The sequence below is a fragment of the Ipomoea triloba genome, chromosome 1, assembly GCF_003576645.1.
Source record: "Ipomoea triloba cultivar NCNSP0323 chromosome 1, ASM357664v1".
Lineage (NCBI taxonomy): Eukaryota > Viridiplantae > Streptophyta > Magnoliopsida > Solanales > Convolvulaceae > Ipomoea > Ipomoea triloba.
In genome coordinates, this window is record NC_044916.1 from 27,819,232 (window position 1) to 27,886,674 (window position 67,443).

General features: G+C 34.7%; 9 protein-coding genes and 3 non-coding genes across 22 annotated transcripts; 6 read left to right on the top strand and 6 right to left on the bottom strand.

Moving 5' to 3' along the window:
* The first annotated feature begins 244 nt into the window (after positions 1–244).
* On the top strand, positions 245–6,169 carry LOC116025481 (E3 ubiquitin-protein ligase MBR1-like). 4 transcript variants are annotated; one of them, XM_031266716.1, is made up of 6 exons: positions 246–546; positions 1,674–3,386; positions 4,142–4,198; positions 5,256–5,351; positions 5,440–5,586; positions 5,665–6,169. In XM_031266716.1, the coding sequence occupies exons 2-6, from the start codon at positions 1,686–1,688 to the stop codon at positions 5,794–5,796; spliced, it is 2,133 nt and encodes a 710-aa protein (XP_031122576.1). In that variant the 5' UTR covers positions 246–546; positions 1,674–1,685; the 3' UTR covers positions 5,797–6,169. The 4 variants fall into 4 exon arrangements, with proteins under 4 accessions (XP_031122599.1, XP_031122576.1, XP_031122591.1 ...); XM_031266731.1 differs by having other exon boundaries at positions 4,148–4,198; XM_031266724.1 differs by having other exon boundaries at positions 1,678–3,386.
* A 2,150-nt stretch (positions 6,170–8,319) lies between these two features.
* On the top strand, positions 8,320–10,619 carry LOC116011792 (transcription factor bHLH95-like). The gene is made up of 3 exons (XM_031251206.1): positions 8,320–8,712; positions 9,922–10,341; positions 10,533–10,619. The coding sequence occupies exons 1-3, from the start codon at positions 8,320–8,322 to the stop codon at positions 10,617–10,619; spliced, it is 900 nt and encodes a 299-aa protein (XP_031107066.1).
* Positions 10,620–11,489: 870 nt separating this feature from the next.
* Positions 11,490–14,556, bottom strand: LOC116019871 (PI-PLC X domain-containing protein At5g67130-like). The gene is made up of 7 exons (XM_031260234.1): positions 14,293–14,556; positions 14,053–14,175; positions 13,814–13,951; positions 12,521–12,923; positions 12,212–12,435; positions 12,041–12,127; positions 11,490–11,789 (listed from the first exon to the last, which is right to left on the bottom strand). Exons 1-7 carry the CDS (start codon positions 14,368–14,370, stop codon positions 11,637–11,639), a joined length of 1,206 nt encoding a protein of 401 aa, XP_031116094.1. The 5' UTR covers positions 14,371–14,556; the 3' UTR covers positions 11,490–11,636.
* Positions 14,557–19,889: 5,333 nt separating this feature from the next.
* On the top strand, positions 19,890–24,068 carry LOC116013931 (probable receptor-like protein kinase At1g49730). Of its 2 annotated transcripts, none has more exons than XM_031253900.1 (9): positions 19,890–20,049; positions 20,276–20,827; positions 21,457–21,735; positions 21,841–22,102; positions 22,237–22,289; positions 22,675–22,742; positions 22,827–22,916; positions 23,014–23,098; positions 23,186–24,068. In XM_031253900.1, the coding sequence occupies exons 1-9, from the start codon at positions 19,968–19,970 to the stop codon at positions 23,707–23,709; spliced, it is 1,995 nt and encodes a 664-aa protein (XP_031109760.1). In that variant the 5' UTR covers positions 19,890–19,967; the 3' UTR covers positions 23,710–24,068. The 2 variants fall into 2 exon arrangements, with proteins under 2 accessions (XP_031109760.1, XP_031109769.1); XM_031253909.1 differs by having other exon boundaries at positions 21,463–21,735.
* A 263-nt stretch (positions 24,069–24,331) lies between these two features.
* Positions 24,332–28,253, bottom strand: LOC116013946. 5 transcript variants are annotated; one of them, XR_004097315.1, is made up of 3 exons: positions 28,045–28,253; positions 25,371–27,046; positions 24,332–24,809 (listed from the first exon to the last, which is right to left on the bottom strand). XR_004097315.1 is itself a non-coding variant. In XM_031253930.1 (2 exons), the coding sequence occupies exon 2, from the start codon at positions 27,010–27,012 to the stop codon at positions 25,429–25,431; it is 1,584 nt and encodes a 527-aa protein (XP_031109790.1). In that variant the 5' UTR covers positions 27,013–27,046; positions 28,045–28,253; the 3' UTR covers positions 25,207–25,428. The 5 variants fall into 5 exon arrangements, 1 of the variants encoding a protein (XP_031109790.1); XR_004097316.1 differs by having other exon boundaries at positions 24,332–24,793; positions 25,371–26,972; positions 28,045–28,252; XR_004097314.1 differs by having other exon boundaries at positions 24,332–24,793; positions 25,371–27,042; positions 28,045–28,252.
* Positions 28,254–32,324: 4,071 nt separating this feature from the next.
* Positions 32,325–32,396, top strand: TRNAP-AGG. The gene has a single exon. It is a non-coding gene; the product is annotated as a tRNA-Pro (tRNA).
* A 286-nt stretch (positions 32,397–32,682) lies between these two features.
* On the top strand, positions 32,683–32,754 carry TRNAS-AGA. The gene has a single exon. It is a non-coding gene; the product is annotated as a tRNA-Ser (tRNA).
* Positions 32,755–33,265: 511 nt separating this feature from the next.
* On the bottom strand, positions 33,266–35,407 carry LOC116015910 (thioredoxin M3, chloroplastic-like). 2 transcript variants are annotated; one of them, XM_031256080.1, is made up of 2 exons: positions 35,007–35,407; positions 33,266–33,899 (listed from the first exon to the last, which is right to left on the bottom strand). In XM_031256080.1, exons 1-2 carry the CDS (start codon positions 35,215–35,217, stop codon positions 33,586–33,588), a joined length of 525 nt encoding a protein of 174 aa, XP_031111940.1. In that variant the 5' UTR covers positions 35,218–35,407; the 3' UTR covers positions 33,266–33,585. The 2 variants fall into 2 exon arrangements, with proteins under 2 accessions (XP_031111940.1, XP_031111935.1); XM_031256075.1 differs by having other exon boundaries at positions 33,266–33,905; positions 35,007–35,399.
* Positions 35,408–35,535: 128 nt separating this feature from the next.
* On the bottom strand, positions 35,536–35,608 carry TRNAR-UCU. Its single transcript has one exon. It is a non-coding gene; the product is annotated as a tRNA-Arg (tRNA).
* Positions 35,609–37,818: 2,210 nt separating this feature from the next.
* LOC116023355 (ABSCISIC ACID-INSENSITIVE 5-like protein 5) lies at positions 37,819–41,701 on the bottom strand. Of its 2 annotated transcripts, none has more exons than XM_031264357.1 (5): positions 41,543–41,701; positions 39,495–40,597; positions 38,715–38,786; positions 38,593–38,622; positions 37,819–38,172 (listed from the first exon to the last, which is right to left on the bottom strand). In XM_031264357.1, the coding sequence occupies exons 2-5, from the start codon at positions 40,578–40,580 to the stop codon at positions 38,101–38,103; spliced, it is 1,260 nt and encodes a 419-aa protein (XP_031120217.1). In that variant the 5' UTR covers positions 40,581–40,597; positions 41,543–41,701; the 3' UTR covers positions 37,819–38,100. The 2 variants fall into 2 exon arrangements, with proteins under 2 accessions (XP_031120217.1, XP_031120212.1); XM_031264352.1 differs by lacking the exon at positions 41,543–41,701 and adding an exon at positions 40,754–41,518.
* A 15,380-nt stretch (positions 41,702–57,081) lies between these two features.
* LOC116025606 lies at positions 57,082–57,872 on the top strand. Its single transcript, XM_031266904.1, has 2 exons — positions 57,082–57,505; positions 57,647–57,872. Exons 1-2 carry the CDS (start codon positions 57,130–57,132, stop codon positions 57,739–57,741), a joined length of 471 nt encoding a protein of 156 aa, XP_031122764.1. The 5' UTR covers positions 57,082–57,129; the 3' UTR covers positions 57,742–57,872.
* An 860-nt stretch (positions 57,873–58,732) lies between these two features.
* LOC116025602 (scopoletin glucosyltransferase-like) lies at positions 58,733–60,508 on the bottom strand. The gene has a single exon (XM_031266891.1). The coding sequence runs from the start codon at positions 60,315–60,317 to the stop codon at positions 58,875–58,877; it is 1,443 nt and encodes a 480-aa protein (XP_031122751.1). The 5' UTR covers positions 60,318–60,508; the 3' UTR covers positions 58,733–58,874.
* Between the last annotated feature and the right edge of the window lie 6,935 nt (positions 60,509–67,443).

The window sequence follows — 67,443 nt, forward strand, 5'->3', positions numbered from 1 at the left end:
TTGTTAACTGATTCAAACAAAAAAAACCTATACTTTTTTTCTTTTTTCTTTTATATAAAGATTTTATATCTTAATAGCCCATAGTATACTTTGTTTTGAGACGTGTAAATAAAGTCACCCATTAAAAAAGAAAATAAAAGGAAAGGAGATGAAGGGAGTAAAGTAGTGGGAGTTAAAAGTAGAAATGAGATTATTGTAGGCAACAAGGCCTTAATTACTAGGTTAGCCACAAACTTCTTTGTTAAACGTTAAATCTTTTTTCCTGGCTGTTAGGCCCTCTGTTCTCTTTTCTCTCGTCCACGCACAGAGACACATCATCATACGTAGAGTCTTTCACTCTTTCTCCATATACATCCACACCTCCTCACTACCCCGCATTTGCCCAGCGGTGCTGCTTCGGCTACGACGTCGTACTATATATACATACATACATACCCTTTGCTACCAAGCCAAGCCAAGAATGTGATTGCTGATTTTCACATACATTCATATGTGCTTCTTGCGCTCTTCGCATAATCCGATCATCTTCTGCTATCAGTTTTTCAGGTTTTCATTTTGACCCATATGTTTCTGTCTTCAATTTATTAATATCCTGTTTCTGATTCAATTTTGATGGAAATTGATCATTGTTTGGTTTTTTGGTGGTATGGGGCTTGTGAAAGATTGGATTTTGAAGTTGTATTAGTTTAATTTGCATTCAGGATCTGGGAATTCTGCCACTGTTAATTGGTTCTCAGAAATTTAGATTTTTTTAACTACGGAGTATTTTTTTTGGGTTCATTTTACCAGTTTCAATTTGGTTGTTTTGATTTGTAGGGCTTGACTTTTATGAGTCTTTTAGGGGAATCCAATCGGTCAAAAGTTGTTGGTTTTGGTTATGGTGTTTGTGTTTATTGTTAGTGTTGTATAAAGTTAAGTTCTTTACGTTTTGCCGACAGATTCTTTGTTTTTTTTTGGGTGAAAAATCACTTGGCATGATCATAAAGTTCCTCACCTCGTATACCTTTACTCTGCCAGTTGATTGGTGTTTCTTGTGTTTCTCTTTACATTTGATTCGATTTAGTTTCTACTGAATTCGCAAACATGTAGGTGCAATATGCAGTTTCAGAAGAAGATGAAGGAAAAAAGGCACTTCTAAAAGATTTTAGTTTCAGTAGGTTTGTGAAATGCATGATTTTGAGTGATTTCTTGATTGTAATTCCGTTATGTGGTGTTTCCTGGTGGATGAAAATTAATTTCATAAATTAGCTGGTGTAATGCTTTTTAAAATTTTCTTCCCAGTTATTCTGATTATACTGCAGTTTGATATCAACAACAAACTGAAGGAGCTGAGCTTTTCTACAGTTTCCGATTGTATAACAATCTATGTTATATGGTGTTATGTCACATGAAGAACAATGAAATTCTTTATCTCAGAATCATCTGATTACTTGATTGTCTGTTTGTTGCTTCTTGCTATCCCACATTGCTATGGCTATGAGCATCATATGGGTCTAGTATCTTCTGCCGTTTGTTGAAAGAGTATTCTTTGTTTCAATAGATTATTTGTTTGATGACAACTGGTATTGTAAATATATGAGGTTGTGGTTATGTTTCCAATGTTATTTATTTATTTATTTTTATGTTTAACGATTTCGGGCCTACCATATAATTTTGCTATAACTTGCTCCTAGGAAGTGGCCAAGATGCAAGGGGGAAGAAGTATTTTGGATTCCTTAACTGAAACCATTGACCTTAATCAGGGATTGGTGCCCAGTAGCAGTTCCATGGACCGGTCTAGCCCTTGGGATAACATGCTAGATCCAGTAGGGAGCCGTTTTTCAAATTCAGTGCTTGCTGCTAGTGAGGGAAATGCTGGTTGCACGAGTGCTCCTAGTTTCAGTGGTTGGGATCAAGGTGAGTCTAGCTCTGCTGCCGATGTAAATGGTCGTATTTATTGCAGCGATTTAAAAGCAGGGCATATGTGGCCTTCTTCATCAAGCAATTATGCTGTAGCTGATCAAGGGTCAGAAGAAAGGGGGTTTGAGTCCTCAAATGTTTTTGCGAATAAGAGCTTCAGTAGTAGTTATGGTGGCAACCATCCAATTAGCAGGCCTAGTACGCATCATTTTAATTCCAATCATAGCCCTGGAAATGTTAATATAACTGGTGCTTACCACAATGATGGTGGTCATCTGGTCACCAGAACAGGTGCACCTTCAAATGCTTACAAGTTTGGTGGAACAGAGGCAGAGCTTATTCCAGCTTTTGCTGCTTCTTCTGATAATACAGGGACGTCATATAGTTCTGGTTATATGGTTGGAAACCAAGATGTATCTGGTTCTTCTTGGGGCACGTGGGGCTTATCTGGCAAGCGAAAAACTCTAGAAGGTAGCTCCCGCCAGTTGTCTATGGGTGGAAGTTCAAGCTCCAACCCACGAGCCGAGGACATTGTGCAGCATAATGTTCCTGATTGTTATAATAGTTCTGGTAGCTTAGGTATATCGTCACCGTCCAATGCTGATTTTATGGAGCAATGTAACTCGAGAAATGGACATGGTTCAAGATTAGGGGTTGCTGATGGATTCCCACCTTTAAGCATTAATAGTGTTGCAGAGAGCTCTACAAGAATTTGTCCTTGGGGAAATATTAGGAATCAGGAATCAGTTTCGTTTGGTTTACCTCCAATTGGAGCTGCCATGGGGCATTCAACTGTTAGTTCTATTCATATGCCACCCAGACCTTTCTCAATAAGTGATTCTTCTGACATGAGACAGCCATTATCAGCACCATTGAATCCAAGCCATACAGCAAGTCAGTCTCAATCAATGCATGGTCCTAGTTTTCCAAGGGGCATGCATTCATTTCCCTGGAATGGATCACATGATTCACAAGGTGGTAGCTCAGGTTCGAATATAGTATCTGGAGGGAGAAGTGGAATATTGCGAGATGAAACCAGATTTAGGAGCTCCCTGAGAAATAATGTGGAAAATCACAGGTTGAACTCTGCTACTGAGGCTCGAAATTTTGTACAAGATACTACTAATTGGAACGTGGACATTCCTTCTGGTTCTGGAATTGGTCCCAGTTCTCTTATGCAGGCTTCTCATACTACATGGGTGCCTAATCAGAACCTAACTAGTAGTAGCCATCAAAGATTGTCCGAGTTTTCCCCTTGGACTCTTTTCCCACCTGCAGAACTTGAATCTGCAAGCCAGAGAGGTCATATTTCATCTCTGCATTCAGCTACTACTTCAGAGGGGCCAGTGATGCCAACTCGAAGGGCTAACCGTCATTCACGTCCATATAACCGATCATCTATGATTGTGGAGGTTCCAGGTGATGATCACAGTGGTTGGCGTGTTTTAGCTGGTGATATTGAGGGGAGGCACCGAATGGCAACTGAGGTTTGTTTTCTTTACATACTTTTGTTTCTACATGCATGCTTTCTGTGGTCTATCTGGATTATCTTTGTCACTTTACTGATTATAGCTATGGTGATATCTTATGATGCTTGTCATATGCGATATCTTTTTTCAAATGCATTTCTTTCTTCTCTTTGCTTGCTGTAAAGGGAAGAAAAAAAATATTTTGATGCTCAAATCTATGGAAAGGGCTAACCTAATTCCAGAAAATCCCAGCTTACTGATATGGACATTCTTGGGAGTATTCTATGTTGGTTTTCCTATTTGATGCTAATCTGAGTTTCATGTCATGTAAGTTAGTTGAACACTAGCTTATGCTAACTGATTGAATTCTCAAGATGATTGTATCGTTATTGAATTTGACCTTTCTGAACACTTGAGTCATAACTATTTGGTCTCTGCTGTTCTTTGTCTCATGTTTTTCTATGAGTTGTTTGCCTTTCTGAAATCCTCTGAGAAGTTACGGGATTTGTGTTCTGCTAATCATTGAATTCCTCCCTGGAATGCCTTCTTGTTTCTTTTCTATAATTATTATAGCCAATTAGAATATACTCCGTAACATAGTATATAGCAGACTATATTAGTAGGTGATTTCTCTCTTTTACGTCTTGTTACTAAGCTTTTTACTATCATCAAACATGAATCTACTTTGTAGACTTGTAGTACAATATTATATGTTTTTGTCTTAAAGATAATATATCTTATGAATTCTAATTTATTGTCATTCAATTTCCTAGCAACAGATTCGTCAAGTACTTAATGCTATGAGAAGGGTTGAGAACTTGCATGCTGAGGTTTGATCTTGATCTCTCTTTTTGAGATAATATAAGTTGGCTTTAGTGTGTGCAAACTTGTTAAAAGCACTTGCTTTTGCTCTTAAGAAGCGAGGCGTGCGACCGGGAATCGCTTCGCCTTGGTAAGGCACAGCCTCGTGAGAAAGCGCTTGCTTCTTTGTCACTTTGACAGAGTGACCAAGCGAGTTGAGGTGATGTGTTCTCACACAAAGCAGAGTCAATAAGAAAGAAAAGCGTAAAATACCTAGAATTTAGGGTTCGTAAAGATGCAAATAGCGACGCCCTCTTGCGAGAAACTTCAGATTCAGACCATTGCTTTTAATTTTGTATATGGGATGATACCTATTCTAGAGTATGGACTTTTAGTATATTTAACTATTTGCATTAGAATTTACATTTTAACATTTTAAATGTCATTTGGCATACCTAATTGAGTAATTGTTAATTTTTAGAAAAGCGTCGCTTTGCATGAAAAAGCGATGCTTTGCTTTGTGCTTTGGCTTTAAAGCAAAGCCCGGTCTCTCTGCTTTAGTGCACTTTTTCACTTTAAAAAGTTTTGAGTGTGTGCATGCTTCAATTGGCATGTTCAGTGCTCGAGAATTACTTCTGTAATACTCCGTTGCATTTTACATTATGAGGAGTGCATATATTGTGTAATACAGATGGGAAATTGGTAGTTAAACAACTTGGGGGTGTTCGGGGCTTCCTATTTTCGGTACTCAACATCGAGTGTTGGTACATTAGATGAAGTTGTGGACTTAAATCATTTTAACCTCTTTACGTGCATATATATACACTTAACACCTCTCAAGAGATGCGAGTGTTTGGATGACTTCTGAAGCATTGTTAGACACCACTTCTGAAAGCATTCTCAACTGCCTCTTTTGGTTGGAAGTTGACATGTTCTTTGAAATGAAACTATTTTACTCTTTATTTTGATGCTCGAGACTCGAGTACTTTTACAAATGAAAAACTAGACAGCCTGAGAGGTGCATTATGGATTTGTGTGATTAATGTGATGCATACATACATGTTTAACTTACACCGCTATTTTCAGGATTATATGATGTACGGGCCATTCATTAATGGGGTTGCCGAGTTTCATGATAGGCATAGAGACATGAGGCTTGATGTGGACAACATGTCTTATGAGGTGAGGCACGAGTACTTTTTCCCTTTCCCTATCGTGGAGTGATTAGATTTTGAGCTCTTCTTTCTAAAGAGACCGATGATTTCATCAGGAATTGTTGGCGTTGGAAGAACGCATAGGGAACGTGAACACAGGATTGAGCGAGGAGTCCATTTTGAAGGTTATGAAACAGCGCAAGTATGAATCTCCACGCCGTGGAGGATTTTCATCCGACTTGGAGCCATGCTGTATATGCCAGGTGAGATTCATCCGACAATTTGTTACTGAAAGTTTAAACCTAAAGACGACAGTTTGTCACTCGTGTTTTTTCATTCAGGAGGAGTATGTTAACGAGGATGAGATTGGCATAACAGAGTGCGGGCACGAGTTCCATATGAATTGCATTAAACAATGGTTAATGGTGAAGAACCTATGCCCCATCTGTAAGGTGACAGCTTTAAATAGTTGACAACAGACCGACATTCCCTCTCATCGTTGAAAGAACAAAAAGAAAAGAAGAAAAGAAAAACATGTTTGTATGATCCATCCCTCCTAGAAGCACAAAAGTGAAATAGTGTTGGATCTGTTGTCAAAGTGAAACTGAAAAACATCCTCTTTTTAGTGGTTCTCATGAGCTGAGGGACATGGGAAGAAATATTTGCAACATTGTTAATACCTCTGTATAAGTTGCGAATTGATTGATGTTTTAAATAATTTAGCATGAATAATGCAATGCATGAGGAGACATTTTAGCAGTAAAATTTGGACATATGCTTGTAAATAATTCACCAGTTCTTCCGTAAATTAAGTAAGAATTCTGTTATTGTTCTGCAGTATGTAAATATATATTTGTTCATATATATGTTTGAGCATATTGGAATCCAAAAAATGAGGATGTAACATGGTCTTTGAAATAAACTCCTTTTGAAATACATTAATTATATGCTCTTAAATTTGCGTGTACGGTCAAGGATAGACATGTCCGGCAAGACGGGGTGGATCGAAACTTCTTAGAATAACAAGGCACTTATTAGAATTACTAGTTTTTCTTATGCGCGATGCGCAAAAAATAGGTGCCCAATATTAGTATTTTGTATTAAAATTTTAAATTTGTTTAAATTTTAATATAGTAAATAATAATAATAATAATAATGTAAAATATTTTTATACATTGGATATTTATATTTAAAAAAAATAACTAACATATAACTCTAATATTTAATGTGTATATATTATTATTGTTATTGAAAAAGATAAGAAAATATGTGGTGGATGCATGTGCATAATAACAATAGTGGAAAAGATAACGGAAATTATAACGGTAGGGGTATATTTGTCCAAAATATTATGTAGTACAACTTTTATAGCATAATGTACAAAAAAACGGACATAAATGAGTGGTATAACCTTCATTCACATTTATTATGTTTTTAGAAGTAAATAATATTTGATCTCTAAACCTCTTTCAATAACAAGATATTTAATGGCTCTGTTTGGTAAATGGCGGTTAGTTGATAGCTTTTAGCTGATTGAGTTAGAATGTATGATTAGTTGATAATATTAGCAAATTGTGAAAAGGTGTTTGGTAAATTAACTGTTAGTTGATAGATGTTTAGTTTAATTTCTTTTCTCAAAAAGCTAATTGAAAATGTTGCTTTGAGTAGCATTTTAAAATTTAGTATTTTAGAATTACAAAAAGCTTATTAATCAAACACTTATATTGATTTTTAACCAAGTCAAACAATTAATAGTGGTCAAATAAACTAAAATTGACTGATAGGCTGATTATTTACCAATCAGGGCCATTATCAACCAAGATACCACAACATTCAATATCTATTATACATAATAATATAATATTACTATTAAAGCATTATATAAATAAATAAATTTCAGGCAATCAAAAATAACTTTGGTATTGCAAGTAAATAATCTATTACCTGTAGTTATATAATTTGTTAACTATATGTTCATAAAGCAATAATAAAAACTTGGTAATTTTCAACCAAATATTTCTTAAAACTATAATATAATTAATTATGATTACATGTCAAATAGTAATTTCAAACTAAATTAAAATGCAAATTGAATACCAACACATAATTGTAAAATAAGCAAGGAATTAGACTACTAAAAATCCAAATGTCATGTTCAATATCTTCTCTACTCTAATTTTAAGCTTATTTACCTACGATTTACATATTATGATGAACTTAATTAGTACAATGTTAGAATTACTTGACATGATATGATACGCTTATAGTTAACAAATTATGTACATACTATAAATGTGAGTATTGACAATATAGAAAGGAAAAAAGTCACGCTAATTTAAACCAAAAAAAAATCGTTGTTTTGAACCAAGTTTCACAATGTAAGATGGACTTTGATAGACAATATAATTTATACTTGATTATGGGACAATTATATTTTATATTGTGAACTAGGGTTCACGATATAATTTGGTCTTAGATTATGGGGCAATTATATTTTGTGGGGTGATAAGAATATAATATTAATCTGGGAGAAAGATTAATGCTCTCATTAATAATTGTCTGTCATTATCACTTAAACAGCTGTCAATTTATTTTGCTAACGTGTAATACCAGGAACAAATAGACCACATATTATTGTAATTAATATAATCCAGGAGAATAGTATATTTATTGCAAATCCATTGTCCATGCATGTGTGGTAATTTTTGTAAGTTGGTATTAGAGTAATAATTAATTTGAGATTTTTCCACTTTGGGAGGAGATCGAAGTATATATGGCCAGCTAATACACAGAAAAAGATAGCGAAAAAATATAGTTTGGTTCAATTTACAATAATAATAATAATAATAATAATACGTAATTTAATAATAATAACAACAACGTAGAAATATTTTGATATTTTGTACAACTATATATACGTGGAGGGATTGAAAGAGTAAATTCAGAATTATATATAGAGTTCCAAAATTTTGATTAGTGAGGAATTGAAGATATATATGGATGTAAATGGTGTTGAGGATTCCTTCCTATCGGAAAATAATGAAGAATGGGCCTTTCTCATCAACTCTGATTATTCGGATGGTGAGAGCAATGAAAAATCAAGAAAAAAAGTAGCAGATTTCAATAATGCATCCTATAGTCACTACTCACCATTATTGGCGCCTAACGTGGATAATGTGGCAACATCATCAACAGGTGTGATCAGGGTTGTGTTATCAGGGAATGACCACAGTGGTGATGATGATAAGAAAAATGAAGTTGACGTTAGAGAGCCTCTGCCTGGGAATCATGAAAGACATCTATGGACTGAAAAAGAGAGGAGGAAGAAGATGAGAAACATGTTCACTGATCTTCAAGCTTTGCTTCCTCATCAGCTTCATCATCCTAAGGTAATCTAATTAAGCATTTCTTTTACACCCATTTTTTTTGGCATTTGATAAGCTTATTGAAAATTGTTTTTTCACACAGAATCCTAGTGTATGTACTCTCAAATCTTACTCCCTAAATTTCTCTTGATGTAGCGGGCACTGATAAATTATTTTTTTTTATGTGAGTCCAATACAAATGTCTACATCAAGATTTTGTGTGTGAGAGTAAAAAATATGACTACACATAGGGTGTGTTTGGTTGGTGGGTTTAGGCATAAGGAATGTGTATGAAAGTGATTGTTTGTGTTTGGTTGATAGGTTTTGTGAATGCTACTATGGGTTTGGAATACCCCATTAATGACAAAACCCATACCCTTATTAAATAAGGGTTTCATCCCCCTTCCTCATTTCTTTCTCAACTATTAATAATCATTCCCATTCCACCCAATTACCAAACATGTTAAATACTTTCACCAAAACCCATTACCATTACCAAGTATTTGATACCCATTCCGATTCCGATTCCCATGTGCGAACCAAACGCACCCATAGTATTTTCCTTTTCACAATGCTGCAAGCTAGTGTCTGTGCTCTTTCCAAATAAATTATTAATTTATTTATTATGTTTTAGTAATTAGTTAAGAATGACTCTTCTATGATAACGTCTGCTTATGGCATCGCCACTCCCTTTGGCAGCATCCACTAATTCGGAACTTAATTTGAAAGCCATATCTCGACCCGGACGTTTTCGGGATGCCGCTAATAACCAACGAACGGCAAGTGCTTTTCCTTGTGTGGATCCTATTTCAATGGGAACTTGATGAGTCGATCCACCTACACGTCTTGCTTTTACATTTATATTGGGAGTAACTCCACGTATTGCTTGACTTAAAACGGATAGTGGATTTGTTTCTGTTTTTTGTTGAATCTTTTTCACGGCTCGATAGATAATTTGATAAGCCAATGATTTTTTTCCACGGATCTTTATTTATAATACGGGTTGGGTTAAGATGAAAATGTAATACTTATATTAAAAATATAATATATTAATCATGAATAAAAGTGTTAATTACTTATAAGAGAAATGTACTTTTGTAGTATAGTATTACATTTTTCAGTATAAGTATTACTCCGACACAAGTTTTATATAGAGAATGATAGATATTTTAATTTTTTTATTATATATTATTTTGGAGACGAAAATTAATTTGAATATATATTTGGAAATAGGTTGACAAGTGCAGTATTCTTGATGAAGCCGTGAAGCATATAAAGAGACTTGAAAGTACGTTGAGCGACCTCCAGAGACAGAAGTTGGAAATCCTTGAAAGTTGGAAAACAACAACCATTTTGGGCATGGGTGCAGATGAATGTGGCACATTTGCTTCCAACGACAATGCTACGATGATGATGAGGAGCATCCCACATATGACATCTTCTATATCTTCTCCTGATGTCTTTAAAACATGGACCTCTCCTAACATGACACTCAATATGTGTGGCAATGATGCACACATTAACATTTGCTGTTCTAAGAAGATTGGTGTCCTAGCTGCCATTTGCTCTGTGCTTGAGAAGTACAAAATTGATGTCATATCTGCTCATGTCTCATCAGATCATAATAGGAGCATGTACATGATCCATGCTCGTGTAAGTCTTCCTCACCCTTACCATATAAACAATGGATCCCATTACCTCTGACATGAATTGGTTCTCTGATACCAAATTGAAGTATATGCTCCATCTTAACTAAAAGTTATTATACATTTATGTTTATATATTATATGCTCAAGAATGTATTATTAAAACTTATGTTCTTTTAATTGAATATGTTGAAACAGGTGATAGCAGGTGTTTATGAACGTCAATTTCCAGTGGAAGAGATTTACAAGGAAGCCGCAAGAGAGATTATAGGAATTTGTGGGTAACTGCCCATCAGTGATCCATGTTGAATTGCATTCAATCCCCATTGCTATCAAAATATGAGAAAAACTAGTGCTATGTTTTTTCGTGATTCTTTATTTTTTGTGTGTGTCTATGAATATTTAATTAATTAATGTTTGGACCGGGGGTCATTTTAAAAATTTTAATTATATTCATTTGCTGAAGGTGTGTTTTTATATATTATTATTGAGTTAATTTTGTTTTTGGTCTTAGATTTATAGATAATAATTCACTTTTAGTCTTTATTTTTCAAAACATTTATCTTTGGTATTAGTATTATTGTGACATTATCATCTTTTGTCCTCCATCAACAAAATCGTTTAAGTTTTGTATAATGCAAAGGCATTTTGATGCTTTTTTATACAAAGTGGATTGAACAATTATATTTTTAATGAAAAATATTTTAAAAAAAATTCATATAATTGAATATCTAAATATTCATGTATTTAACAATATTTCAACAATGCTTTTAACTGGGGACCAAAAATGATAATGACACAACAATACTAAAATCGAATAAGGATATTTTAAAAAAGAATGTCTAAAATGAACCAAAAATAGAATTAACTCATTATTGTTTTCCAATGACAACTGTACGTGGATTAATTATTTTTTTTTAGGTGGAGGACAACGCCACACCAGTATGCAATCTCTTTCCCGTGATTTGATTACCCAACTAACCAATCTTAGTCGTATATATAAAGTGTTTTTCAAAATATAAACATGAAACTGGAAAAGTTGGATTTAGAAGAGTCTTGGAAAAAGCTTTTTCCCATTAAAATAAATTTTATTATTATAATTTTTTTTTTAAAAAAATCTCCTTTAAACACATAGGAGTTTAGATGAGAGCTCCGTAAATTAACTTGACTTGGATGTAATATAATATCATCACACACATATACTAGGGGTGGAGAATGTAGTTTCCTGGAATCATATGATCAATTCTAATTGTCCACAAATGTACATATGAACTAATTAGTCAAATGCCAAAAAGGCGATTGTTATGACAAGAAAAGAGGCAGTAAAGATGTAACAAGCAGCCATAATAATGGTCTTCTATCAACACTTGAAGAGCTTGTTTCCCTTTTAGCTACTGCTGCTGTTGGAGCAACTTCTGCCTTTGGCAACTCACACGCTCCGAGAGTCATATTATTCTGCACACATAAATTAAATTAAGTAAAGTAAATTCTTTGATAGGTTACAAATCGACTTAAAATTCATATTTTTGAATGACCAAGAAAATTCATAGTCACTACTCAAGGATATGCATAGCAACATGGGTAAACCTTATCTTGTGATTCTAGTCAGCAAATAATTAATCACAAGGAGGTAAACCAATATAAGTTGCTCATTGCTAACCAGATGAATTCGAGGAAAGCAACTTAAAATTCAACATTATACTTACCCTGCAAGAAGAAATGTTAGAGCAGCCACAGACTAGTCGACCATTTGCCTCATCTACAGCTTCAGGGGCTCCTCCTCCATCACTCCTCTGCACAGAACAGAGATAAAAATTGAACAACTAAAAAATGTTTGGTTTTCTATTATGATTAACAACAAATTAATCATTAATTACCTTGTAAAAATCAACGGCAATAAAGTTAGACCATCTTTTACCAGAAGCTTCAAAACACGAATTCATCATGCTCCTTAATGATTCCGAGTTATGCTTGCAAGCCTGGGCCAAATCCGGGGCGCTCGGAAAATAGTTCATCAGAACCAATGACCTTGATCGGGTGTTCATGGCCGCTGATTCACCGCGATTAGGACACGAACTGTTTTTCATCCCATCATCTCCATCTATAATTTAACGTACGAACGATATGATGATCTATCCATGGGTTAATGATAATACGATGAAAATGTTGGAAACTAACTGACTCACATTGGTTTTCTACCATGTATCTCCATTGGTAAGCGATGCCTTCGGAGGATTCTTTGGCGGATTTAGAAGTGAAAACGAGTAAACGCTGATTCTTCCGAGCCATATCATCGACGGAAGGCCAATCGGCGCCGTTCTTTGGCATCCGAGAAACGGGGAACCAGAATTTCCTCAGACCGGCGGCATCGAAAACCTTGGTTAGTCCGTTGGGGGATGTAACGTAGTCTTCGATAATGAGGGTGATTATCTCGGTGGGGTTTGCTTCGAGAAAGACTCGAACTTCTTTGAGCACGTTGATCGCCGGCTGGAACGCCGTGAAGTTGTAGCATTTGCCACCAAACGAGTGGCATAGCCATATGTCGTTGTTGAAGTCGTACATATCCAGCATTAAACCCCTCACACCATTCTGCATCATATCCACCATTAACTACATTGCTTTTAATTTGCACAAGTTTTTTTTTTTAATATATAATTACAAAAAAAGAAATCGATCAAGGTCAAATAAGCCCTTAAATATACTGAATTGTGTAATTAGCCCATCGATAATCTTTATAAAAAGTTGTAATATAATTGAATCCTTCAACTCCTCATAAACTTCATATTAAACGTGACAGCAGGTTACTATGGGCTCAGTTTCCTTCTGAGCAAGGTGACTATCACAGCCTCCTTCCAAATCGGGACGGTTCGCCTCCCGACTCCCCCCATATAGGAAGGAGGATGAGAACATCAGTAGTAAAAAGACTAAAAAAATTATAATTTTTTACTCGTAACCGGTTGGTTAGTGTTAATTTTACAATTTAAATAAAGAGTTCAAGTATGTAATTAAAATATTTTAAAATTAAAGAGTCTAATTACTTTTTCACCAAAATTGAAGAGTCTATTTTACTATTTTTCTAAAAGGAAACAAAGATTATTTTAAATGCCATGACATAGATTCTAGGATCAGAATTATTAATTCATCCAACAATCGTCGTCCATACCTAACCTCAGATAGTACAATAACAAAGTCCACATTATGTGATCATTTAAATTATTTATAATCAATTCAATTTAAAAAGTAGGTGAATATGCCAGCCACAAGTTGTATGATTGTTAGTTCTTTAATTTCTTCCTTTACCAATTCAAATCTTCTTTCTACACATAACAACTTCCCGACTGCTTCAATCTCTACACTTTCGTGCACCGCACATGAGCAAATTAAAGTGATTACAGACTTCAATCCCACGTACGTTGTCCCCGGCCATAAGACTATAACATAGTAAAACATGTAATAATTACAGAAAATTAATAACATACATTGAGCTGTTCAGTGATAGAATCCTGCTGGTTCATGGTGGTGAGCAAGGCGTCTCCCGTGCCCGACTTCACACCCAATTTGGCAAAAGAATTGTGTGTTGTTAGCCACGAGTACCGATTAAACGGCAACCCTTTCACCTGCGCTCATAATTCATCACCATATTAACTGATTTCAATTCGGATTACGAAAAGTGTTTAAGAATTAAGTACGAAGATGTGATGGGAGTTATGTTGGTTACCTTGGAGAAAGGATTGAGCGGCTGAATGCGAGTACAGTGAGGCGTTAGCATGCCTCCGGCGATGCAGGTCTCGCAATGCAGCCCGGCGTCGCACCGGCTGTTGGACACGCATCTTTCACCTTGCTGTACGTTACGTTACGTTTCGGAGAAGAATTATATTTAATTTGCTTGAATTGTCTCAAAGTAAAAATAAAAATAGACAAGACAACCAACGTACGAACGACAGGAGGTTGTACGTACCTTGAGAGCCGCGCAGCCGTGGAAGGCCAAAAGAAGGGCGGCTCCGAGGAAGAGAGAAGCCGCAGTGCGGAGATCCATGGCCGGGCTACTTAATTCAGATCAAACGCCGGCCGGGGGGCTGACGATCTGAAAAGAAGAGGGCCGGGGTGGGTGGGGTAGAGGATATATGACTGATTAATTGAATGTATCAGCTCATCCAATATTATTACAGAGTAGACTAGAAAAAGTTTTAAAGGGAAATAATGTGTTAAGGGGAGGAGACTGAGGACTCACCTCACCGGCATATGACTAAATAAATGGGAAAGAGGCCAGGGCGGCTGTTGCCAACGTTTATACATTTGCCAGAAATCTCCGACCTAATACTTGCCGTATGTATTACACGTATACTCATTCAAAATCAACTTATCTTTGAATTTTGAACATTTTAACATGTCAAAAAAGTATTGTTTTTATTACTATAAATTTAAAAAGAAAATAGTGTTTATTTTCTTAAATAAAATAATAGTTATTATTTACAAAATTATCATCCTCAATTGCTATTTAATTTGGATATTTGACAATTATTAAATAATTGTACATGCTTACTAGCATATAATATTAGTTGTTCTAAAAATATGTGTAATAAATTAGTTATTCAGTATTAGTTATTGCTAGGAATGGACGAAGAAGGCTAAACATGTCATCGTCTTAAGTGGGAAGACACCAATGCGCATCCTCAACCAAGGGTGAAAGGAAAAGCTTTGTAAATAGAGGGAGGCAGTAACAAGGACCACTTTATTTGTCTTAGGTTTACCAAAATCTTTGTTCTCATCCGACGTAGAGTTCCCATCCTCAACAACTGTATCATGAATCCTTATCTTAAAACGTCTTAGCTTTCTCATCCCTAATAGACCTTGGGGTCTTCATCCTCAACCTACCAAGGATTATCGTCTTCAATAGATCAAGGCATAGCTTTGTCTTCACCATATCTCAAATGCGCGCTCAAGAGGGTTAATTTTTATTTAGAGGTGAGAGTGACCAATCATAGTATGCATTCTTAAAATAATCAAACAAAAAATTGTATTTATTACTCAAGAATGTATAAAACCTTAGAAAGATAAGGAGAGGACACACCCTATATTTTGTAAATACATGTATTTTTTGGTTTTATGTTAAATCCCGTCCAATAAAATAAACGTTAATAACTATGTAAAAATTACTTATAGAAATATAAATATATCTTTTTGACATTATGTATTAAAATGCTTCATATATAATGAAGTTAGTTGTTAATGCCTTCTTTTATTTTATTTTATGTTATTTTCAAAAGAATCATACTTATAATCTTATTCAATTGAAAACAAATTCCATATACATACCCAAGACAAACTTCGTTGTTTCCATTGTATTTACAATTGTACATACACATATAAGCTATGGTAGAATTGAATTTGATGTCTAGTTTGGTAGGTAGCATGTGAAAAGAACACACTTCTTGGTAATAGTGTAAATATCTCAGCAATGAGGTGTCTTCCATTATATGCCATAGCCACATTATTTTTTTCCCCAACATATATAATAGTCCTAAATGGTTTGCAATAGTTTCATTACATACAAGTATTATATTCTAACTTTGTACTTTTTTTCAAATTTTTTTTAGTAATTATTGAAAGTGTGTTGAAATTATAATAATGTACAAAAATAGCGAGTGAATTATAAATATACATAATATATATAAAATACTCCATAGTATAGTTCATTTTTAAAAAGTGGTTAAGTATTGTATCTTCAAAAAAAAAAAAAAAAAAGAGTATTGTAAGAATAAACTTAGGGTCCATTTAGATGGAAACCCGAAAAATGATTTTTGAATGTCATTTATTGAATTTTTCTGTGTTTGGATATTTAAGGAAAATGAAGTCAAAGGAAAATATTCATTATGGTCAATGAAAAAAAGCTCAATTTGGTGGAAAATGTCTTCCTAATTTTTTAGTTTGAAGACATTTTCTGGATTGTTTATTTTTCATTTCTCTTTTCACTCTTTCTTCTTTCTTTTTTAAGTCAGGTTATAAATTATTATTATTATTACCACAACCACCACAACACAACACACAATCACCACAACCACTGCCACCTCCTAACACTAACACCACTACCACTACCACCACCAACACCCCACACCACACCACCCCGGCCACCAGGCCACCATCACCACATAATAATAATAATATTATTATTATTATTATTATTATTATTATTATTATAACAAATAATATGTTCATTTTCTAGAAAATGAATCAATCAAACAGAAAATTACAGTTTTCTGACATTCAGTCAAACACTAAAAAATTAAAATATTTTTTAGATAATGAGTCATTTTTAAAAAATCACTTCTTCACCAAAAAAAAAAAAAAACACATTTTTCTGATTTTAAACGGACCCTTAGTCATAATGCATTTAGATTATTTTATCCAATTTTTCAATCGTGTTGGGTTTAGTTGGGTTGTTAGTGCAAATTCAAGTTTGGTCAAAACAAACGTGGAGAGCGTGGATATATAGCAAAAATAAATAAAATAACCATGAAAATCAAATTTTAAATGGAAAGAATAGGTCAATTGCGTATTATTAATTTATGGAAAATCAATTATTCGTGAAAGATGATCAAAGTCTATACCTTTAATATTTAATAATTGTTAATATTACCTATTGGTAAAATTATATACATTTAACGATTCAATTACACATGGGATTTATTGTTAGTTGACATATTGAGGCAGTTGCTTGGCCTGGTCTGGATTACAATTGCATTAAGGTTTGACAACTCATAACTCATAGTTTAATACCAAATAGGGAACTCTGCTCTAGTTGATGACAATGAAATAGAAGAAAATGTTTGAAATTTCTTATATACAAGGTGATACTTTCTAATTGATTAGTTATCAAATAATCAATTGATTATAAAACACCACAATTATATTATATCGTGGACAATGTCTACCATGCATACCAGATCCTAGTCCAAAATAGCATAATTTTATATTAAGTGTCAATTTATGCATTATGTTTATAATATAGTAATATTTTCATAATATGTATTCTATATATCTATAATCCTAAACATTAATGTAGATACACACTAAACTATATGCATATTATATGTATTTCCATTAACTATGTATAGTATGCTCATAATATTGCTTCTATATAATATACGCAAATTTTAATTTATATAACTATTACACTGCGGGCAGACATATCATGCTTAATAATACTTATCATGCAATATGCTCATAATATTTGTTTTATATAATTATAAATCTAAATATTAAAGTATATAAACACTAAATTGCATGTACATCATATCTATTTTCATTTACTCTAGGTTCATCATAACGTTCCTTCTATATATATATGTTAATAAAAATAAAACTTTATGTATATAAATTAAAGCGATCAGGTGTAGCTAGCCATTAGCCATTACAGATCAGAAGTGCAAAAACGACAAGAAATTGAATAATATCCCTCAAGAAAGAGTAGCCCTCTAGGCTTAGATGACTTGTGGGCATCAAAACTATACGTGGATGCAGGTTGGACCGATGAAACAATAACCAGACCAGTTTACAGCCCATTCTTTCAGCCTCGACTTTGTCTTCTAATCCAGTATATCACCAAATTAATATAATTATTACATCATGGACTATACTTGGTTGGCATAGTGTGTGTGTGTGTATATATATATATATATATAAACCAATATTATTGGCATATACTAAAATTTCATTTTTTAAAAAATTAAACATTTATTTTTTAAATATTCATTTTTTTGTACTAAATGCTTATTTTAGTAAATTAAAAATATTTAAAATGAATATTCATATGTGATCTATCTAAATTGCAATGAAGGTTATGGTCTATAGTATAATTTATGAAATGAACACGCTGATTTTGGCCCAATTAATGTTTGAGCAATGCTTATCAATCATTATTTTATGGAAATTGGTCCGCACATTTGTATAAATTATAAATAAAAAGTAAATTATGTGTATACACAAAGTACATTATTTGAAAATACATTATTATTTTTTATATATTATCAAATAATGTATATTCAGTATACAAATAATATAATTTTAATATATTAAAAATGTATATTCCACACAATAACACAATAATTTATTGATACCGTAAATCAAAATTATCCGCATAACAAAATGAACCATTGATACAAAAATACATTTAATTTACTTTTAACTAAACTATACTAAAAATAAACATCTTTCAAGATTGAGGTGGATACACATTAAAATTTAGCATGTCTGAGAATTGATTTACACCGTCAAATTGCATGCGATACTAGATATAAGTTGAACATACATGAGACGAAACAAAAATTAGTTTAAAAAATGTTGGTAGTAAGCATGCAATTAATGTATGTGTTGCCAAGACCTTATGGTCTAGTGATACACGTTGTATTAGGTGAGTTCGAGCCACAGTAGAGATAATATTGATTTTTTGTTTTTCGGTAAATTGAGAAAGTAGTTAATGAACAGATACTACAGAATAATAGTGTTTAAAAAAAAAGGTACGTGTTTGAGTTACAAAAGGCTCCAAAGAAGCCGAGGTGGGCAAATGAGAGCGACGATGAAGCGGGCGGGTAATGGGTGGTGTCCTTATTTGGCAGGTTGCGACGCTCTCAAGCAAGAAGCATCTGCAACCAGTCCTGCGGGGCCCACATTTATCCTCCTTCTTCATCGGATCATCAGACCCACACATCCACAATCCATTAATTGTTTTTGCACTTTTGCTTAGGTGGCCGCAGATTGCACTTTGAAGCGGCACCGACTATTCCACCTTACATTAATTTCTGTTAACCCTTCTTTCTTTTAACACCCAAATTCTTGCTGCTTTATTCTATTCCCAACGATGGATAAAATTGCTGACTTTACTAGATTCGCCCACCCCAGAGATTGATTAAAGAGTTTAAACACGATGAATTCAAAGTAATAATAAATTTAAAGTAAATCTCAAGAGCTGAGTATGCTGTATAGTACTTACTATGTATGACATGCACGCAAGATCAATGCCTTGCTTCCTGTTGTGAATGTGATACTTGGAGTGTTTCTTTCAAGAAAAGATAGCCCTAATTATGCCCGACGGACCCAAATATTCATATCCCATGATTCCATAAAATAGAATTAAACATTCACCAACATCTTGGAGTTACTACTCCCAAATTAGAGTTTGAATCTTGGACATTTCAAGGTGCGAGTATAGATTTTTTGTGCACAAAATCAATAACAATGACTGATTTGGGTGACTCACTGACTCATTTACATCAAGGTACAAAATTAAGAAATAAAATCTAATGTCTGCATGAATAGTTCAACTATACTGGTCAGAGATAAAATTTGTCACAAAAGACTAAGGATTGAGTGAGTGAAGTGAACAAAAATATAATTTATTATGATCAGTTAAGTCATCGTGATTTATCTGGGTGATTCACAAAGTAGGAAATGTAAGGTCCCAATGTGGGGTGGGGTTGTGCCACTAGTCCAAGCTAGTCAACGTCTTTATAGTCACCACCCTGCACATTTTGCCTTGGTGTCTCTGCGTTCAACCCTTTCCCACTTGAAACCTCGCACGCCACCCCACACCACCCCGTGCTCCCTTTTCTTGTCTCCTCAGCTCGAGGCTCCGCCATGGCACTCTACACGCCCGCACTCTCTCTGGGTTTCTTCATTTTTCTTCAAATGCACCTTTCCCTAACAATGGCTGATTCAGGTATCTTCTACCCATCCATATCTCTGCTCATTTCACCACTTTCACCTCTCTCTCTCTCTCTGGGATTTACTCCAAAAGTGCTCAACTTTGGACTTTCTTTACCATCTGTTCGGGTAAATTAATGTACAAATGTTGTTTCGCGATTTGTCTGGTGTCAAGAATGCCAATATTTCCCTTAAATTTTGAATCTTTAACTTATTTGCAAGTTTTGGGAATAAATGTGCAGTTTGCCCCTTAGATTTGAGTGGCTCCAACTTCACACTAGCTGCTTCCCTTTGCTCCACCAAAGAATCCAGAGGGAAGTGTTGCCGCTTCATTAATTCCATGGTGGCCATCTCCGTTGCTCGATATGCAAACGAAACAAGCAACCTCGGAGTTAACTTTGAGGTTTCAGAGATTTGTCTCCGCAGCATTGCACAGACTCTACAGCTGTACGGGGTTACCAGAAACGCCACTGTTTTCTGCGGTTTTGGGACCAAGATTCCTGTCAACTATGAATGCCAAGGTCGGACCACTGTCACCCAAATGCTGCAGTCTCCCAAATTTGCCGAGGTTGCTGGGAATTGCAAATCCCCTTTGTCGGCGGAGGGGGCTTGCAAGAAGTGCTTGAATGCTGGCATTTCTTATCTCCGGAATCTTCTGGGTGTGACTAATAATACAACGTTAAGCACTTGCAGAGATGCAACGTTTGTTGCACTTGCTAGCCCGGTTGACAATGCCACTGCTGTTGATATTGCAGGCTGTTTCTTTGGGGTTCAAGGGCTTGTTACTCCTCCAGGTATAATTGAAGCATATGTTCAATCTCAACTGAAAGTTTAAGCGGATAGTTGGATTGCACATTTACGTTTATATAATTAAAGTAGCATAAGCTGATAGTTGGATTGCACATTTGCGTTTATATAATTAAAGTAGCATAAGCTGATAGTTGGATTGCACATTTATGTTTATATATTATATGCTAACATGATTTGATACCAAATTGAAGCATTTGTTCTATCTCAACTAAAAGCACTAGTTGGATTGCACATTTATGTTTATATATTATAAGCTCAATAGATATGCTCATATGTGAAGCAAGAACATCCATATCCATTGAGTTCTTCTTTCAGTTTATTGCCATTTTCAGAACTTCATTCTAGACATTTATCAAGCTCTTAACGTTCTTTAGGTTTTATTCCGTGAAGTGATGAAAATGAAAAGAAAGCCAGAATCTAAAAAAGTTGCTTGTGACCTTATTTCAACACAATGTCCTTCAGTAGTCATCTCCAGCCGTCCACACTTTTTAAACAAATGAATTCATCTTTTAATGTTTTTCAGCATATTATCGTCTATGATTTGTTAATTCAGCTTTAACATCATCAAGGTAATGACAGAATGTTATTTGATTTTGTTCTATCCCTTTGAAAGTTTCAGGGCCATCTCCGCCACTACATTCACCTCAGGTGTCTCCGAGTCCACATGTTGCTTCCAGTCCAACTCAACTTGCCTTGACAACAACCATAAAAGGGGAGCACCATCGATACCACCTGACATTGGTTCCAGTTATTGGCATATCAGTTACAGTATTGGCTGTGTTGATGCTTGTTATACTTATTATTCTTATCCGACGGAAAAGCAAGCAACTGGAAGAATCTGAGGTTGATAAATTATCTTCAAAAGCCTTCCCGCCTAGAAAATTTCAGGAAGGTACAATTGCAGGCTCGTCGAGACATGACCAGCTGAATATTCTTTTTTATTGTTAAGATATTTTAACCTGTTTGTTGATGGACTACATACGTGAAATGCATGCAGGCTCCACTTGTATGTTCAGAAAATTCAGCTACAAGGAGACAAAAAAGGCAACAAACAACTTTAGCACAATCATCGGACAGGGTGGATTTGGCACTGTGTTTAAAGCTGAGTTCGGTGATGGTTCTGCAGCAGCAGTGAAGAGGATGGACAAAGTCTCTAAGCAGGCAGAAGATGAGTTCTGTAGAGAAATAGAGCTACTTGCTCGGTTACACCATCGTCATCTTGTTGCTCTAAGAGGCTTTTGTGTCGAAAAACATGAAAGGTATTCTTTCACATATATAAATACTTATGCCCCTCGATTCGAGTGAGAGTAAAATCAAGATATTCATATTCTTCCATATTCTTGTTTAATTTTAACTTCGAATGCCACCGATACTGATAAACATCATCGTGCAGATTTCTCATGTACGAGTATATGGCAAATGGAAGCTTAAAGGATCACCTCCATTGTATTCTTCTTATCTTTGTATTTTGTATTTTTATTTTTATTTCCCCCCATTTTTGGGCTTATTTCACATAAAGTTGTTTCTGAGATGGGGAAAAAAAACTGATAATAATACAAGTGGTTTTCTGTGGGAAATCTACCTACTGAATGAATAGTAATATGCAAATTAATCATATGGCAGGTAGAAACGATGCATATTGACCCACAAGTGAGTTTGTTCTACCTGAACACTAAATGATATCTAGCTAAAAAGGCATGGGGAAAAGGGGAAATAAAATCGAGTTCTTTTGCATTCTATATCTTTCATGTCATTGTGATTACACAAAAGAATGTGAATTGTTTGATTTTGTTTCTTCTCTCACTGCCTAACAGTCCTTTTATTTTTGAAGCTCCCGGCAGGGCTCCTCTCAATTGGTGTACCAGAATTCAAATTGCAATTGATGTGGCAAATGCTTTGGTATTGATTGGTTATTCCAAATAACTTTCAGATTTCGTTATGGCTCAGTTATCGTTTTGATGACTAAATTTCACCTCCATGCAGGAATATCTCCATTTCTATTGTGACCCTCCACTGTGCCATAGAGACATCAAGTCGAGCAATATTTTGCTGGATGAGAACTTTGTTGCAAAGGTAATTCTAAATTTCTAACCGAACTATAAGTAATCATCAAACTGTTTTTTCTAAGAGTACTCTAGATACACTATCTTTGCCTTGAATTGTCTTCCAGGTTGCAGATTTTGGCCTTGCCCATGCTTCAAAAGACGGCTCAATTTGTTTTGAACCTGTCAGCACAGATATCAGGGGAACCCCAGGTTAGAAAGAGCTATTTTGCAATGAAATAAGTTTATTTTTTCTTTATTTATAGGCTAAAGATATGATGTTGCGGGTATAATTCGTAGGTTACATGGACCCTGAGTATGTTATCACACAGGAGCTTACTGAGAAAAGTGATATATATAGTTATGGAGTTGTATTACTAGAGCTAGTTACTTCAAGACGAGCGATTCAAGACAACAAGAATTTGGTAGAGTGGGCCCAAATATACATAATGTCTGATTCGAGGATAACTGAACTTGTGGATCCCGACATTGGAGACTCGTTTGACTTTGATCAACTTCAGACCCTAGTGGCAATCATAAGATGGTGCACGCAAAGAGAAGGGAGTGCGAGGCCTTCCATCAAGCAGGTCCTCAGGCTTCTATATGAGTGTGCGGACCCAATGCACAATGGGTTTGTCGAAGAGTATGATGAAGTTGAAGGTAGGGGAAGGACGAGCAGAGCTAGAGGGCATAGTGGGGCTTTTCACAGTGGCGACGCAAGATGTCTAGCTTCCTCGTCAAGTACTTCCAGGTCATATTGTAGTAGGAGCTTCCTAATCGAAAGCGGCTCTCCAGAGTCTCCTTCCAATATACCATCCTTCTGAGATCAACCATCAGGCGTTTCGCTCTTCTAAAATGACATCTTTCGGCCTACCAAGTTGGCCAATATATCGTACAGGAAGCAAAGGATTATAGATCGATGCAGTGCTGCAGTTTTGCTGAAGGGAGTGTAGTGTTCCTGTTAAAGAGCAGCCACTAATTCAAACAAACTGTGTCGTCGTTTGGCCTGCACGGGCTTAACTCATTGGTACAGTAGGCAGTATTTGGAAGAAGAAATGTATCGTCCTTTGGAGTAAAGGCTACAAACACCAATGTATTGTACTATAGAAATCTTATTCTTTTGTTATGATGGTTCTTTTGATGATTGCCAGAAAGTTTAAAGGGAGGAATTAGTGGTATTTTCCCTCTTATGTTTTCTTCTATTGCCACAATGGGTCATCAGTGTTCTTGAAATCATTCAAGTTTGATTGTGAGTTTATGTATCACAGTGCAGTTCACAAGCTAGCAAGATGACACATTAGCTATAGAGATGTGTATTTTTCAATTCTTTGTTTTATTTTTGTAATGAGAACTTGTTTTGAAATCAATAAAGGAAATATATAAATCAATGACAAGGCACAAAACACCCCTTGCATTAATGGGAATAGTTGAGTAGAATGTCACTGGTTGCTAAGTAAAACAACTTTGTTCTAAACTGGAATCATATATCTATAATTGCTATCAGTGATGATACAGAATACATCATTGCCAACATGGACAAGGGAATATTCTCTTCCCAGAATACACAAATTTTGTGAGTTGCAGTGAAGCACCAATCTCTAGGGGGCACCCCATATCTCTGTTTAAGCTAAAGACTCTAAAACACAAAACCTAAAATAACTGCAGATCTGTTGGTTGTTTAAAAGTCTGGCAACAGCATTTGCAATCAATACGAAAGGGGAGAAAACTCACTGCTAGCACATCTACAGTACCATTTCCATTCTTCAATGAGGTGAGGCAACGGAAAGCACCAAAACAGAGTCCAAAAGAACGCCTGTACTCGTAGGGGACACTCCAACAGTAAGGTATCCTTTTCAAGAGATGGACGAGCCTCATATCTAGAGATAGCACTTCATTTGATTCAACAAACTGCACAGAAGAATCCCTTAAGCAGGACTTAGTCAGGAATGAATGATAAAACAAAAGTAGACAAAGTATCATTAGGCTGCCTAAAGTGCTATGGCATTAGGCTGTCACCTTCGCCAGCAATCATACTCCACAAATTTCAACTTCTTCTACAGACCATCATGTATAGTAATCTGGTGTATACCAACTTATATGCTACAATGCTAAAATATGCTGCTTACTCTTTTCTCATGGCAAAATCTCAAATATGGGCAGTAAAGGCAAATGAAGATGAAAAACAATACATGTGTTATAAAGCACCATATTTCTGTAAATTACATCCCCCAGCATGGCTAAAAAGATGTCTGCAAAGAACAACTCAAAGTTGTACTTATGAATATTATATATAGAAAGTTTGCCAAAGATGGGCAGATCAGTTTCAGCAATTTCATCATTAGTATTAACTGGCAATTCAAGACAAGAAACACCAACCACACAAGACTTTTTCCTTCCCTTCAAACTTTATGAAACTTTAGTACAGAAGAAAGCTATGAAAAGGAAAAGGCCAAAACAGGCCAAGTGCAGGGTAGAACAAGCATACCTCAGGTACAGACTCTAAAGGAAGTAGAGACATTATCAACAGAAATTGTCAACTCTTTCTAGCCACCAACAGCAGTCAAAAACTTTCTTTTGCTAGCAGGTTCCTCACGTACAACCACCACATCTTTTACCTTATCTAGCAGTTCTTCCAGCTCATTCACACCCAAGCTCTTGTAATCCAGTGGTCTCTTGTACCGCTGCTGATATATTGCCTCAAAACAGCCAAGGAAAATTCGACATGAATAGCTCACTAAAATCTCTTGGAGCTCATACTTGAACTTCTCAAGGCTCTTGTTAGTAATTTCTGATAGTGTCACCATTTCTAAATTAGATTTCTCCGGTCTCCCCCTATGTTCTTCAACAATTATTTGTTCATCATCTGAGAACTCATCTGAGGATCCAGCTCCTATTGTGGCCTTAGTGTTATCTTCCTGAACACCTTTTCCTTTTTTATCTTTTTTCGCCTGATTCTGTGGAGGAGCACTTGGTCCAGCTCTTGTGTTACGGAGATAGACAAACTTCTTTTGACCTTTCCCCTCCACAGCCAATGCATCACCAATCTTCTTCAGAAGGTTTACGAGTTTCAATGCTCCATACTCTGACACATAAAGAGGCCTCCCATAAAGTTTCTGGTATTCCGCAGGAAGGCGTGTAAGAGGCAGACAGCCTCCACAGAGCTCAAGCAATTTCACTAGCTGTCCCTTTAAACCATTGAGATCCCCAGGCTGAATCCATGTGAAGTCATTCTGGTCATAGTTGGAAACAGTTCCAGCTGAAACGTCATTTAAACCAGATGGAAGACTTTGAGATCTCATACCTGCAGAGTAATATGGCACAGAAGTTGAAGTGCTATTGTATTCAGCTAGAGTCTGTGAAATCATCGAGTAGTCCCTTGTACTGCAATAGCTCTGTGAGATGCCTCTGTAGACTATCGCCTCTTCTTCATTTTGAAAATCTGAGTTATCATTAATAGGACATGCCATAAGAGCACCAGCAATGTCTGTTGTTCCTCCACGAGGAGGATACAACCCCTTTTTGGGAGGCAGAAACCCATCACCACGAGCCACACTTGGCCAGTCCCAAACAAACCTTCCTGCATTACAGAGAGCTGATGAAACACCCACACCAGAAGGAATGACAAGAATCACAGTATATCCACGTTGACCAAGAATGTGAAGCGCAGGAGAAAAATCCACGTCCCCAGATATAAGCATAATTGAAGAGGGTGGAAGATTGTCAAGAGCAAAAAGAAACATGTCAACCAAGATGGCCTTATCAGCAGCATCTTTCCTTCCATTGGGAACATCTATAAGTTTAACCCCCGTTCTCTGACAACCCTCCCTTAATCGCCTCGGGAAGGCGTTAAAATCTCCATAAGCAGAAAACATTGTGACAGCTCCATTAATTACAGGATGGACATGCAAAGCCATTCTTATATTTCCAGCTACATCTTCTGGGCGCACATCACTTGGAACCGGACAATTCTCTATATCCCAAAGAATGGCCACAGGTCCATTCAAGCAATCAGAGCTCTGCTGAGGATGAGGAAAGGCGGATCTCATGTTGGCAGTTAAGATGGCTTTACCACTTTTGTCTGATGATTCTGAAGACAGGATAAGAGGCAACACATTTGAATGTGCCATCAACTATCTCATAAAAAAATCACTGCAATCCTGGCTTCACATGATAGTAAAAAAGGCACCAAAAAGACGATAGTAAACACTTTGAGCAACTAAAAGATCAACATAGGTCTAGAACATTTTAACAAGGGATCCACCAAAGCCATAATAGAAAACAGTATTTATATAGCAAGGAAATCATTGATGAGCTTCTCATGATAATAAACCGTTATTGACCTATGATATTCCCCAATTTCCTTTCCAAATATTAGTCATGTTTCAAGGGAATGAACAACAGGAGAGAACCATAATTATTGTTTTTATTTAATAAATGCCCTCTTTCTTAACTAGTCTCCAATAACTATAAAAGGAATTTAAATTTTTTAAAGTACTTATGGTATTGTTTTTCTATTTCAGGAGTTTTGTACCAGAAAATACCTCTCTTGAATCATGCTAGGTTGTTGTTTATGGGAATCAGTGCAGGATACAGCTATTGCAACTTAGACGAGTACTAAATACTCAGTTGTAATTATCCAAGAAATTCTACTCGGTTTCACAAACACCTGATATGCCGACCTTGCATAGAAATTTTTTGCATTTCCCTCAGCTTTTCTGCGAAATTTCTCTCTTTTTTCCACTCAATTCCCCCACAATTTCGATTCCAGCTCTAGCTATTACTCAGCTCTACCTACCACCAAACAACTATCCGGCAAAAGCTTTCTTTGATTTTTTTTTAAAAAAAAAAAAAAAACTTTATAACGAACACAAGTCAAGGTTGAAACCCAATGAGTGTCACATCAAATTCATAGCCACAGCACACAATTAGTCAATTACAAACACCAAATTGATGAAATTCGTAATCAGCAACTAAAGGAAAAGACTTTAGCCTACTGGAAAAAAGGGGGGGAAATCCAATTATCTATACTCAGATATTGAAGGATCTAAGGCACAATCAGAAACGAGTTCCAATACAGTGAGTGGTGTGAATAAACAAATCGCAAAATCAAGAATTTATTAAATAAATAAATAAAAACGAGGAACCAGAAAGAAGCTTACCCGAATCTGGCGCGGAGCCGATGATTTAAGAAGAAATATAAAGAAAAAGGGTGTTTGCAGCGTTGCTAAGGATGAAGAATAGTAGGTTAACCGGAGAGGATTTTGGTCTGACCAACCGGGCGGGCAAAGGATAGAGAAGAATTCGGAATCCTAGACCGCCTTCCTTCGCTTCGGGGCGCTGTAATAATAGTACCAAAACTTTTGTTCTCTATTTCCCGTAATTGGGGTTTTAAACGTTTTTTGACGCAATTAAGTTTCAATTCTTTGTGCGTGTTTAAAGTCTTAAAGCAATAGTTATGTCATCATGGACTGCATATACATACTTTTCGTTAACTGATTATGTATTTTTTTTAGTGAGCTTGAGAATTTTTTATTTTTTATTTTTAAATCTAAAATAAACCTAAAAGATATAAATCAATAATTACAACCAAAAACTATAATAACATTAAAACAATTTACTAATGTAATAAAATAATAATTACAGACATTAAGTATTTTTAAAAAAAAAAACACTTGACAACTTGAGTCAAAGTTGTTCATGCATATATTTAAGTTGTAATCCCTCCTCCTCAAATTTCATTTTTTTGTTACAATAAAGAAAAACAAAGTAACATAATTTCTATTATCAATGTAATATTCCAAATATTTAAATGAGATAAGGAGAAATCAAATTTCAACATTATGAATAATATATATATATATATATATACGCGCGCGCGAGATCAGGTTCAAGTGCGATTGTACAGATGTACTGCCAAACAATTCTAAATGAACTGTCAAGCATTTTCAAATGCATCAGAGTTGTCTTGATACTCATCTTTCTCCCCGTGTCACCACAAAAGTTTCTAAATGTACTTCCAGCTATCATCAAATGCACATCGTTAAACATTATCAAATACACTTTTAGTTATCTCTTTTTCATTGATTTTCAACATTTGATATGCACCGTCAAACATTTCTAAATTACACAATCAAACATTTTCAATCGACATTTGATATGCACTGTCAAGCATTTCTAAATGCACACTCAAGTATTTTCAAATGCATTTATGCATTGTAGTGGTGGTGGAGGTGATGGTGATTGTGTTGGCGGCGATGACTGGGGGTGATTGATTGCTCTACTGCTGCAAACGAAAAATGACTTCCTCGAAAAAAAGGGGGAAATCATTTTCCGAAAAATCCCCTTTATTTTTCATTGATCATACCCTTATTTTCCATTGACTTCCATTTTTCCCCTCTAGTCAAACATTAAAAATCCAAAAAATAATTTCTGAAAATCATTTTTCAAATTTTCAAACGCAGCATGTGGAATTTCAATGTGGAAAATGTGATACACCATCGATTGACCATGATCATGTAGCAAGAATAATGTATATTACCTTATATATGTAATTAGGAAAATAATTAGCATTTATATGTAATTAGTAATTAGGAAAATAATTGGTCATTCCATTATTATAAATACATTATTTTAGGAAGTAAGATAGTATATATAGGGTATTCTATGTAATGTAAAGGAGGCAGAAAATTATATTGACGAGTCTTCATTTTCTTTCATTATATTGTTTTTTGTTTTGGAGTTATCGTAACTCGAATACGGATTGGAGCCAGAAGCCTGCTCGAAAGGTTTCTTTCGTTACGTACTAAATTTTAGTACGTAACATTGGTGCTTTCATTGATTATATTGGTGAGAGAATCCTTTATCCTTTTATTTTATTTTATTTTATTTCATTTTTGGAACCTTCCCTTAGAAACTTAAAAAAAAAAAAAAAAAAAAAACCCAAAAAAAAACCACGCAGATTGAGCAACAAGCATTTACATTTCTTCCATTGCTGATTTTTTCATCATAATTCTTGAAATCAACTTATTGATTTGTTTACATACCATTATGGCAAATCTGTTAGTAACAAATCTTTCAGTTTTAGTCCATCATCAAACTATCTACACCAATAATCTGAATCTCCAACTTCAAACCATTAATCAAACTTTGCAAAGTTTGATTGTATCAATTGAGGAGATTAACCATGGCACTGGCAATTATTCGTCTCACAACAATCTTCATAAATTGGAAAAAGATCAGCGTCAACTAGATGGCCCGAGAAAGTATATAGATATCCTCAAGGAAACAATGCCAAAAGATCAACTATAGTTTGAGGTGTCAATGAATGTGGTTGATGATAAAAGTGTTCATGATCTCAAGGAGTTAAGCATGGACAAAAATTTACACATTTTCGACAAGGCTCCACCATTGATATCACCACCATCCCCTCGTAATATCCCATTGACAGTTGAAGATCCAATGTCAGTTATGAAGAATTATACAAGTTTGAGTTCTAATGAGGATGGAATTGTGCTAGAAAAGATTTATGTGCCACTAGTTTCTTCTAGTGAAGAAATCAATCTCATGGCAAACACAGTTTATATCCAGGAGAACACACTGCAAGGTACAATATATTTTGTTACTGGGCTACACAATGAGGAATTCTCATTTGTCTCTATATTGCAATGGTGTTGGTTTGGTCGAACCTTGTACCTAATGTACAATCTTCCTAACATTATTTTTCAACCAAAAATCTGGGTTGAATATTTGTGTTGGATAGAACTCAAGAGATGAACCACTTATACATCCACCTTGAGGACAAGGTGATTTTCGAAGGGGCAACGAGTGATACACCATCGATTGACCATGATCATGTAGCAAGAATAATGTATATTACCTTATATATGTAATTAGGAAAATAATTAGCATTTATATGTAATTAGTAATTAGGAAAATAATTGGTTATTCCATTATTATAAATACATTATTTTAGGAAGTAAGATAGTATATATAGGGTATTCTATGTAATGTAAAGGAGGCAGAAAATTATGTTGACGAGTCTTCATTTTCTTTCATTATATTGTTTTTTGTTTTGGAGTTATCGTAACTCGAATACGGATTGGAGCCAGAAGCCTGCTCGAAAGGTTTCTTTCGTTACGTACTAAATTTTAGTACGTAACAAAATGACAACAACAATTAATGGGAATTGAACTAAAGTTTCGTCATGCATATAAAATTGGTTCTAGATTACGAATTGCATGCGTATATAAGATGGGTAATTAGCATAAAAGCTACACATATTATATTATATTGTTATATGAATAAATACTTAAAAGAATACACCCATTGAATTAAAAAGCATTACACTCATTTTCATGGTAATATCATCAATTGCCTCCCAATAAGGCAATAACTATACGAACAATTTATGCATGTCGTCGTAATGAACTACTTAACATATTACTACAAATAGTTTTATCATACATAACAATAACGTACATTTATTTATTGAGTGGAAAAATTAAAACATGTGAAATTGGCCAAGCTAATTAGGGGCCTTGACCCAGAGCCGATTTTTTTATTTATTTATTTGCGTGGTCCTGTGATGGTAATAAGTGAGGCCCTATCAAAGTATAAGTAAACTGCAAATTGAAGAAAATTTGCAAAGAGAAAAATGCAAAAAACTTAATTTTGGGCCAATATAATCACAAATACATATATTAACTATTAGGTTGGACTAGGGGCCCCCAAAATTTTGGGGCTTGTGCGGTTGCACATCTTGCACGCCTAAAATCCGCCCTTGCCTTGACCCCTTCTATAAGATTATGAGAATCAGTCGCATTGATCCACCTTACCACAATGGTCAATAAATGTTTTTTATTGACGCATTTTAGTTTTCATCAGCAATTAAATTTATTCATGATAAGTATAATTGTATGGAAAACACACATTTGTTGGCGAAATATTTTACTTCATTCGTCACAAACTGTTGATGCTTTCAGTAATATTTCGTTTAGAAAAATATGTTTTCCATTACATTATCAAGACCATGCAAAAACGTCGGTAAACATAACATTTAGTGACGAAAAATTAACTTCATCAATACCTTTTATATAAGTCGCTAGTTTGATGGTCCGAGTTACATTTTTATTTTATCAGTAAAGACATTTGGTGACTTTTTTTTTTAAAGCCGTTTTCAAAATCATTGCTAAATGTTAATATTTTTATAATGTTCTCACCGTCGTTGTCACTAGTATCAATAACTGAATATTTAGCCTAGTAATATAATTCTCGCTTTGGGTGCGAGAGGCCCGGAGGTTATTCTCAGAATGCCCCATTTCCATTTTGTAATTGTTGTTCCAGTTGACACTTTACGCAAGGAAGCAACGCCATGCTTTTGGATTGGATCCAGAAATAAACAAGAACTCGAAAACATGATTTGCACAAAAATTCAACAAGTGGGCATTTGGTCTAGTGGTATGATTCTCGCTTAGGGTGCGAGAGGTCCCGAGTTCAATTCTCGGAATGCCCCTTTTCATTTAATAAACTAATTATTCAGTTTAACATATCTAAATTCTGATAAAATATAGTAATTCAAAGCTTTTGGCAAATTGGGCATTTGGTCTAGTGGTATGATTCTTGCTTAGGGTGCGAGAGGTCCTGAGTTCAATTCCTTTTCTATTTAATAAACTAATCTTTCAGTTTGTAACATATCTAAAATCTGGTAAAATACAGTAAGTTAAAATAAACTAATTATTCGGTTTAACATATCTAAAATCAGTTTTAAAATAAAGTAAGTTAAAATATTTTGGTAAAATGGGCATTTGGTCTAGTGGTACGATTCTCGCTTAGAGTGCGAGAGGTCCCAAGTTCAATTCTTGGAATGCCCCCTCTGCTATTCAATTAAACCCAATGAAATATATAGTTGGTTTAAAAAAACATACTCATGATTGGTAGAAGCGAAGGTGAGCCCCGTAACAATTAAAAAATGTATAGTTGGTTTAAAAAACGTACTTATGGAAGTTGGACACCTACTACTAATTGTGTGTTTATATACCTCCTACTTGCTTTATCACCATTCACTTATCTTCCCAACATCACTATTATTGTCTACCCGCTCTATCACCATACGCACATACAACTAATTGTACCAGGTATTATTTTATCTGTCATTTATATCTTCCAAATTAAAATCAAAACGCGTACATATGACCTCACCATTCAATATTATTGCCACCTATCACTAATTATTTATAGGTTAAAAAATAGAATTTCAAATAACTCTGTTCTTTAAAAAATAATATAATAATTGAGAAATAGATGTTAATAAAAACACTTTTTGTTTATCTATCATTTTTCTAATGAAAAGAAGAAAAGAAGAAGAAAAAGTACACTAATGTATAAACTCAAATAGAAAATTAATTTTGTTATTATTAATATTGACAGGTCAGGCTGAAGATTTCTTTCGTCTATGATCATTTAATCCTCTCGATAACATGTTTATTTGAGAAAGTAGCTTATTTGAATACACAGGAGAAACAAAAATAAAAATCAACAGAACATTTATCCACTCAAACATCATTCACCACTAGACTTACCAATCAAATTTCTGTACAAAGAGTCTCTCATTATAACTTGGTTGCCGTGAGACACGGATAAGATGCAGTTTGACAGGGAAGGAAAGAGCAGAATTTATGATCAGCCATTCATAATGTTTCCATCTATGAGGCTAAAACCCTCTCGATGGCATCGACGTAGAACTCCTTGGGCATGGTACCTATGACAGAACCGCGTTTCTCCCCATTCTTGAACAGCATCACCACTGGCACAGCCTTGATATCATAGTCCTCAGCAATTTGCACGTCTGAATCCGCATGAAGTACAAAGCATTTTAATCTTCCTGAATAATCAGTTGCAATTTCATCCATCACCCTATGGACCATCTGGCAGGGGCCACACCAACTTGCATAAAATTCAACAAGAACAGGGACATCGCTGTTCAAAATCATTTTGTCCCATGACTTGCCAGTCACAACTGCAGCTGTGCATCATAATGTAAAGAGGTCAATATCGTTTAACCTTCCAATTTTCAGTTTCACCATAAAAAATAAAAAAAAAAAGTTTTTCTCTGATATCCTAATACAAGTCATGTCAGAAATGTTTTACATTAATGTGCAAACTGCAAAGACCAATTCCTTATAATCTCAGGTTTGAAAGTTATTGATGATGGTTCAACATCAAGTTTTCAGCTAATCAAAAATCAAGTTGCAGGAACTCCAGTAGGCAAAATAACAATCACTAGTTGGTTCAATACAACCTTTAATTAAGGCCTGTTTCAGTGAAAGAAATCACATAGTTTCACAAACCAGTATAGTGTGGCAAGCTGGCAAAATGATACAAGTAAACAAACTAACAAATAGACAGAAGCAGTGTGGCATAATTAAGAGTTTTGAGCACAAGAACACACCACCAAATGAGAATTCCAAAACTAGTTTAGGTGTGAAGAATGTAGCACAAGGAACTAACAATAAAATGACCAAACAAAAAGAAGATCAACACTTCAACAGTGCTTGAGACCTTGATAGCACTCACAATTCACATAAAAATAGGAATAAGTTTAAGTTCTAAACAAGTGTTTCAGAATTAAGGATCCCTTCTTGGGTATGAAACAAAAAAAGAATGCTCACCACCTGAAGTGACCATGTAAACTCCATGGCAATATTCAGGAAATTTAAGAGTATCTATCCACCTATAGGATTCAGTACAATATTATTAGCACATAGTGGGGAAAACCAAAAGAGAGAAGAGGTGGAGGAGAAGGAAAAACAATATCTCCTGATTCACAGAATTAAGCACAGATTACAGATATCAGAAGTCCCCTAGATTCACACTGGAATTACTAAGGCACAGTAATTCAATATAATTTATGGAAGTAACTCTGAAAGTTGACTATATATCAGATCATATCATTTTTCCGTAAGATAAAAATTTAAAATCACGAAACAATAAGCATTAGATCATGGTAGAATCATTCTCAACTAACACAAAACCTAGTACGCATTAGAAACTCACAATCAGATTTGATATATTGAAAAGAACACTCATACGTGAGAGAATGAGGGAGAGGGATTAGAATTTGGACCTTTGGCGTCACGATGGCAGAAGACGCGTAAATGGAAGGGGGACTTAGATTCTCGAGGCCTAACGTTCCGGTTGAGTAGAAAGGAGCTGCCGATACTTGCTCGGATCAACTGCGGTGGAGAATTGGACGGTAACGAACAGAGCGATCGGCGGCGGAGAGACGGCGGGAGCTGTATAAAGGGAGGAGTGATGAAGTATACAGAAGTAGCCATTACGCCCTCAAAATCTCAAAAAATGCAGAGACAATCCGTATATATCTTTCGCCGCAAATATCTTTGAAATGAAAATCGACGTTTTCTTTGAGCCGCAGGACAGATGACACAGATTGATTAATAATTAAGTCGCCGATTTGTTTGGGAGAGAGAAAACGTGATTATTTCGGATTCTGTTGGCGATGGTGATTGACAGATACATTTCTAATTTTGTGCAGGATAAAATAAAAGTCAGTATTTATATTGTATGCAAATATCTCGGGGCAGAATAGTCAAGAGCATTTAAGGCGGGGGAAAAAAGTGGGAAAATAATTATTTCACGCCCGGTGGGACTCGAACCCACAATCGCTTGATTAGAAGTCAAGCGCCTTATCCATTAGGCCACGGGCGCTGCTATTTGAGGGTTTGACTATAAACAATTTAATCTAAACTGAGCCTGTTTTGCGATACGTACATCCAGTCAATCAGTCATCCACCCTTCTTTCTTAAGAGCCAAGTCACCAATGTTTCCCGTGAAAAATGTAAATTAATGTGAGCCATAGATCTAATATATTAAATTGTTGAAAAATACAAAAATTAAGGGAAAAAAAAAAAGGAGCGGTGTCCATCTCATAAATATATAAACTTTCGAAGTTTGTATATTTATGACATTGACCACTTGACTTGTTTTTTTTTTTTTTTTAATTTTATAGTCATTAATTGTCATAGATGAACAGATCATATTAGTCCACACTTCTTACGTGAAACATAATTCTCATTTGTCTGTACTTGTATGAGTACTTCACAACTCGCGTAACCAATGACATGTATTCTTTTCTCTACACAAACCTTGAATCCAAATAACCATTACCAAAACTCATCATATTACGATTTGAGAATTGAGAGGATTAGATACTTGAAAATATCTAGCTCATTGTCATCCCTACTTCATAATTTTTTATTGTATAGGAGAGAGGAACCCAAGAAGAACCACTACTAGTCCTGCTAGGTAACTCTTATAGCACTCGAAATCCCTACTTCATATTATATATATACATATTTGTAGATTCTCCATCAAAGCATCCATAACTGTGAACTTTTGTTGGTTTTTGTCAGAAATAAAAACTGATGTTTGATTTTTAAACTAGTGCGAAAGATGTTTTTTCAAATTTATTTCTCCTGCAAGAACTAAATTTTTGTGGGCTCCACAATTTGAGAAAGGAAAGCAAAAGGACAGCAGGAGAGAATCGTGTGATTCACAGAAGGTGCCCAGATTTTTTATTGCTGCTTTTTGATCTTATTCTGATGTATGTGTTAGATTAATTTTTTTTTTCTTCTTTTTTGTTCTTCTTCTTCTCTCTTCTAATCACACTTAAAAAACTATAAAAAAAAACCACAAAAAAAAACTATGGATGCTCTCACTTCAATTATCTTTTATTTTAGGGATAAGCATAAACATTTTATGAAAATATAATCAAATCATCAAATATTTTTGTTTTTAATTCAATTGACCTATTTTTCATATAATTTTCAACTAGCCCTAATTTACAAATTTTCAATTCTTCACTTTCAATTTGACCACAAATGGTAGTCCTCTAATTAAATATTCATTTAGTAAACATTAAATTTAAGGCTAATAATATAAAAATGATTTATTGAGATGGCAAATTGAGTTCATAAACTTAATACATCAGGTTCATCATTAGTGGTCTAGTGGGAATGTGAATGACTAGATTTTTACATTATTATCCTTAAATGTAATGTTTACTAAATTGAGAGTTAACTAGATGACTAAATTAATTTGAAACAAAATCAATATTCAATAGATCATTTATGGTTAAATTGAAAGTCGATAAAAATTGATAAATATCAATAGAAAATGAGCTATTTATGATCCAATTGAAAGTCGTGAATAAAAATTGGTAAATGGCAATAGTCAAAATGACCATCCTGAAATTAACTCTATATTAATTGTAGGAAAAAATGTCAAATATGTCATTAAACTTGTATGATTAGCGCAATTAGACCATTGAAAAAAGATATATACAATTAGAACATTAAGCATTTTTTACTTGTTGCTACAAGTAAAACAAGTTAAATTGATGATGACTTGACATTTAATATAATTAATTTTAAAAAATTAATGTTTACGTGTAAGTGTTATTTACCTATAAATAATGTACAAACCATACAAGTTCGGTAGTCTATTTAACGTTTTTTCCTTAAACAGAGTATACATCCCTAAAGCTCGTTAGGCTCTAGCATGATCTGGCTGCAAGCCTTCACAAGCTTTTTCTTTCCCAATATGAAATATCAGCAAATTAGGTGAGTTTGAATTCCCCAATGTCTCACTTAGGAATGCCCTTACCAAGGGTGTGTAGAGGTGGTCACGGATCGAGTTTGAATTTGACCTGAATACATTTATGTTATTCGAAAATTTTTGTGGTCATGGGTCGAGTTTGGATTTGACTTGACTACATTTATGTAACCCGAAAAATTTTCGGGTTTAAAATTTTTAAGTCAGAAATCCGTGAAAATTCGGGCTTAAGCCGAAATGTGTCCAGCCCTAATGTATGCCAGCATTGAGCTGGAGTGGTTGCATGCAAGAGGAAGAATGCAGGCTACAACTTGAATCATTACTGCTAAAATAGATTATTAGTATATAAACTGAGAGATTACAGAACTCAGATTACACTACTGTCACAGTGTACAACAACCACCAAATATCAAACTGGAACCTTAAAGCTAAGATCATCCTTTCCTTAATTTACAAAATGACAGCTTACTTCTCTATACACAGCTATTTTATCACTCCCTGAATTGGATCACAGTACACTATTCACTGAACCTGCCTAACTACATATGAGGTAACTCTGGTTGATCTTATGCTTCTGCCCAATTCTTTTACAAAGGCCCGGTCACCGTCCTCCTCAAGCATCTCGACTTGCCTCCCCATGGCATATTCACTTTCTCGTTCTGCAAACAAGTACAACATGATGCACGATGATCAAGAATAGAACCCGGGAGTGTGATTCATTGTGAAGTTTAGACAACCAAACATAAAAGATGTTTTGTGCTACGTTCGTCTTTGAAGATGTTTTAAGGATTAAACACTAATGTGATTCCACTTTTCTTAGGTTGCTATTTCTAAGTAGTTGTTTTTTTTAGTACACTCTACCTATCCATACTATCTGTTCAACAAATTATGCCAATCCTGATTGGGATGAGACTTGAACCTGAGACCTTCCTTATGAAAAGGAACAGTGATACCGTTATATGCTCTAATGTAGCAACTACTAAACAAAATATAGATTTTTGCATCATGAAACTATGAACAACATTCAATACAGGCATGCAAATTTCAATAGCATGACATGAGACAAGAGTCATTTTTACCTCATTCTTTTGCATCTCCATGAGTTCAGTCTGCAACAACACAAAACACAAACAATCACAATCATAGTTTTCTAGTATAATTTTGTCAACAGAACAACACTTTGCTCAGATGGTGAAGTTACCTGTTTCTTCCTCAGTTCTTGGTTTATTTCCTTTAGTTTTGCTACTTCCTCTTCCAATTCTAAAGTATAGGCCTGCCATATTCATGCAACGGGAAAATCCAAAGCACGTGTTATTCATCAACTTCAGAATCACCAATCTATCATTTGCTTCTTCTCCACAGTAAATGAAACAGAGTCACAGACACTTTTTCTTTTTTCAACTAGTACTACATAATTGAATGAATAGCAGATTCCTCAAAATAACCATTTCCTAAGCATGCTGAAGTATTTGTATCCATTCTGAATTAAAGTAAATCCAACACATGGTATATGCATATCATATGATTGCAAAGACAAATCCACGGACATGTCCACTTATAATATTATTCTTCACTAGATAACATTCCATTTCTGTTAATTATCACATTACCAAAAACAATCAACATTATCACTAGTCTTAAAGAAAATCATTAAATATTATAAAGAAATAGGTTTAACCAAGTAATGCACTTAACATTTTATGGCATGCAATGCATCAATTTTGACACCCAAACCCGGAGTGCCTTTTGTGTGTGTGTGTGTGTGTTGAGGGGGTCTATGAATTACAGTTTATGTTACTGTTCATAGGTTTTACGGTTTTACTGAGATTGGAAACAAAGTCTATATGTGATTTTCTGCAAACCTTCCCCTGCAACAGGACATTTGAAAGCACAAACAAAAACGAAGAAGGTATTTGGTGAAAAGGATCCAAAGGGAAAAATTAGAAGCCACAATATGTGTGGTGTTCATTTTATAAATCACCTGCTTCCGGGCTCGTGATCTTGCAGCAGATTCTCTATTTTTAATCATTCTCCTTCGCCTCCGTTCCACTACTTTCTCTAAAGAGCTACCAGCTTTCCTCCCCCTTCCACCTTCATTGAATGCAAAAGGTGAAGGGGACAGCGAAGATGTATCCAAATTACTCTTAGTAACGATATCTGAAGACAATGGATTCCTAGGCGATCCGCCTATTGCTGTCGTGGCCCCATTGCATAAACCCACCATGCTCATTGCTCCGCCCTGCATAACAGAACCCTGAGCAAGACTAGTGTTAAGAGGACTCGACATTCCAACAATAGGGCCTCCTCCCACCCTTGGGCTAGCCAGCTGAGCATTGTTCCCTAATTGCATAGGGGAGGCAAAAGCCACGGTTGTTTGTTTAGAAAACAGCGGTAGCTGAAGCTGTTGTTGCTGGGACGATTGGGTACCACCTGCATTCAGCGTTAAGTTAGATGCACCAGGAATCACAGCGTTTTTATCATTTGCTGCGATTTGTTTGCTCAAACCGACCGGGTTTTGAGCTGGCTGTTGAAAGGCTATACTATTCAGTTGACTCAAACCACCAGATAATCCAACACCATTGGGTTGAATGTCCTCTCTCACAACCCCTGCCCTCACCAGAAACTCTTCCAGTGTCATTTCTCCCAACGTAGATTGTCTCTGCCCAAAGTTTGACACCCCACCACCATTTTCATCATTCTTGGAGCCGTTTTCTGTCTCTTTGTGGAAATCTCTCCACACTTCATCAACGGTTTTCTGGCTAAGCGTCCGAGGCAATGTCAAAGAGCCTTGTCTCTGCAAGTTCCCACCGGGGATACTTGCATCCGCTGCACTAGCAGAAGATGCTATGGCTTGAGACTCCTCAGCTGTCCAAATATTCTTCAAGAGGTCCTCCATGTTCATAGACCCCAAATCCTTCCCAAGTCCCCCATATGTCTGGAGCTCATCAAAGGTCAAAGAGTATATTGAAGATTGTCTAGTCAATGGGAAAGGACTGGCTGGCTTGCCTCCATTGCCCTCTGGCAGTGGCATCTCCCCAAAGTTCTTGAAGTTCAAATAAGACCCCATAACTGGGCTACTTGAAACTGATCATATGAATGATAAAGAAGCAGTAAGTTTCAATTACATCTAATAATATCAATTAAATATGAATAGAATTCAAGCAGTGAAATAACAGTTTTCTCTTCCTCCTTTTCTGGTACATCAGATGTGAGGAGAATGAGATTGCAATTTAGACTCACAGACAAAGGGCATAAGGCCTTGGGCATTTTCTCATCCTCTTTGCTTAACTTTTCACCACACTCCCAACACAAATGTTTCACCATAAAAAGCAAGAACATCAATAATTCAACCAACAAATCTAAAGGCATCAACATTGTCTATACATAAATTTAAAGTGTCCTGCCAAGTTCTCCTCACTAAAAAACAAAATCTTATGCAATTAAATGACAATACATCTAATTATAGACAGAATTTAAATGCATGGTCTTTAAAGTTGATGATTGAATACAATTAAACCCCAAGTCACTAGAATTGGCATCACTCTTTTAAAAAAAATGCTATCTTCTTCAAAAAGAAAACAAGAATATCTCTCTTTGAAAAAGATAGCTGCAAGATCAGATTTTGACTTCACTAACTTCACTGCTCCAATACACTTTCCCTTGCATTCAGATCCCAGATCAATCGGATCAGAAGGCTTAAGTCATAAGAAAATTGCACTATAAGCTTCAATACAAAGCAAAACCATTCATTCTTAAAGAATCCGCCAACTCTCTAAAACAACACAATCATTACATGCATCAGAACAAATCCACAATAACAAAATCCCATCATATCTTCTTCATCTTTTTTTTTTTTTCAATTTCTTGAGCTGATTAACAAGAACAGTGTCCAATTGTCCATCCCATACGATCAAGATTTGGGCTTTTGTCTTATTCCAATAAGAAAACGAAACAAAACCCGGAGAGAAAACAGGGAAAACAGCAACCCCGCAGAAATTAAAAAGAAGAGTGAACAAAATTATATATTACCCTTTTAACAGAAAAGCCAGACAGATAGACAGACGGAGTTGGGGAAGCGTGTCGTTGGCTTCTTCTTCCTCGCCGGTTGAAGCTTGGTGGAGGCGACAAGTGTCTGTTGCCCCTTCATAGACACGAGTCCCCCCCCCGGTTTAAATCTCCAAAAAGTCACTCGATTTTCCCCAAATTTTTTTAATGTTTCTGATCAGTTACGTGCCCTCTGCACCTTCTGCAACGTGGACCAGCTGAGAGGATGCTGTAGCGTTGAAGGAGACGTCCGGCCAATGGGAGAGCGCTAAGTGGGAGATTTTGCACCGCTGATTTATACTTTCCGACCTGTCCATTAAATGATAGGTTGTGATAATCTTTACCTCTTTATTCGTTGGCTTTAGGGTAGATCCTAGATAGAGTGATAAAATAGAAATGATTGTATAAGTATTTTATTCATTACTAGATATTTTTTACCTTCTCTTTTTGGCATCTCTAACTCAACATTTAATTAAAAATTTAAAGCTATTAAATTAACATAATTGTGTAAATACTTTCCCATATAATTATAATATAAGATATTATATTAATTATGTGGTTGTAGTGTAAGTGAATGAAAAAGTCAATATGTGATTTAGTCGAAGGATTTAGGGTTCGTTTAGTTCGAACATGGTAATCGGAATTGAAATATGAATCAAATACCTGGTAATTGGAATGGGTTTTGGTGAATGTATTTTGCATGTTTGGCAATAGGGTGAAATTGAGATGTTACAAATATTGATGGTTGGTTATGTATGACTCTATAATCGGAATACATGTTTTAAAAATACAAAAAATAAAAAATAAAAATCAAGACAATGGATCTTAAAAGTGATGATGAAGTGAAGAGAGTTGAGTGAGGAGGCAAAAAAATGAGGAGATATATTGAATTAATGGAATGATATATGATTTAAATTAGGTAATGTGATCTATATATAATTATTTGGGTAACCAAATCATATACTTGTGTCAAAGACCTTGTGGTCTAGTGGCATCCGGTGTCCCAATTTACACTCCTACATGGATGATGGGAGTGGGTTCGAGCCTTGGTGGAGGCAACTGTTGACTACACTCCTACATGGATGAGAGTTAGTAGTACTCAAAACAAAAACAAAAAACAAAAAAAAGACTACTAATTAAGTTGATAAATATAGAGAATATACCCCAGCTAAGTTGGACGAATAATTAATTCTTGATTTAAATCATTTGGTTTACCTCTTTGCAGAGGTGGATCCATAAAATTATATGAGCGAGGGCGAAGTTCAAATGACTTTGGAAATGTCTATAACAAAATATCAAACACTCATAATAATGTTCAGATACAAAATACATTATAAATAACAATTCAGATACAAAATACATTATAAATAACAATACAATGATAGAGTACATTATAGTTAGTGGCGGAGCAAAAAATATACTTAAATATACTTGAGTGATGTGAAATTTTAAAATACTTTGAAATGCTACAAAAATATTTATGACAAAATATGAAACATAATCAATATGATAAAATAGTTTGAATACAAAAGATACTATAATTACAAATACTTTTTAATTTTAATTTCTTTTAGTTAGATCAAGTTTAAGTTTTTCTAAATTAATTCGAATACAATGAAGTATAATATAAACATGTATACTACATTAACTAAATGATTCATAAAAAGTATACTTAGAAAATATTTAATTTGTCTTGTGAAGGGATGAAAAAGTTAAAATAAAAGAGAGAAGCTGAAGAAAAGTTATATCGGTGACATTTGAACCCATGACAAACAAAATTTAATATTAAATTTAAAGTTCTAGCTAACTACACTCGTGCGCGCGCGCACACACACATATATATAAGGAGGTGGGGATGGGTGAGGGGGGCAGCTACCTCCATTGTAGATCTGCTCCTGCCTTTTTGTAGTGATCTGTCCCTGCCATAAGTGTTATATTTTCACATAAAAATATTACTTGTTCCTTAAAGACTATTAGAGAAAATATAATATTTTTAAATAAAAATGTAATACTTATTGAATTAATTCATAAAAAAAACTTCATATTACATTTTTGCTAAAAATGTTACCATCTCACGTGAGACGATTTTACACAAGATTAATTTTTCTTTTAGTAATAATTTATTTACATTTTTCAATCTATTTAATGATGTATCCAATAAATCTTTTACAAAAATATGAAGTAATAAAAATGTGACCTGCTAACTATATGTGAATAGTTAATTTAGAGACATATATGAATTTAAAATAGCTAATACGCAATACGGTATTTCTAATGTACAAAACATTAATTATTACTCCGTAAAAGGGATCGATGGAACATGATTTTAGTACCTAAATATCACAAATATAAATATTGCAAACACCTTCTCAAATCAAACTTGTCGCACAAGATTCTCTTAGTACGATTTACGTCTTATTACACAGAAATGATGTTTACTAGTACGTACTTACTCTCAGGTGATAGCTTGAGAATCCGTTGCGCTTAATTTTGTAATATGTAACTTCTAATACATGTCGTAGCATTTTTATTTTATTAATTAATTACATATAATTTGTATAACTCTAATTAACAAAATAATCTAAAAAACAGATTAAAACTTTTTATATAAATAACATTATCTTTTTAAGATATGCAATCTTTTTTAGTAATAAAATTCCCTAGGAGTTGTGAAAAGTTCAAAAGCGTGGGTGCAAAGCACTATAACAAAACAAAACAAAACAAATTATTTGCGCCAATCCTAATGAAGGTACTTACTTATTTAATGAGGTAATAAAATTAACAATTATAGTGCATCTAACACTCTCAATTTTCCTTTTGGTCAGTGCCAACAGCTTCCCAATCATACATCACTTTGTTAGCTCAATTATTTATAGTTGTATTTTACTTTGGATTTTAAAAACTTACAAATTAAAACTAATTAAAGATTCAAAAAAAAAAAACTAATTAAAGATGATTAAGTGTGTTACTTATTGTACCTTCAATTAATACAAATTTACATCTTATAAGTCCCAGTTATTACGCCTGTTCAAATTTAGTTTTTTTTTTTTTGAAAACCAAACAAAGAAACTATATTAATTAATCGAAAGCAACTGCTGAATACAATCCGGGTAAGAAGTAAACCAAGAACAAGGACCAGACTGAGAAGCCGTAGCTCTAGCTAACACATGAGCATACGTATTCGCTGATCTAGGGACAAAATGAAACGACACAGCAACAAAATGACGTTTCAAACCAATACAATCATTGATGACACAACCAACATAGGAAAGTGTTGGGGAAGAGCTCTTTAACAAGTTACACACCAGCTGACAATCTGAGAAGATAGCCACCTTTTCCCATCCACAACCCTTCGCCCAAGAGAGAGCCTCCTTAACAGCCATAGCTTCCGCTAGAATAGGATCATGAAGACACCTGACTTGATCGTTACGTGCCGCCAAAAACCTCCCATCACCCCATGCACTACAGCTGAAACAAATCCCTCCTCTTTGTCCTGGAAGATCGCTGCATCGACATTAATTCTAACCACATCTACAGGTGGCGTGTGAACATGAGCATGACTAGGTGGTGAAGGAGTAGAAGTAATAGGTGTTACCTGCAAAGTATACCACTCCTCAATTAACAGTTCCATTCGTCTCACCACCTCCCCATGCAACCAGGCCTTATTGCTCCATAACAGCTCATTGCGAGAGTTCCACACGGTCCAGCACAAAGCCACAACACTCCTAATCAGCACCTCGTCCTTCCCTTTGACAAGCTTTGAGAGCCATGCAGCAAAATTATCTGAATCAAGAAAAGGAGGGAGACTTTGAAAAGTATCCCACAGCCTGGACGTAAAAACACACTGTTTAAAAAGGTGCAAAGCAGATTCTGGATGAGAGTTACACAATGGACATGATATATCAATATTAACTCCCCTACCAGCCAGATTCGTACGCAACGGTAAAATATCTCGAGCACATCTCCACACGAAGTTTAGGATTTTTGGAGGCAGCTTCAAATTCCATAACAACTTCCATGCATTGAAACTGTTAGACTCACTGGCAGCACCCTCCACCATCAACTTATAACCCTGCTTAACCGTATACATCCCTTTAATATGGCCTCTCCAACACCACTGATCAACAAAAGAAGTAGACATAGGCAGCCTCGTAATCAACTGAACATCCCGATCACAAAATAGCTCTCTAACAAGCGGAATATCCCAATCTGAAGTCACTGGATCAATGAGTGCCGACACCGTAGCTGAGCCGTGATGCACTGAACAAGGTGAAGTAATAAATGGGGAGTCCTTATCAGGTAGCCAAGGATCATCCCATATTCGGGTAGTACAACCGTCGCCAATCCTCCGAAAACAACCTCTCCTCAGGAGGTCCTGAGCAGCCAGGATAGACCTCCATACAAAACTCGGATTTGCACCAAGGTTAGCTTGCAAAAAATAACAGTCAGGAAAATACCTGGCCTTGTAGAGCCTTGCGGCTAAAGAGTTTGGTTGAGTTAGAAATCTCCAACCTTGCTTGGCCAAGAAGGCTACATTAAACTCATGGAGCCGCTTAAAACCAATGCCACCACAAAACTTTGGCACACACATTCTAGCCCAAGAAAGCCAGTGCACACCCCCACCATTGGACTTCGCCTCCCACCAAAACTGTTCAAATTTAGTTTATTTATTGCAATTCTTTGTTTTTCTTTCTCTATTTTATATCCATTTTATCTCCCTTTTTTTCCCCTTTATTTCTATAGTTTATCTTCTCTTTTTTTCTTTTTCTTTATTTGAAAAATAAAAATCATTGGATTGTGGGCAGACCTATCATTTGAAGAAGAAAAAAGAAAAGTTAAAACTCCATGGAACACAATTTTACTTAATTAGTAGGGGCAAAAGTGAAACTTAAGATATTTTGTGAGATTTCTTTAATAGTTGCCTATGGCCTAGGCCTTAGGGACCATTGTAGTTGTTTTATTCATATTTGTCGTGACTCTAACTTTATTCATTATACTCTCACTAAAAGATATATTTGCATCTAGGTAAAAAAGTACTCCTTAATTAAAAATTGATGAATTTTTAAATTTATTTGATTTTTAATGTTGTGATAACATATAGTATACAAAAAATTGTACATTATATTTCAATTTATGTATATAAAAAAAATTGTCATTATTTGAAAGTATGCTATAGATATATTAGACTAAGTCTACCTTGTGATCTTAGTCGGCAAAGGACCTCAAGAAGGTAAACAAACTTAAATTGTCCATAATTAATCGTTTCAAATCAATAATGTCAATAGACAACTCCGACGAATTGTATATTACTTTATATTACAATAATTCATTTTAAAATTTTAAAAATAGGATTTTTTAAAAATCTATCTTGAGACATGAGTTTAAAAAAATATTGTATTCAGTGAGTTGAAAAAAAAAGTCACGTTATTTTCTTCTTTTAAAAAAAATATTATAACAAAACGTATTTATAAAAGTTTCCTATAATTTATTGACAATGTGTAAGATATACTATCATTACATTACTATATGTTCATATTTGTACTGCATTGTTCACTTTGGGCTTCAAATTTTGGATGCTTGTTTTTTAATCTCAATTAAATTTTTAATTTAAATAATTTATAGTTCTTTAATTATGTTATATATAGTATGATGTATTATTCATAAAGTATCAAAATATGTTTATCTATTTTGAGACTCGAGTCAGCGTCTATATTTATAAATCCACTCAAAAGTATACACTTGTGACACATTTTTTTTTTATTAATCAAACAAAAAAAAATCACATAACAACTTAGTGTGTGTTTGGTTCACGATGATGGGATACGTTATCGACTATCGGTTAACTCAGTTCCTTAGGGTGTGTTTGGTTGTTATGTGAGTTTTTTTTTATTAAGAAGAGTAGATGATGGGGTACGTTATCGGTTAACTCAATTCTTTTGGTTCACGATTAATTTTTGAGACATGATTCGAAGCTTAACGAGTTGAGAGGTTAATCAAGTATATTGTCTATACTCATAGTAAGACCATTTCATAGGTCAATATAGCTCTCTAGCATGATGTCTATACGATTAATTAAATTTGTTAATTAGAAACTGTAAATAGTGATCAAATAAATCAAAATTAACTATTTTACCAAACAGAGTTCATTTCAACTAAGAATGCATATTTTGTGTAAAACTCGTCTTATAATCCTAACCAACAAAATTAGAATGACGTAAATAATTTAAACTTTTTCATTGGTATATAGTACAATGAAATTTGTGGGATCCGGGTTACCATTAATTACCTGGATCCACATCCACTCAACGAGAATCATGCGGAGGCGAGTAGGATAAGATCACTACACTTTGTCCGACACTCCGCTGGCGCTCATTCCATTACGTGTCCAAATGCTTATCACCAAGAATCACGCATCGCCGTATACCGTCGTGGTAGGGCCCATCCGTTCTTTAGTCAACGCCGCAATATGCTGATGTCAGGTCTACCGTTCACAACCCTGCACCTCTCATCTCCTCCACTCATTTTATCATTTTTTTTATAATTACGTATGCTGACGCATGATTAATCCATCCAACGGTCCCATCTCATCGCCTTTGTAGGAAACTTGTACGGTAAGCAGAAATTATTTTTTTCACGCGTAAATGTAGTTGAGGATTTGACGTAGGCTTATCGCATAAATTATTGCATTATCCTGATAACAATTAAAAAAACCTTATCTTTTAGGAAGATAATATCATTAGTATGGAACATTCTGGAGGGTAATTTTTTCATTAAAAAATATTTTTCATTTTAAAATTTATTAAAACATAAAGATATATGACTTCAGTAATGAAATTGCTTTAATTTCTTGCACAAAACTACCTTCAAAATATAAAAGTATAAAATTAAATATTAAAACTAGACTTGGTAATTGTGGATACGACACAAGATCGGACACGAAAATAGCGGATTAGTGTTTAGTCTTAACGTGTCTCAGGTAATTAACAGGTTGACCCGTTAAAGTTCCGTTCTGTTTCGTGTATTAACGAGTCAACCCATTTTACCTGTTAATATTATCTTGTTAACTCGTTTACACAAATCTGTTTATAATCCGTTAAGAATCATTGTCATGAATGATATTACAAATGATATCATGAACATGAAGGGAAAAGGATCAAATAGGCCTTCAAACTTTACTTGAAAAATCAATTAGGTGCCTAAACTTTTTAAATGTGCAATTAAACTCTTTAACATTTTTGTACAATGAGGTCCAAAAACAGGTTGGTGACCTGTGATAGCAGGTGAGAAATTATTTTCGTTCCCTCGATAGAGGTCGCAGCGCGAACTCCTAGACATCCTTTCCTATGGCCAATTAACGTTGCGCGCGTGCCCAATTCTTCCATCAATAGCAATAACAATTTTTAAAATTAAATTACTATAAAATTTATATCTAATTATAAAATGATATAACAATAATTAAATAAATAAAACAATATATTTATGTCTTTTTAAGTAATTTTATATGTTACTACTTAAAACTACCTAACTAATTTGCCACACATCTCCGTTAGTCAAAACAACTAGCACTATCTTCTATCAATTATCAATTAGCACAGTTCATTGTTAAGTATTTGTCAAACATCTCCATTGTATTTTTTTTTAAATAGTCTTTTTTTTATTGATTTTAAATAGTCTTTATACTGCGAATCCTTTTTTTTTTTTGGTAAATAAATGCATTAAATAGAGTATAATTGTAATTAACCAACAGGTTGACGTGGTGGTTCAGCACCTCGTCCTTTAAGCACCCCATTCATGTGAATGGAGCAAACCATTTAGCCAGTCCCTTACCACTTAGTGTGCTGACCGTTGGGACGGAGGTTAGTCTTCTGGCTGGAGTGGAGGGATACCTTGGGTAAATGAGAATTGTCTTGTTTTAAAAAAAAAAAAAGAAAAGAGAATTGTCTTTTATAAATTTTGAAATTTAAAATATTTATACCATAGCGTTACAATACTTTTTGTGATAAACATATTAAGAAATTCTTATCTACCGATCGATATTCGTGTTGAATTGTATCTGAAAGAAACGTGTAACTATGTTTGGTTGTGTTATATATTGTTATTTTCAATATCGATAGTACCTAAACAATTAAATGTATCTAATGTTTGTATCAAGAATAATTTTATATTAGTATCTATAAACACTTTAGAAAAAAAAAGCATATCATTATATATTTTGTTAAAATAAAATGCAGTATTATAAAAATTATAAAAAGCTTGACAAGTTTGTGGAGAAAATATATTTGAATTCAGGCGAATGAATAGTCTGGTCGGTATCTTATTAAAAAAAAAAAAAAAAAAAAAAAAAAAANTTTTTTTTTTTTTTTTTTTTTGTAAGAACAAGCCTCAATTACTGTGAAATGCTTTAGCCAATTGTTATATCGTAGACCAGGGTCCATAGTATACTGTAGACCTGGTCTGAAACAATGCCGTTTTACTAAGTTAGTGAAAAGTTGATACGCGATGGACACCGTTCCGTTAATTCAATCCCCGTTATGTTAAATTTTGTGTATTCTTATGTGTAATTTTGTATATTCTATTGAGTGTTTATGTGTATTCTATTATATAATTGTGTGCATTAATAATTTCAATACGATATTTCATGAAATAGGAATGCTAATACTTAGGGTAGTGATTATGTGTATTATATTGAATGTTTATGTGTATTCTAGTATGTAACTTGTACATTAGTAATTTCAATACCATTCCTCATGAAACTGAAATGCTAATACTTAGGGTAGTGATTCTCTGTATTCTATTGAGTATTTATGTGTATTCTAGTATATAATTCTATGCATTATTGGTTTCTAATACATACACAGAATCTATGTAAAAAATACACAGAATCCGTGTAAAGAATACACAGAATGTCAAAACATAACGCACAGAAAATTGTCACACACGTACACATAACTGATCTTAGTGTTTACACTACTCCAATGGTTTACACTATGCATAACTCATTTTACACTACTCAAATGATTAACATACATAGTTAAAATGGATGTACATAATTCGTGGCCAGAATACACAGAATGTCAAAAAAGAATGCACATAATATCATCACAAAATACGCAAAACTCATCTTAAAGTTAAGGCCGAACGAGAAACGAAAAAGTCGTTAATTAAAAGAACCAAAACGACGTCGTTTTGGATCGGGGTGCAGAATGCATTTTGCACCCTGGTCCACGATATAAATTGTCTGCTTTAGCGTCTCTCTCTATTTATATATATATATATATATATATATATATATATATATATAAACCAAAGCAAAAAATACATCAATTAATATGTGTAAAATCAAAGTTATTACAAAAAGGTGGCTCAAACAGCCAAAGTCTAGACATTCTATGTAATCTCATTATTTTGGCCAACTAATGAGACTAAGAAGAATTATATTAGGCTTACACTACTCAAATGATTAACATACATAGTTACAGGGAAACAAAGGCTTTATGGTCTTCAAAATAGACTTGGAAAAGGCCTATGACAGACTGAATTGGGACTTCATTCGAGACACACTTAAAGAGACAGGTATGACAAATGACTGGATTAGGAACATTATGACGTGCGTTGAGACTCCCAAGTTGAAAATTCTTTGGAAAGGGAAGCAACTTGACCAAATAACGCCCTCCCAGGGAATCCGTCAGGGTGATGCCATTTCCCCTTACCTGTTCGTTTTGTGCATGGAAAGGCTTGGTCACCTAATCAAAGAGGAAGTTAAAAGAGGAAGGTGGAAAGGTATCCGACTCTCCAGGTATGGCCCTTTACTAACACACCTTTTTTCGCTGATGACCTTGTTTTGTTTACTGAAGCATCACAGGATCAAATCAATGTCGTTTCTCGATGTCTTGACACGTTTAGCAAGGCCTCGGGCCAAAGAGTTAGCTTAAATAAGTCACAAATTTTTTTCTCCAACAACGTGACTCGCGAAGAGGCGCGGGAGATTGTTCAAGCTGCTAGCATTCCCGAGATTGATAATCTCGGGAAATATCTCGAGATCCCAACCTTCCATGGTAGAGTCACCAATACTCTATTCTCCCCGATGCTAGATAGGATTGAAGATAAGCTTAGTGGCTGGAAGACGAAATTCCTGACACTTGCGGGAAGACAAGTTTTGGCACAGTCAGTCCTCCAGACAATTCCCTATTATGGTATGCAAACAATATATATGCCAGCGGGAATTTTACAGGAAATTAACAAGAAAGTTCGACGCTTCATCTGGGGCGGAACATCGGAAACCCGCAAGTGCCACCTCGTGTGCTGGGAAGAAGTTACAAAACCGAAAGACAAGAGTGGGCTCGGTATTAGAGCGGCTAAGGACATGAATATGGCATTCATGGCTAAGCTCGGATGGCGTTTAATAACTGACGAGGACAGCCTTTGGGTTAGCGTTTTGAAAGAGAAATATGCACAATGGGAGGAATGGTCTCGACACCATATGTTCGAAACAGTCATGCTCCAACGCATGGAGAGGCATTGTTGCTGCAAAAGATATCGTCTACAAGGGAATGAGAAAGCTGGTCAAGAATGGGAGAGATACTCTCTTTTGGGAAGACAAGTGGATTCACGAAGAATCCCTTGATTCGATTGTCCCCAATCATGAAGACTTGGGAAGCAGGGTAGCTGATTATTGGGAAGATTCCAAAGGCTGGAAATGGGAAAAACTTACGCAAATCCCAGAAGGAGTAAGACACAGAATGGAACTCATCTCACTGCATGATGATGAGGGTGACGACGAATGCTACTGGAACAATGAGGCATCAGGTAAGTTCACTATCTCTTCGGCCTACTCCCTTTTTCGTGACAATCACTATAATGTGCAGGAACGGGTGTGGAAAAAACTCTGGACAATGGAGGTCCCCAACAAATTCAAGACGTTCCTTTGGATCGTTGATGCATGACCGATTGATGGGAAATGCAGAGAGGAAAAGGAGAGGACTCACTATGGATGGAGCCTGTGACCAGTGTGTTGGTGAACTGGAAACGGCAGATCATATCCTCCGAACGTGTAAGAAAGCGAGGGACATTTGGCTAGCTTTTGCAACTACTGAGAGACGAAGGCAATGGAGACAAATGGACTTCAGGACCTGGATTACAAACAACATCTCAGAGGATGACGCGCATGATAGCACTGACAATTGGCCACGCCGTTTTACCATCATTGCATGGTGGCTCTGGAAGTGGCGTTGTGAAAGAGTTTTCAATGAAAGGGACGCTGAACTGCATCGCAACATTGTTTGGCTCAAAACATATGAAGAGGAGATAGACCGAGCATTTAGTAGCTGCAATACCAGAGTGACTACTTCAAGCTCGAGTAGGACTGTCCGGATCCGATGGAATGCTTCGTTAGAACACCGATTCACGCTCAATGTGGACAGAAGTGTTCAACCGGGGGACAATAGAGCTGGCTTTGGTAGAGTCATTCGCAATCAGGAAGGAAAATGGATTAGAGGCATTATGTGCAGAACCAGCTGTGATGATCCTGCGATTGTAGAAGCCAGAGCAATCGTCGAGTGCCTCAACTGGGCGTGGCAGGAAGGCTTCCGTGATATTGAAGTTCAATCGAATGCAAGAACGTTGTTAACTGGACGTGGACCCATTCGCCATCTCATAGAGGAAGCACAACGATGGCTTAACAGAGACTGGAGGATCTCTATCCAGGTGGTTTATCGTGAGCAAAACAAAGTTGCAGATTGCCTCGCGAAGTTTTGGGCCAAGCAGGAGGATGGAAGGAAAACTGTGGACCTATGCCCAGTTGGAAGTGAAGACGCCTTTTTGGATGATTTGGCGCATGTCACCAGTGCTCGAAGAGTGGTGGAGTTAGCACACTAGCCCTCTCCCCCGGGGTTACCCCCTCTTTTTTCCGATTTAAAAAAATGAGACTAAGAAGAATGCTAAAATGCTCCAAACACATCTAAATGGTGGTGTTTTGAATGGTCTTGTTCAGATGGACGAACTAAGGAAAAAATAGATCAAAAGAGTAAGAAGTTGCAATTCCCGATCAACATGACCATTTCTCTGTATTTTGATAATACCTTAGTGCAAAAATCTCTAAATTAAATGATACTTGTGCCATTGAAAAACTATCTCAAAGGGCTACAACTTTTATCAACACAATCAAGTTTAGTTCAACTTTTGATGCTAAAAGTGTCAAAAACAGCAAGAAACATGCTTAAAACAGTTCATTAGGTGGTTCATTCCCTATTGCTATTTTTTCAAGTTATTTTTCATTTTGCCTTGGCATGAACGGGCTGAGGAACAATTGTTCCTTAATTAGGCCTTTCCTTAACACTATGTTCACTATTTAAACACCATTTGAGCCATTTTTAATTGGTTCCAACTCATCAAATACAAGCCTTAGGTATTTTTCCACCTTTCCTTTCGTATATTTAGATTATATTAGGCTTAGATATATGTTATATTGTTCTCCTATTTTAATAGATAAGTTTCTATTTCTTTTTATCTATTTCTATTATGCTATTCATGCTTTATTCTTGTGTTTTAATGATGTTTATATACTTAATATGTATGAGTAATTAGTTTATGAACTTGGGTTAGAGTTGTGTAATCTATTTTGATGCTCAAATTGTGACTATTGCATAAGATGTATGAATTTTAAACCTAGGGCTCATGTGTTTATAAATGTATCTTGTTAATGTTTGGTGTACAACATTCATTAACATGTTTTTGGAGAAATTTTGACCACAATGAGAGTTAGATCAAGATTTCAAGTCACTTCTTGTATGAACATAATTTTTTCCTATGAAAATAGGAAAAAATTTAGGCTTTTGGTGCTAATTATGTTTGAAGAACTTAAGTTGATCCATCACGAGAGTGACTTTTAAAACATTTAAATTAATTGAGGGTGATTAAATTTTTATTTTTTTTTAGTACTACTGAGTCAAGAGTCGCGTGAACTACTTTCTCAACCTACTGTAGCACAAAGAGTCAACAGAGGCTCAAACCCATTGCATTCCACGTGGGAGTGTAAACCGGGTGCTACTAGACCACAAGATCTTTGACTTTAACAGAGAATTTAATCTTTAATGGTTGTAACTATTGTAACCTCAAGTGTTATTTCATATTAAAGTGAGGGTTAGAAAATTCAACGTTAAATGTCATTAGTGCTAATAAATTCTATTTCTCCTACAAATATATGTATTAGGCAGAATGTTTGGATACTATAGTGATTTTAGAACTTCAAATTTTCGATTTTTCCTCTCCACAATACTCTCTTTATTGCTTTAAAAAAACTCTGGCAACACTTCATAAATAGGTAGAAGTGTTCACCTTATTCACATCGTTGAAAGCATTATATTCGAGTGATCAAATATAGTGTTTTAATCAATTTTATCATAGAAGATTGAGGTTATAATGCCCATAGCACCCTCGAATCGTAGCAAATCAATTTTAAGAAAAAGTGTGTGTTATAGCTGAATTAAATTTTCGTTCTTCACCATTCATTGGGATTATTTCAAAAAGTCAAATCCCTTTATTTTATATTTATCGGGCTTATTCACCAACATATATAGTCTTTTTTAAACTTATGAAAGAAATTGACAAAAGATTAATTTAATAGGTACGAAAATCTCCCAAATTTAAATATCATTTGAAACTTTTATTTACGGAATCGATGTAAACACATATCATATACTAAGAGCATCTTTAATGGCTTTGGTTTATCTCAATTTTTTATAGGCCTCATCAACTTCTATCTAAAAATATTCATTCTTCAGGATTGTTCAAAGTTTTGTTTTTTTGGATCCACCTACTTCATGTTAACTATATTTTAATTATTTATTTTATTTATTACCATTTTTACTTTGAAAAAAAATGCCAAGTGCCTTCATTCAAACCTTTGCTCTTGGCAATGAGGAAAATAAATAGACAAATAGAATGGTGGCCAATTTGTGATCACTCACTCCCAAGCAATTTAGACTTTTAGAGAATGCGTGGAAGGCATGTGCCCTTTATATGCTCTACATGTCACCACACATTTATTTTTTAAACACAAAAATACATTTTTAATGTAATTTTTAAATTTTCTCTCAACTCTAAAAATTCCACTCCCATTAAAGAAAGACTCCAATACAATTTATTGAGCCAACAAAATAAATTCTCAAAAATTTATATAAAGAGATGCTCCAAGCAACGTTACACAACCACACAATGATAAATGCCGTGGAAAAAGTAAACGACATTATGATAACATGAAAGCATAAACGAAGTCATATATTCACCACAATCATGTATTCATGTATGCGCCCTACGTTTTATTTGCTTGCAATTTTGGCTATAAAAGATGAGTTGTTGTTATTTAAAAAAATTGAACAAATAACAAAAATTTTACTTTTAAGGTACAATTATTAAAATTAAAAAAAAAACAATTTAATATGGAGTAACTTCAACAAAATTTTACTCTAAAAATTGAATTTTAAAGGAGATATAAAGCCCGCTTCGATAATATATATATTCGCTAAATATGTTGACACGTACACCACAATTACAAATTGCTAAAATTACTTTATCAACTCAATAGTCAATAATATTATTTATTTGAAATTACAAAATTATATACTACTAGCAAAGATCACAATGATTTTAGGAATTAAAACATGTGAAAAAAGCACATGTTACTTACAAGGAATGTAAGTCCTTACGTAGTTTCGTTCTTTCACAATTTGAACCCAAAATTGTATCCATCCTTTTAAATTTGTCATTGCCCTTAATTGCCAAAAACAAAACAGAACAAAACAAAAATGTTATAAACTAATATAAAATTAACTTAGACCTATCATTTTCTAGGATGTTTTCATACACAAATACAAAATTACGGTCTAAATGGGATTACTAGATGAAATTTTATTTTTTATAATTAACATTGTGAAGTACTTCGTATATGTTAAATATGATGTAAATACTTTTTCTGTGTTTCTAAATCCAAGAAGAGTTCTACTACATCTACTTCCTCACTTTTATTTTATCCTCACTTTTATTTTATAATATGACAATCAAGGATATAATTTTTCTCATGTGAGTTTCAAGAAAAGTGTTTTTACATCAATGATTTGTAAGATGTAGTAAAAATTAAAAGTAAAAAGTGAAAATTCATGTAATATTTTGGTTCAAAGAATTTACCCCTAATTTCAAAGAATTTAAATATTTTTTATTCCAACTTTAATAAGGAGCTGAGTTTCTAATCTGGAAGGATCTTTTGTTTCTAATATTGACTTTTGCTGAGTTGGAATTTTGGGCCCAGTTCAGAGAGCACCATATCGTGGCCCACAAACCCAAGTGTCCAAAGTTCTAGTCGAACACGTCATTCGAATTTGAACAAAAAACCTCAAAAGTCTTCTAGCATCCTCGGAAGACATAGCAGGATCCAGCTCAGCAACCCCGCTTTTGGCGCCGCCATCGTTGAAATTCCTTTATAAGCCCTCGACCCCACCTCCCGCGACTATATTTATTCTTTCAAGTTTCAAAACCACCACTTACGCGAGCCCTAATCAGCGGCGCTCTATTGGTGCGCCATGTCGGAATCCAGAGCTCCGCCGCCGCTGCTCAAGCACAAATCGTGGTCCCCCGACTCGCACCGGGAGGAGGCTTGGCTCAGGCGGAAGGGGAATAGCGGTGATCGACGGGAGCGGAGCAAGAGCGTGACCGACGACGACTTGGATGAGCTCCGCGCCTGCATCGAATTAGGGTTCGGCTTCGACCCCGATTCGCCCCGTTTGGATCCGAAACTCGCTCGGACTTTTCCGGCTCTGGAGCTCTATTGCGCTGTTCATAGGCACTACGGCGGCGGCAGCTTGTCGCGGTCTTCGTCGTCGACGACTTTGGCATCAACGGATTCCGATACTACGTCGTTGGCAGGAAATACCCTGCCCGGTCCGATTTCCGATCTAGGTGATATTTTAACGCATAAATTTTGCAAATTCAGTCGTTTATTTGTTTATTTTTATGAAATTAAACCATAGAGCTTATTCCTCGTGATGCTAATTATATTTATTTTGATGTTATTCTAATTATTTATAATTTGTTAAAAAGATATAAGTGATGAGCCGGAGATGATGAAGACGAGATTGAGATACTGGGCGCGGATGGTGGCCTGTTCGGTGCGACAAAATTCACCAATTTTGTGATCACAACCAATTTTGGACGGAGTAAAATATTTTGTTTTTGGAAACAAAAATTGTAAATTTTCATATAATAGTAATTCCCATTATTTTGACTTGGATTCAATTGAAAAAGAGTAGCATTACTTTTTTCCCCAGAGCTCTTCTCTACTTTAAAAGATTTTTGAAGCAAAATCTCGTGACATGTTAAAATTTTTCTTTATTTTTTTTTAGCACAACTTAGTAAGCTTGCTGCTATATGCATTTTTTAAAAAAATATTTAAAAAAATGAATTTATACTCCTAACTTTTACTCTATCACAAATTTTAGATGTAAATAATTTTTTTCTAAACCCACAAAATAAAAATGATTCTTGCACATCAAGAATTAAAATTGATGGAGTACATAATAAATATTTATATTTATTTAAATCTACATTGTCACTATTTATCAAATATTTCCTCTGTCCCATTTTACCTGTCCAATTTACTACTCATTGGTCAAATCAATTATTATTTCTTTGCTTATTTTCTTTAGTAATTTTTTATTATTTTTAAATTTTATTTTTTTGTGTTAATAGTACTTTTAATGTAGTTTCTAAATATATAAATCAGTCAAGTCTCGTTAAACGAATCAGACAACTATTTTGGGACGGAGGTAGTAAAAAATTTTGTCAATTATTTTATTGTCAAATATTTTTTACCATTTTGAGACGGAGGTAGTAAAAAATTTTGTCAATTATTTTATTGTCAAATATTTTTTTCAATAATTAACTACTATTTACTTTTAATTAACTAAATATTTCAAAATTTGAAGGAGGGAGACAAAAATCAAAATCCCGAATTAAAGAATCAATATTTTAATATTAATTAGTCTTCGTAAATATTCCTTATTCCTGTACCTCTGTATTTTCTTCCATATTGTTTCAATGGGCCAACATATATAATAAATTAATAATTTTATAATGTTTTAAGGTATCATGCTTTGTACGATGAAATCTTTAAAAGAACAATAAACAAATGAAAAAGCAGTTGCTTGATAGATGCATATGCTTAATAATTTCCAAACACTAGAATAATTAAAACAAAGATACATCCCCGAGTACAAGGTTTTGTAGAATACTTCAACACTAGACAAACAAAGACAGATATTGTAGCTGTCTATTTTGCTGTGCTCAACTCCTTCAACAGGGCGTTTAGAGCAGAGTAAGACGACCCGCCTGGCTCAATGGCGTTCAGTGCTTTCTCCTTGAGGCTTCTCGCTCGACTCCTAAACCCCTCCGCTTCCTCACCCACCATCACTCTCACCACCGCCTGCGCCACCGCTTCCCCCTTCACATCCGCCGTCACTCTGCTCCACTGCTTCGCCCCAACCTCAACCCCCACCTTCAAAACTGTAGTCAGCAGTTTCTCGTTATAGAATTGCTCCGCGAACATCGGCCACGTCACCATTGGCACCCCGGCGCATATTCCTTCCAGAGTCGAGTTCCACCCGCAGTGGGTCACGAACGCTCCCGTGGCTTCGTGGTCGAGAATCAGCACTTGCGGGGCCCACCCTCGGACGATCATGCCTTTCCCTCGTACCCTCTCCTCGTACCCTTCCGGCAGCCATTCCTCGTTTTCTTGGTCTTTGTCGTCCTTACGTACCACCCAGATGAACTGCTGCCCTGATGCCTCTAGGCCGACCGCGATTTCGTGGAGTTGGGAGGGAATGAAGTGGGACATGCTTCCGAAACATACGTAGATTACCGAGCTGGGTTTCTTGGTGTCGAGCCATTTCAAGATCTCGTGTCGTTCTTCGCTAGATGGCGGTGATAATGTTGTTCGTTTTTCTCTTCGGGCTTTCTCTTCGATTTTTGTGTTGCAGAGGAGAAGAGGGCCAATGTGCCACGCTCTTTTCCCTAATACTTTGGTATAGTACTCGGCATACTCGGGCTCTAGCTCGTACACGCTATTCACGATCACTCCATAGCTTCTGGACTCCGATTCCTTGACTTCTCGAAGCAATTTCGTCATATACGTCTCAGAATCCTCGCGATCGTGGAGGGACAACTGGGATCTCGTGAGATAGATTTCGTGCGGGAGACCCGGGACGAGGAAAGGCTCCAAGTCCGAGGAAACATTCTTGTGCGGTTTGTAGGCCCGCACGTTCTCCGTGGCGCAGAGGGCGAAGTACCCTATTCCGTGGAACACCAATCTGGGGATCCCGAATTTCGCGGCAGCGTCCGTGGCCCACGGGAAGAACATGTCGGCGACGAGGGCGTTGGGGCGGCACTCTTGCAGGAGATTCTCCAGCGGCTCTTGAAGCAGGGCGGTGGCTTTGAAGAATTTGGGGACTAAATCGTCGGAGCTTAGCTGGTCCATCCTCTCGCACCCGTCCGGCAGCCCGGCCTCCGCCGCCGGGAACGTGATCGCCCGGACGGCGATCTCGATGCCCAGATGGTTGATTTTTTGGATGGCTTTGGTGAGGTAGGGGACGTTGAGAGGGGTGGTGATCACCGTGGCTCTAGCGCCGCGGTATACAAACAGCTTCGCCATGTCTAAAGTGGGGATCATATGCCCATGAGCCATCATAGGAAAGAAGAAAATATGAACCTGATCCATTGCACAACTCTAAACACAAAAGTTGAAAGCTTGGAACTCTGTTTCTCTCAATCAATGGCGGAAAAATTCCGATGCTCTGATCTCTTGTTGATCCACAACAGATAAGAATCAGTACGAGAATGCTTTTTTAGTGCATCACGTACTATTTAAACGTGTGGGGTTTTCTAGAACCATGGGATGGGAAGGGAAGGCTACGCGCCTTAAGAATCAGTACGAGAATGCTTTTTACTGGAAAAGTGGAGATTCTTCTCTCCGGAGAAGCTACCGATTTGATGTCACTGATGACACCAATAAATGAATAATATACATGAAAGAGTACTACTAAAAGTACTCAAATTTTTATACTTCTACTTATTCATTAAAAAAATAATAATAAGTACTGAAGTAAAAATAAATAAAAAAATATTGCTCCAGTAGAACTCAGATTCATGATCTTTCATATAAAAAAGTCATTTTGTGTCACCTGACTACAAGAATATTGGCATATATCACTTTTCTAGATGAAAATATAGTAATATTTCCAAAAAAAAAAAATGAAAATATAGTAAAACGTTTTAATAATCCTGCCTTGTGAACTTTAGCTAACAAAAATGAAGAAGGTCAATAAATTAATTTTACTATGAATCAAATTTGAAATATTGTGTTACCAATTAGGACTGTAAGATCAAAAAAATCTAATGTACTTTTATTTTTCACTCTACATTTTATGTGATTTTTGTACTTCTATACGTACAATATGATTAACAACTTTAATGATATAAATAAATTTGAACCTTACATTTAAAATCTTTTACTGTCATTTTATTTAAAGACTAGTGAATATGAACAATATTAGAGATATGATAGTAATATAGTTGGTAGAGTCAAACAATATAATTGACGAAACATAGCACCGGTAATTAAGCTAAAGATCATGTGGTCAAGCGATATAACTGTAGCTCTCTTAGATGGGAGATAATAAGTTTGAATTCCAGTAAGAATATTAACTCTTTATGTTTAAGTTGGGTTAAGAAAGTATGTATAAACAGATACTACATTGTAATAGAGTCAGTAGTATTAATTTTTTGTTAAAAAAAAAAAAAGAAAGAAAAAGTAGAAAAAACAAAGCACCGGTAGTTAATGTTGCTTCCATATAAAGTATAGGCAATTAGGCATGGAGATACCGAAAGCAAGCTAAGCTACATTGAATATAGTTGGACTTTAGTTGAGTTAGTTAACTAGCCAAGGGAAAGAAGGCACGCAATGTGCCACCTGATGCTCTAAAGTCTAAACCCGTGACACGTTTCTTTGTTTGATTTCGATGGCATATCCTTAAAGCAAGATGATGATTGTACTATTATAACTAAAATTTTAATCACGTCTATATTCTATTAGAAAGTAAAAGAAAAATAAAATTATGTCAATATGGAGCACGCACAAGCGTGTAGTACCTTTTTTTTTTTTTTTTTTTTTTTTTTTTTTTTTTTTTTTTTTTTTTTTTTTTTTTTTTTTTTTTTTTTTTTTTTTTTTTTTTTTTTTTTTTTTTTTTTTTTTTTTTTTTTTTTTTTTTTTTTTTTTTTTTTTTGAGCGTAGCGTGTAATACGTTTATGAGATGTGTAAGTGTAATATTTTGTATTGGCATTATTTTTTGTCTTATTACTTTTATGTTTTTCTTAGTTTTGGATGGTTTTAATAGAGTTTCTTAGAAATTGAAGTGTTACGTGATCAACAACTTAGATTATAATTTTCTTTTTTAAAGGAACTGTTAGATTATAATTTTCTTTTTTAAAGGAACTGTTAGTATGTTAGTGTGAAAGTTATTTTTAAAAGATTATGATTTGTTTGAAGAAGTTTTTTTTTTTTTTTTTTGAATACTACTGATTCTGTTACAATGTAGTATCTGTTCATAGCTACTGTCTCAACCTACTGAAGGCTCGAACACACTCTCATTTGAAACACCAGGTGCCACTAGACCACAAGGTCATTGACATTTGTTTGAAGAAGTTGATTTATTATTTAATGTGAGATTGGTTAAAATTAAATTTGTTATTATCATTAATTATTTATGAATTATAACTGATCATACGATACGTTTTACATAATAAGTAAATATAACAAAGTATTTAACAAAATATATTTCGTAATAAAAATACATTACATAAAAATTACAATGGTAGGGTAGGGGGTTCGGTTGTTATATTGTAGAATATGGTCCATAAAGTTTTGTGGACCATGGTCTAAAAACGATATCGTTTCTTTAAATAAAGAAACGGCTGCCGTCACATTTTAACGGAGCTCCATAAATGAAATTATAGTTTATCTAAAATGAAACTGCCTCACATTTGTTTTTAGATTATCAAATGAAACTGTAGTTGAATTGAAATGAAACTATAGTTGTGTTGAAATGAAACTAGAATGTATATAAAATGAAACTGAATGAACGTTTCATATATTTGAGTGTATATTGTCTAATGAAACTATAGTTATATCAAAATGATACTGTAATTGTGCTTTAGTGAAACTATAGTGTATATAAAGAAACAACACCATTTTGGACTATGGTCCACAATATAATTTACGGTGGCAGTTGACTCCCACTAATAACATCTTGAAGCTAGGACTCTCCAACCTAGAGTTTGGGCTATTAGGCTCCTTACATTAGAGATTATGCTCCCCAAGTTGGCAAATGTGTAGAGATGGAATTATGCTATGGACCTAGGTTTATCTTGCAAGGTAGACCTAGGTCTAAAACGCGCATATAGAATAACGGTGCGGTTAGTGGCACTGTTTCCTTAGCCAATGATGATATATTATTTCTTTTTTTTTTTTTTGTCAATATAGAGTTCAAAAATTGTGAATATAGAGTTTTGTAATTGTTAATATAGAGTTCAAAAATTGTGAATATAGAGTTATGCAATTCTGAATATTGAGTTTTGTAATTTTGTATATTAAGATATAAAATTGTGAATATTTAATTATAAATTGTGATTATAAAGTTCTAAAATTGTGAATATAGAATAAAAATTATGAATATAGAGAAAAATAATTCTGAAGACAAACGACAAGGAAGGAAGAAAGCATTTTGGATCCAAGCCCATCTTGCAAGGTGAACCGGGTCCATGACATAACAACTTGATCTGTTGTGCGCAGAGTCAACGATACGGAATAAGGACTGATTTAGAAACTACTTAGACTATTCGCAATTTATCTCTTCTGTTGGCTCTTGACAGGGATAAAAATTTAAAATTAATATATCGTAAGTTGAAAAACTTATATGTATATAAAAAAAAATTAGACCATTTGCGTGACAAACTGACAATTGAGAATAAATTATGTGGCAGGAGTGCAGGACCATTTGGGTAAAATTTGAAAGAAAAAAAGAAGCGAAAAAAAAAAAAAACTACATCAAATCATCAATTAAGTGCTCTTTAAAGGGAGTACGACGTAAGAGTTGGGCAATTGGTGAGAAGCAATTATAGGAACCGTCATAAAGTTGCCAAGTGTGGCCATGTTAGTACACTACCAGCTTGCAATAATGTGCATCATATGGGTTGTGGGGCAGTTTGGTCGGCGTATGATGAATTGGCGCATGGAGTTTTTGACATCTAATTGTTGTAAGGGAGCTAAGGAGCGTGCCCAAATACAATTTTTCTTTGTAATCAAGACTGACAATAAGGAGTTTCTCGTGGGTATTTGAAAAGATTTTACAATGGTGATTAGAAAAGAGAAGATGAGAATGAAAAGAAAAAGAAAAAAAAAATAAAATTAATCAAGACTGACAATAAGCTCAAACTAGTTGCCTACTGAGTGACATGTATTGATAATATTATTCTCAACATTATCATTTATCAAAGATCTGGATAAATCGACTCTATATGCAATCATAGTTTGTCAATATGTATTACAAATACAGGTTGTTATTGTAAGGAGTTAATACTCAATATAGTCCTCGACTATAGTGGTTTCGCTCAATTTAGTCCTAAGTGACTTTTTGTGCTTAATTAAGTCATCGACTTTAATGGTTTTACTTAATTTAATCATAAATTAACAATTCAGTTAGTATGCTGTTAAAAGGAGGGTTAACATTGTAATTTTTAATTCATCATCCATTTTTGTCAGATCCTTTCTTCTTCTTTATTTTCCCTAATTTTCCATTCTTCTTCATCCAAGTAATTTCCCATCCTCTTCTTCATCCAAGTAATTTCCCTCTCTCTTCGTCATCATCTGTATCACTTTGTTCTTCATCCCCTGTAGTTGATATATATTGGAGTTACCGAACAAAAAAAGAATTGATTTCATAATAAATAAATAATGAATAATAAGTATGATTAGTATTATTAAGTAAAAAAATACAGAATTACATCTTTTAATTATACAATTTATTATTTTATATTATCTACAACATATATCTCATCTCATGATCTCAAAGCAAATGGCCTGGAGAATAAAAGTTGGTTGTATGAAGGAGTGAAGGACAATGGGGAATAATCCAAGTTTTATTATTATCCAAGGCCAGGGGAATAATACAAGTATTCAAGATATATGCCCCGCCCGCTTTGACCTCATATATATTCCTACGGCCTTTCTCTTCACCTCATACTTCCCACAAAACTCGCAGAAGTACTTGCTATGTTGGCTTACCTCTATCTTTTTTCTCTGTTTACGGAGACTAGCACCATAGCGGGTACCATATTTTCCGACAATACCGGCCTTCTTCGTCCTCTTAGTAGTTTTCGTTGATCGGTGATAGAGGCTCGGCCGCGAAAAGAAGGAGAATCTCTGACAAAGAATCAATTCAAGTATAGTTTTATTGTACTGTATCGTATTTTGGTGTAAGTTTGATTCCAGTTTATCGTCTCGCATCCCCCATTGATAATCTTGCCAAACGGTCAACACTGGTTGGGTTGGGAACACTTTAGGATTTCTACAGCTTCCAATGGAGGGGATTTGGGGAAATTACTGGCATGAAGAAGATGGAGGGAAAATTAGGGAAAATAAAGAAAAGAAAGGATCTGACAAAAAGGATGATGAATGAGAAATTACAATGTTAACCTTCATTTTGATAGTGCACAAATTGAATTGTTAATTTAGGACTAAACTAAGTAAAACCATTAAAGTCTGACTTAATTAAGCACAAAAAGTCACTTAGAACTAAATTGAGTAAAATCACTATAGTCGAGAACTATATTGGGTATTAACTCTTATTGTAAGGGTAGTGAGTAATGAGCCCATGTAAACTAGGCTCAATTGTTTATAGAAAGGCCCAATTACGGTGGCCCAAACACAAAGTGAGTATATTAAGCTCATACAACTGTAAGATATTTTTTAAATCTGTTTGCAGAAAACAGCGTCCTGATAGGTGTCTTTTCGAAAACTATAAAATGGTACGATTCTGTGTCATAATTTTGGCCTTGCAGGCTTGCAGAGTTGCAGCCAATAGTTTCTGTTTCTCCAACATTATAACTACAAAATCACCCCACAAGCAATGGCCTTCCCTTTTCTATTTTTATATTTCTAACCAGATTAATTCATTATAAGAATAAAAAATAAAATTGACACTTATAATCCCTCGGTTGTAATCAATATGTAGACTTAATTCTTCAGTTATGATTGTTGCGTAGATTTAGTTTCTCAAATATTTGTGATGCATCTTTAGTTATTATTAAAGTGAAATATTAGCGGTAAATTTAGTTTTCAAGGAACTATATATGAAATTTTAATAATAATTGAAATATTAAATTTACCTCCAAGTAATTGAAGAATTAAATCTAAACATCAATCATAACAGTAGGGAGTAGGGACTAAATATGTTTCTCAATATAGAACTAGCATTCTCCTAAGATTTTCTTCTCACATTATTGTACAAGGTTTAAATATATACATCAAGGTTCTTATCATAGTAATCATGTTTCTCAATTTAGAACTAGCATTCTCAAAATATTTTCTTCTCACATTATTGTTAGAACTAGCATTCTCAAAATATTTTCTTCTCACATTATTGTACAAGGTAGCATTCTCAAAATATTTTCTTCTCACATTATTGTACAAGGTTTAAATATATACATCAAGGTTCTTATCATATTAATCATGTTTCTCAATTTAGAAATTAGAACTAGCATTCTCAAAATATTTTCTTCTCACATTATTGTTAGAACTAGCATTCTCAAAATATTTTCTTCTCACATTATTGTACAAGGTAGCATTCTCAAAATATTTTCTTCTCACATTATTGTACAAGGTTTAAATATATACATCAAGGTTCTTATCATATTAATCATGTTTCTCAATTTAGAACTAGCATTCTTATATGATTTCTTTCTCACATTATTGTACATGGTTTAAATATATACATCAATATTCTTATCATATTAATCATGTTTCTCAATATACAACTAGCATTTTCATATGATTTTCTACTCACATTATTGTACAAGGTTTAATTATATACATCAAGATTCTTATCATACTAATCTTGTTTCTCAATATACAACTAGCATTTTCATATGATTTTCTTCTCACATTATTGTACAAGTGTTTGATCGCATGTCACATGATTAACCCCTTTCTTTTTTAAAATTAATTTTATATTTTTTGGGTTAAATATTCATTTAATTGTGTGATGCGTTATGCGTACAAGGTAATTGTTAGTATATATTTAATACAAGTAGAAGTTTGTGTAATGGTGTAAATTAAGAACCAAATGTCGGTCTTAAATCTTTGATCAATCACGTACACATATTACTCGATATGTGGAACATTGAGTATGGCATTAAGCAATTGTTATACCTGGATCAGAGTTTATATTGCATTGTGAATCTTGATACAAAAATTATGTATCTTTAGTTAACTCATTCTGTATCTACAATTAACAATTTTTGTACATGTAAACAAATAAATTGTTGACACATAATAATATGATAATTACAGGTACATAAATTGTCAACTGTAGGTACAGAATGCGTCATTACATACATAATTTAAAAATTATTTTTTGACCATGATTTACAATGCAAGGTAGACGACGGTACATGGTATAATTTGCCAGCATCAAGACGGTTGGCTATATATATATATATATATATATATATATATATATATATATATATATATATATATATATATATATATATATATATATATTTGCAGC

What these genes read in the sequence shown, in the direction of transcription:
- LOC116015910 (XM_031256075.1), bottom strand. Translation starts at nt 35,217, where the DNA reads ATGGCTACTTCTGTATACTTCATCACTCCTCCCTTTATACAGCTCCCG. An exon ending in CTGCCATCGTGACGCCAAAG is followed by an intron (nt 33,906 to 35,006) that starts GTCCAAATTCTA and finishes TATGATGCACAG; the next exon opens with CTGCAGTTGTGACTGGCAAG.
- LOC116025606 (XM_031266904.1), top strand. Translation starts at nt 57,130, where the DNA reads ATGTCGGAATCCAGAGCTCCGCCGCCGCTGCTCAAGCACAAATCGTGG. An exon ending in CGGTCCGATTTCCGATCTAG is followed by an intron (nt 57,506 to 57,646) that starts GTGATATTTTAA and finishes TTTGTTAAAAAG; the next exon opens with ATATAAGTGATGAGCCGGAG.
- LOC116013931 (XM_031253900.1), top strand. Translation starts at nt 19,968, where the DNA reads ATGGCACTCTACACGCCCGCACTCTCTCTGGGTTTCTTCATTTTTCTT. An exon ending in CCTAACAATGGCTGATTCAG is followed by an intron (nt 20,050 to 20,275) that starts GTATCTTCTACC and finishes ATAAATGTGCAG; the next exon opens with TTTGCCCCTTAGATTTGAGT. An exon ending in TGTGTCGAAAAACATGAAAG is followed by an intron (nt 22,103 to 22,236) that starts GTATTCTTTCAC and finishes ATCATCGTGCAG; the next exon opens with ATTTCTCATGTACGAGTATA.
- LOC116025481 (XM_031266716.1), top strand. Translation starts at nt 1,686, where the DNA reads ATGCAAGGGGGAAGAAGTATTTTGGATTCCTTAACTGAAACCATTGAC. An exon ending in TGGACAACATGTCTTATGAG is followed by an intron (nt 5,352 to 5,439) that starts GTGAGGCACGAG and finishes TGATTTCATCAG; the next exon opens with GAATTGTTGGCGTTGGAAGA. An exon ending in AGCCATGCTGTATATGCCAG is followed by an intron (nt 5,587 to 5,664) that starts GTGAGATTCATC and finishes TTTTTCATTCAG; the next exon opens with GAGGAGTATGTTAACGAGGA.
- LOC116013946 (XM_031253930.1), bottom strand. Translation starts at nt 27,012, where the DNA reads ATGGCACATTCAAATGTGTTGCCTCTTATCCTGTCTTCAGAATCATCA.
- LOC116011792 (XM_031251206.1), top strand. Translation starts at nt 8,320, where the DNA reads ATGGATGTAAATGGTGTTGAGGATTCCTTCCTATCGGAAAATAATGAA. An exon ending in ATCAGCTTCATCATCCTAAG is followed by an intron (nt 8,713 to 9,921) that starts GTAATCTAATTA and finishes ATTTGGAAATAG; the next exon opens with GTTGACAAGTGCAGTATTCT. An exon ending in TGTACATGATCCATGCTCGT is followed by an intron (nt 10,342 to 10,532) that starts GTAAGTCTTCCT and finishes ATGTTGAAACAG; the next exon opens with GTGATAGCAGGTGTTTATGA.
- LOC116019871 (XM_031260234.1), bottom strand. Translation starts at nt 14,370, where the DNA reads ATGGATCTCCGCACTGCGGCTTCTCTCTTCCTCGGAGCCGCCCTTCTT. An exon ending in ACGGCTGCGCGGCTCTCAAG is followed by an intron (nt 14,176 to 14,292) that starts GTACGTACAACC and finishes CGTAACGTACAG; the next exon opens with CAAGGTGAAAGATGCGTGTC. An exon ending in CTATCACTGAACAGCTCAAT is followed by an intron (nt 12,924 to 13,813) that starts GTATGTTATTAA and finishes GATATGATGCAG; the next exon opens with AATGGTGTGAGGGGTTTAAT.
- LOC116023355 (XM_031264352.1), bottom strand. An exon ending in GATCACGAGCCCGGAAGCAG is followed by an intron (nt 38,787 to 39,494) that starts GTGATTTATAAA and finishes TGAATATGGCAG; the next exon opens with GCCTATACTTTAGAATTGGA. An exon ending in AAGAACTGAGGAAGAAACAG is followed by an intron (nt 38,623 to 38,714) that starts GTAACTTCACCA and finishes GTGTTGTTGCAG; the next exon opens with ACTGAACTCATGGAGATGCA.
- LOC116025602 (XM_031266891.1), bottom strand. Translation starts at nt 60,317, where the DNA reads ATGGATCAGGTTCATATTTTCTTCTTTCCTATGATGGCTCATGGGCAT.